The sequence below is a fragment of the Micrasema longulum genome, unplaced genomic scaffold (genome assembly GCF_059751315.1).
Source record: "Micrasema longulum isolate JH-2025_06_02 unplaced genomic scaffold, ASM5975131v1 h1tg001562l, whole genome shotgun sequence".
In the NCBI taxonomy this organism is placed as follows: domain Eukaryota; kingdom Metazoa; phylum Arthropoda; class Insecta; order Trichoptera; family Brachycentridae; genus Micrasema; species Micrasema longulum.
The window spans coordinates 120215-192303 of record NW_028278745.1 but is presented as its reverse complement, the minus strand read 5'-3'; the positions used below and the strand labels follow the sequence as shown (position 1 = coordinate 192303).

The 72089-nt window shown below is 32.3% G+C and overlaps 2 protein-coding genes across 2 annotated transcripts; one reads left to right on the top strand and one right to left on the bottom strand.

The window, feature by feature from the left end:
- The first annotated feature begins 5097 nt into the window (after positions 1–5097).
- On the top strand, positions 5098–24673 carry LOC148274880 (retinol dehydrogenase 14-like). The gene is made up of 6 exons (XM_088236495.1): positions 5098–5188; positions 10447–10577; positions 14774–14972; positions 20866–21060; positions 22474–22583; positions 24479–24673. The coding sequence occupies exons 1-6, from the start codon at positions 5113–5115 to the stop codon at positions 24671–24673; spliced, it is 906 nt and encodes a 301-aa protein (XP_088092621.1). The 5' UTR covers positions 5098–5112.
- Positions 24674–30169: 5496 nt separating this feature from the next.
- Positions 30170–50410, bottom strand: LOC148274879 (retinol dehydrogenase 12-like). The gene is made up of 6 exons (XM_088236491.1): positions 50238–50410; positions 44919–45049; positions 40677–40875; positions 39129–39314; positions 36489–36598; positions 30170–31893 (listed from the first exon to the last, which is right to left on the bottom strand). Exons 1-6 carry the CDS (start codon positions 50377–50379, stop codon positions 31699–31701), a joined length of 963 nt encoding a protein of 320 aa, XP_088092617.1. The 5' UTR covers positions 50380–50410; the 3' UTR covers positions 30170–31698.
- Between the last annotated feature and the right edge of the window lie 21679 nt (positions 50411–72089).

The following is a 72089-nucleotide window of genomic DNA, read 5'->3' as shown; positions in this document are numbered from 1 at the left end:
GTGTACAAACTTATAGCCATGACGCTGAGCCTTTAATATAGGAAAAACTAGAGTAAAACACACGAGATGTCTCTACAAAAATAATTTTTCGGTATTTGGTGAACATATTTTTATAAATAACGACTCCTTAAATTTTGAAGATGAAATCGAAATATTACATTTAAAAAATAAAACTCATCATTAAATAATTTGGAAATTCTTGAAATAAAAAAAGTCGTCAAACAAAATTTAAATACAATAAATAATCAGTTAAACTTAAGTCAAAGCTGTGTTTTTAATAATTTCCCTGTAAAGTCTAATCCTACATTAAACATAATCACCCCCTATCTCTCCCCCTCCCCCAACCTTACCGCACCATAAACATAATTACCGATTCTTCTATTCTTATTGCAACCCACTAATATGTTCACTGTATCTTTTACATATCGTCGCTTAAGCGGCAACATGACCAATCTCATATTTAAATCAAATTGAGATAAGTATTAGTATGACTGCTAAAGATGAAACCGAGCTAGCAAAAGCCTTCAGACGGATAGAGTTGGAGAGTGAGGCTCTGGGTCTGAAAATAAATAAAAGTAAGACAAAGCTAATGATTTTAGACAGAGCTGGCAGTCTCCTGAGGACAAGACAGATGCAAGACCTTGAACTGATAGAAGACTTTGTGTACCTTAGTCGCTTATCGGTTGAATTTTGTTGAAAGCATGAGTATTATTACTGCACTACTGAGGTTTTAGAACAAGCTATTTCAGTAGTGGTATACATTAATAGAATCTGAATATATAAAGAAAGCAAATGATTGTGAACAGAGCTGTAAGATAAAGCTAATGATTGTAGACAAAGTTGGCAGTCTCCTAAGAACAAGACAGATGCAAGACCTTGAACTGATAGATGACTTTGTGTACCTCGGCTCGCTTATCTCCAATAACGGCGGTTGCAGACCTGAGATTGGTCGCAGGATTCAAATGGCCAAAGAAGCGATGAACCGTTTGGAGAAGATTTGGCGAGATCGAGGTACATCAATAAACACAAAAAAGCGGTTGATGGAAGCCCTGTTATTCTCCGTTTTCCTATATGGGGCTGAAACGTGGACAATGCGTGCCTACGAGAGGAAGGGGATCGATGCATTCGAGATGTGGTGTTGGAGAAGGCTGCTGCGTGTGCCTTGGACAGCCAGAAGGACGAATGCATCGATACTGGAAGAGCTCCATATTACAAATCGTCTATCAGTGCTATGTTTGAGAAGGATACTGTCTTTCTTTGGACATATTACTAGACGTGAGCCAGACAATCTAGAAAAGGCAATAATGTCTGGCCGAGTTGAAGGTAGGAGAAGCCGGGGTAGAATCCCATATAGATGGACTGACCAAATAAAGGTGGCTACGGGGCTAAAATTTGATGAGTCAGTTCGTCGGGCTGAGGACAGACTGAAGTGGAATAGACTAATCAGAAGTGTTCATGGTGATCACGATTCTCGGCATTGAGGGACCGACTTAGAAGAAGAAGAGATAAGTGTGTAAAAAGCTTTTTTGCCTTCTGAATCGACCTGCATACTCAGTTTTGACAAACTCCCACTAGAGGCGCCACAAATCGACTCATATTAACATGACATATCAAAAATTTCTAGACAACATGACGTATATCTTATTCAGTATTTTGTCTTTCCTGTAAAGTGCAAAAACATGAGATAGGTCAGTGACTATATGTATGTTCAGTTATTATATAACCCTGGAAAGTACAACGCGTAGTTGCCGAAACTAGCTGGTTGTGTGAATAAAAAGTGGTTCGTAAAACAAAATTATTTTATATATACCTGTAAAAAACAAATAAATATTTTCGTAGAATAGAATCCTTCCTTACACATGTACTATATACTAAAAATTTGTAACTTTTCGTTGTACTAGAATATTATTGTATCACAAGTCTACAAAAACGTAGAAATAACATCTATATTCATCAACAATATTTTGAGTTTGTCCAAATATGGGCAGAATGGTGAATGTTACACAGTGTGTAAAGTGGCCACTTAAACCAGCCATTGACAGGTCATAAGCCCCGTAGATGCCTAGACTTATATATTACCTTCTCTTAAATGTTCTTCATCTCTGTTGTTATATGTTATCTATTTTTATGTATGATTCACTAAATGCCTTAATTGATGTACCATCGTTACTGGAACAAGTGGCATTCAATGTTCCAATCCGCCGATTGCGAAATAATAATGTGCTGTTCCTTGATCAGCACACCACAAACCATGACTTTCATGGACCAATGTCCCGATTGCGTCAAATTGTAAATTCGAGAAAAGATATGCACTTTTTTGGTGCAAGTGTTTCAAGACTTCAACAATCACCAAGAAGACCAGATCTTGTCTTGAGATAGTAATTATTACTTAATGTTTTTTCCTAGCTTTAATTTTCTTTATTGATATTTTATTTCAATTGTGCCTCTAGGTATTACAAGGATTTGCGTTTGCCATTTTTTAAATGGACTTTAGATGAAGTCCGTTAGTAAGTAAATAAATAAATATTCACTTCTGACTTGTTTTTTGAAGAATATTTACCAATCTGAAGATGCCTTTTAGAGGGCGCAAGCGCTAATAGGTAAAAAAAAAAATATATTCAAATATAAATTTTCATAGAAATGATTGAGTATTTTAAAAAAAGACATCACAAACTTTACGAATACACTATAGGTATTGGCAGAAATGAATATTTAGTGATTATATAAAATTAATTACCTAATAAAACATACCACGAAGTTCATGTGCTTTTATTCAACTAGTGGTTTTCGAGTAACACATACGGTTGGTAATTGATAAAATTCCATATAATATTAATTAATTATTTTATTAATGTTTCAAGAAAAATGAAAAAACATTTTTGAGAAGGGATAGTGCAAGTCTAATTCAATAAAACATATTTCACGGTCGCCCAAACGCAAGGGGATCATTCTTAGAAAAATTGTATTATGTAAAGTGTACCAGATTCACAATATTAGGTGCTGAAATTGTTGTTGTGTCCGTCTTTATCAGAATTTTAAAATGAGTATCAAAAGTAAAACGTGCTCAAGGTTATACGATTAAAGAAAATTTTCTGCTCTGCAATATATTGTGCTTTTATTTATTTTTATTCGGGAAAAAAACAACATTTTTTACATATTTAATATGGAAAATAAGAATATATGCAAACGAAAATTGTGAAAACAGTCAACGTAAGTTTTCCACAGTGGTGTAAGCTATTAATTAAGTACATTATGGGCATCAAAATAAAAGCAATTTAACAATTGAGAAATGTTAGGCAAGTTGCAAATAAAACAAAAATACCATTATATATAAACAGTCATAAACATAAAGTAAATGGAAATAAAATTAATTTTAATTTAAAGAATAAGAAAAGAAAACAGTTATATAAAAGTTATGTCATCATCATCATTCCCTTTCCGCACCTAATGGTGCATAGGGCACTGCATTGGTAAACCAACGCAGCGTATCTTGATCATTTTTTGTTACATGAAGGTAAGATGATTAGTCTTACGTTTCAGGTACCTGTCCAGGGACTATTAAATATTCTAGTGTGAAAACACCTTTTTAAACAAATATTGCAAATCAACCATGTCGGGAATCGAACCCGAGACCTCTTGCATGGTAGGCAAACGCGCTGACCATTACACCACGAGGCCGACAAAAAAGTCATGTAAAAGGTACAAAATATAATAATGAACATACATACATAATTACTTACATCGTATAACTAAACTGCTTACTGTCTATAAGGAATCTTCAATATTTCATATAGGAGAGATGAAAAATGTCTGCGTGACCGGGGATAACAGTATTATAATAATGACATGCTCTAAAGAAAAAGTAGTTTTTCCTTGAGTTAGTCCTAGGTAATGGCAAATTAAATGTAGTATGGAGTTTTGTTCTGTTGGCTACAAGATATTTTTAAAAAACTTGTCAGTAAAGGGCAGTCTACGACGTTGTTTGCTAGTTCAAACAGAAATAATTGATCTGCAATCACTCTTCTATACTCCAGAGTTTGAATTAAATTCTGTGTACAATGAAATTTATATTCTATTAAATTTATAAATATCTTCTGTATCCTTTCTAGGTTGTTTGTATATATTTAATATTGGGGATTCCATATAATTTAAGCATATTCTAACTGACTTCTCACATATGTGTTATTTATATATAAGCCCAATGGGCATTTTTATGGACACATTTATACATAGAAAATTATTATAAAAAAAAATAGAAAGACGGAGGAAAGTGGGAGTGGAAGCGGGAGAGAGGTGTTTATAATTGAATTTGATTCAGTGATCGTTTGAAAGAATACAACTTGTTATAAAAGAAATCAAGACTGGTATGTTTGTTGGCAGACCTAAGAATTCTGGGCATAGGGGAATGAAAACCATAATTAGTTCTATGTATATCGGTATGAAAGAGTAAGTTTTGTCTGAGGTTTCTAGTTGGGAAATTTAATTTTATTGAGCTCAGTAGTTCAGGCGCATCAAAGAGTGAGTTGAGAATTTTACTATACGGTCGGATTTATTTCGACGGTCTTGAAGAAAAGATACATTCAAGGTAGTTTCTATCTCATTATACGTATATATGCCTCTGGATAAGCCCAACCTCCAGCCTATCTTTCTCAAAAATCTATGTTAAACTGATTCAATATTCTTGATGTGAACATCATAATATGGAGACCAGATAACAGAGGAATACTCTAGGTGCAGGTGAATTAGGAAACAGAAGAGAGTTTTAAGGGTATTGATATTTTTGAAGTCAGCTGTGCTTTTGTTAATAAATCCAAGAAGTTTTAAGGATTTATTGATAACATGTTCAATATGAATTGTAAAAGAAAGTTTAGTGTCAAGTATAATACCTAAATCTCGTATAGACACAGATGATAATATTTCATCGTTCAGTGAGTAGTCGTAAATGATTGGATTTTCCAGACGAAAAAATCTACATGCATTAAAGAGTAGAGGGCCTATTAATTGATTTGGTTACCTTTTATTTTAGGTTCCTAAAAACAGAACATCAAAATGACATACTATTTGGCTGTCTTGGTCATCGTCGGATTTCTGGGACTAATAAAAATATATGCTATGGCTACCCTAGGATGGTTTAAGGGAAAGGAACGATTGGATGGTAAAACAGTTATAGTCACAGGTGCAAGCGCAGGTGAATATCATTATCAGTGTCTATATCTTCGTCATTAACACAGTGTGGGATGAAGATGGAGTAGCAAAGCTTATCTCGGAGTCTTGAATTCATTTATTTAATTATTTAATTATTTACATACATAAGTTTATTAAACATTTGAGACAAAAGCCCCAACTCGATGGGACTAAAAGTCCTGTGTTGAGATGAGACTAGCAATTAGTTAACACAGACACATGAGTATATCACCACAAATATAGGATTAGAAACATTTTTTTTTTAAATATGGCACATCAATATGATAAACAGTAAACTCAAACATTCGGAAAATTATAGAGGAGTTTCCTACTCAAATCCCTCCCACTAAGGAAAATCCAGTCATCAACTCCTTTCTTGAAAATAGTTTTTGTCCGTGAGAGCTTAATACGCTTTTTCAAAATATTGAACACTCTTGGAGCGATAAATGAGAAATGTCTCTGAGCAAAAGCCGTACGGGTTTTGGGTATGACATAATTCATGCTCTGGGAAAACCTCGTACGGACATTTTGCTGAGACCTCTTTTTATTGTTCGACCAGAAGTATGTAAGTGCTTCTTTTAGGTACAGTTGTCTCATATCCAGCACCTAATTAGTTGAATCTCACCCGCATAAATAAAGGTTTCAGCTCTTTAACTTCACAAACATCAACAGATAAAATAATTTAAGGAATATAGATGTTCAAATATGGGCAGAATGGTGAATGTTACTCAATGTGTAAAGTGGCCACTTAAACCAGCCATTGACAGGTCATAAGCCCTGTAAATGCCTAGACTTCTACATTACCTTCTCTTAAATGTTCTTCATCTCTGTTGTAATATGTTAATATAAACAGCTCCCTAGGGAGTTGAATCCAGTCCTTGGCTACAAAAATTTAGACAAACTCAATTTATTGTTAACATTAATAGTTAAATAGCAGTAATTACTTTGTATATAAAGTATTATGTATTGTAAATGTGGTTGTTTTTTTGCGAAGAAGTGCGTTGGACACAACCGTCCCTGGGGTGTGGTCGGTTGTGACTTTTTTCCTTTTTTTAAATAATTTGCGCCCATGAGTTGACCATTGTATTTAGGGACAACATTTTACTATTTATACGTATACAAATGTACGCTTTACTAAATAAAACTCCTTCTTTTCAGCTAATTGGAATACAATTGTTCCAAGAAGCTAAACTTTTAGATCTGAGACAAATATATTGTTTTCAATGTTTAAAATATATATTTAAGAAGCAAAATTTATTTACAAGTAATTCAAATAGATCAAGTCAAAGAAGGAATCGTGTGTTAGAAATACCACATTGTCAAACGAGGCTCGCACAGAGACATGCATATTTTATAGGCCCAAAAATGTTTAATTCTTTTTTTACTGATAATATTTCATTGATTCCAAACTTTCAAAATTTTCCTCCTTTTAAAAAACATGCACTATCCTGGATTCAAACTAAAGATATGAACTCTTTTTTTCTATGACTTATTTTGTACCCTTTTATAAGGAATATTTTTGTGTTTTTTTAAATATTTTTTATTTCCTTTTTTAATAACTATTTAAAAAAATACCATATTATCTTTTACAGAATATTTTATTTTTTCTTTCTTTTGTTATACAAAAATATTATAACTGTCCATTATTTACTATAGGAGCAAAAATTCATTAACATTTTCTTGTAAATCCACGAACAGGCCATGCCTTTGTGGGATTTTTTGTTTACTATTTTTCTATAAATATGTATATCATTGATATGTAATTATGTTTTTTTTTTTTTTAATACTCTGTTGTATAATTATGTTTATTGTAAAAAAACGAAAAAAAAATTTAAAAAAAAACAAATTATGGGCGATCAAATGATAATTGTCACAACCGTACCCAGTCTACCCTATACGAGATATCGATTTTAGTTTGTTTTGGATTTAGTTAGGCATAATCTGTCTGACTTCCAGTTGTCTTTTTCGCGCAGTATCGGGGAGGCATCTGCAATATAGTGACATAAAAAATATGTACCTTAACTCATTTACCGCGGTGTTCACATACGTCTGTGAGCGCATATGACATCACAACTACGCAATTCTTATACCCCAGCCACACAATGCTCCTTGCGCTGCTCATGCTCATGCTCCTCGCGCTGCTGCCCTCTCGCCCGATGCTGCCCTCTCCGCCCACACACTGCTCTACTCGCGCAATAAATCGCACTTGTCATTTGTCTTTCTATACAATGGACGATGAAACTGTAACAGCATGCGCGCTATGCACTTTTAGTACAGCTAATTATATCAATGTATATTAATATGGAATATTTTTATGTTTTTAAAAAAATAAAAAATTTCCTTTTATAATTACTATAAAATAAAAAAGTACCTTTCAATCTTTTACAGAATATTTTCTTTTCTCTTCCTTATATAACACAAAAAATTTTATGCCGGTCTATCTATTTCTTGTATACCCACGAACAGGCCATGCCTTTGTGGGATTTTTTGTTTACTATTTATACTGTTAATATGTGTATTTCATTTCTATGTAATTATCCTTCATTTTTTTAATACTCTGTTTTACCTCTTATGTATTTTGTAAAAAAAAAAAAAAAAAATAAAAAAAATATTTAACAAAATCATACAAAGAAATACACATTATTCAAAAATGACGCGTGCGTCTCGTGTGAGCGCTCTATTCGTACTGCGAGACTGCGAACGCGCGGTTATGTGGCCACTCACTCGCGCTCATATTGCCGGTCCGGTCCTTTGACTCGCGCTCAAAAAACCGACAAAATAGGGAGCGATGGGCACGACGAGGAGCATGACGTGCGGCATGACGAGTAGTGTTGCCACACTGCGTCTCTGGCTCCTTTCCTCGCCACTTCCCATGCCACTCGTCGAGTGTGTTGCAGGCCCATTACATCATATGTGAGTAATTTATTATCAAAAAGGTTAGTAGCTCAAGTATTCATCGAGTATAGAGTCTATGTATTCATGGTCAATAACAAAATTATTGTTTAAACTAATAGATAAAATACGTAAAATAAATGTTTAAACTTATAAATAAAATATGCAAAATTATAACGCGGGGAAAGTGAAATATAACATTAGTTTGGTTTCCTTTGATTTTGTCTGAGTTTATTTCGCAAGGAAATATATTATAGATGAATTATTTTTTTTATTTTCTTTTATTCAGGAAACATACAGTACAGTTACAAAGTTTAATATTTTACACAATTGGACTTAATTCTAATGGACCAGTGAAGTTTCCATATTAAAAAGCAATTAAATCTAATGTTAATTATGAAAGTATAAAAAAGAGAAGGAAAAAGAAAACATAAATGAAAGTTGTTTGAAAATTTAAATTTAAGTGAAAAAAATATATTTTAAGGTTTGTAGTTTGTAGTGAGTATTTACAAATGGAAATAATATTAAAAATGAAGAAAATTTGTAAGAGTAATTAAGAATTAAGAATGGAAGTAAAGAATGAAAAACATACTCAGATGTAAAAATAAAATAAAATAGTAATAACATTTTTTTTAAAAAAGGAAAAACATAAACACATATTTATTTTAAGGGATTCAAAGAAACGATGCGAAGAATCTTTAAGTGAAATATAAGACAGTAAATTTAAATTTAGGTCAATTTAAAAAACATCTTCAAAATTAATGACACATTATAGTAAGAGCAGCAATATATTGATTTTATTTATAATATAAGTAATTAAAAGTAGTTTAAAAGTATAACAAGTATAAAAACATGCCAATGGCAGCAGAGAAAAAAAATAAAATAAAGAAGGAATAACAAGTATGGCAAGTAATCATTTAAAATTTGAAAAAGCAATATAAGGAGAAGATTTTAAACCAAGAGAAGTCGATAAAATTTCATTAAAGCGATTTTAGTAGTAATACAAAATTTCAAAAGAGAAATTTAATTTATAATAATAATATTAATGTATGTAATTTGTGGCCTTGTACCTTGTACATAGGAGGAGGGGAAGGGTATTCAGTGACGATGGCAATATTTAAGATTAAAATTTGCAAGTATAATATTCTTTTTTAAACATGACAACAATACTTAGTTTTAAACTGACGCGTAAAATTTTTTCGCACACAGAGATTGTAAATAAATTCAAATTAAAGGATTATATTCAGAACAAAATACCAATTCATTCAAACATCAATATAAAAGTAGTCAAGTGAATAACCTCGTATTATAATTTCATGAAATTTAATACCTGTGATTGCACAATAATGTGTTCAAACTAAAATAGTTTTTTTTTATTTATTAATAACAAATAAAAATACAATATTACAACTAAATACATTTTTTTACATTAATCAAATACGTATATTTACATCAGCGTTTCCCATTACGGAAAAGAAATAAACAATTCTTGTGTACATAATGGAGAGTGGCGTCTTACAATAGTTTATTTTATATTAATTAATAATATTTTTAGAATAACATAAATAAATTACAAAAAAGATACAAACGATGTTTTCAATCAGTGTTAAATAAAGAAGAATTAAAGATGTAATTTTTCACTTCTTTCTTAAATATATTGTATTCCTGGCTGTATTTTTTGTTATCTTTGTTCATTCCATCAAAGAAAAATATTCCTCTGTAAGTATAATGATATTGTGCAGTATTTGTTTTTAATTTAGGAATTAAGATATTACCACCTGTTCTAGTTGGTCAAAATATTATTGTCCCTTACTCGTACAAGCATTACTAGTACTACCCATTCTAGATTACGCTAATGTTTCATGACTGATTTAGGCTGTGAACAATAAACGACTTCAGAATACTTGCATAAGGTATATTTTTGGTGGTAGGAAATATAACCATATTTCTAATTATCGAGGCAACTGAAATGGCTCAAAAGTAGACATCGGAAAGACTATCACCTCCACTCACTTCTTTTCACTGTACTTTATAGTCCTAACGCACCTTTATACCACCGTGAAAAATGTCAACATTCTTCAGTTCATGGTTTACCACTAGACTGGCTGGATTTCCTCCCTATGGAGTTATTCATATTTAAATTAATTAATAATAAAGGTTTCAGCTCTTTTACTTCACAAAAGTCAACAGATGGAAGAGTTGGGGAAATGTGGATGTTTCAATATGGGCAGAATGGTGAATGTTATACAGTGTGTAAAGTGGCCACTTAAACCAGCCAACGACAGGTCATAAGCACTGTAAATGCCTAGACTTCCTAGTTCTAGTTTTAACCTTAATTTAATTACAATTAAGAAGATAATTTTGTTTTAGGTCTCGGATTGGCGTCAACAAAAGATTTTGCTGCCAGAGGAGCAAGAGTGCTGATGCTGTGCAGAAATAAGGAGAAAGCGGAAGCAGTTAGAAAAAACATTATCTTGGAAACCGGAAATAATAATGTTGTGGTTGGTTCCTTTTACTAACCCTAGAGAGATAATCATATTTTATGGTCAATGATAACCATACATGTTTGTGTTAGTTGTAATGCATCACTATAACTGAACGTAGTTATGCAGAAAGCAGCCTATAATTTTGAAAAAATGAGATTTGCGGTTATCGGGTGCAGTAAGGTCGTTCTGCTGAAAACAGCCAGACCGCGTTCATACAAAAAACTTTAATAATCAATCCTTCTAAAAAATAGTGTCGATCGCAAAAACGGGATTTCTCAATTTGCAGAAAACACCCACAGCACTAGAAAAATCTTAAGGCACTTTAAAAACCATTAAAACTGGCCAAATGCATAATTAGATTCTTGTTTGCAATCTAAAAAAAACTAATGTATTCATTGCTTATCATTTGTCAAAATCAAAAACCGACCAACTGTTGTGCAGATTTGATTATTCACCCTTTTCACAAAGGTGCTATTATCTCAGTTTCACTTTTTTATGGCCGGCTGCTTTCTGCATAACTACGTTCATTTCGTGCTATTTATTTATTCATTCAAAATTACACTCGTTTAAACATTAATAAACCTATAGAGGTTTTTTAGGCTGTGCTCGTGTCAAGGCATAATAATTAACAATAAAAATTACGTATGTTATGGATAAATTAAAAAAAAATAAGTTTATCTGTATTTTTAGTGAGGTTACTCATTCATAATAAATGTAAATAACGAATGTCTTATTTTATTTAAGTTTATTTAATTTTATTGAATTTTATTTCATTTTATTTTATTTTATTTTATTTTGTTTTATTTTTTTGAATTTTATTTTATTTTATTTTATTTTATTTTATTTTATTTTACTTTATTTTATTTTATTTTATTTTATTTTATTTTATTTTATTTTATTTTATTTTATTTTATTTTATTTTATTTTATTTTATTTTATTTTATTTTATTTTATTTTATTTTATTTTATTTTATTTTATTTTATTTTATTTTATTTTATTTTATTTTATTTTATTTAATTTTAATTCATTTTATTTCATTTTATTTTATTTTATTTTATTTTATTTCATTTTATTTTATTTTATTTTATTTTCTTTTGTTTCACATTATTTGTTTACTACGGACACCATTTATACACCAACTTAAGGTCCTCTCACTTAGATCATTTGTAAAACATGATAATGATTGGCCAGCTATTCCGATTGCACGTAATTTGTGAACTAGTAATTTCTGAGCCACATCAAAGGCTTTTGCCAAATCTAGAAATACAGATTTTAGTTTCGCATCAAGTTTACTTGCAATGTTTTGTGTTAGCTCCCCAACTGCACCCGGTTTTTCTCTAAAGGCATATTGCCATTTTGACAGGATACTATTTGACTTCAGGTAGGTAGTAAGTATATTTTTAGCAATTGTCTCTATAATCTTTGAAATTATGTTTAAAATAGATATAATATTGGTCGGTAATTGAAATTTCCAAATTATTATAAAATTTATATATGGGTTTGATGATCGCTAGTTTTAAAAAAAAAAAATTTAATGTATATTTGGACCCCTGTATTTAGTAGCCTTACGTGTTATGTACAAGGCTAAGGTACTCGGAAAAAATCGTTTTTGTTTGTCTTGGAAATGGGATGTTCGATCACTGATTTTGGTTTATTACCTTTATGAGTCCAATCACCATTGTTGCAAAGTTCAAGAACAATGGCGCGTGATAACTACTTTTAACTACAGTGTGGATATCTGTTAAGGATATTCCATCTTTCCTGCATTCTGCTTCAAGATTATGGCGTTACAAACTGAAAAATGGGCACTGAAATAACAGATGTTCGATACTCTGTGAAGAAATATCATCGCATGGACAATAGTCATCATTCCTTAATTTAAACCTATATAGATAACTTCTCATAGCTCCGTGTCCGGTAAAAATTTGGGTCGTTTCGAAAGTACTTTGGTGATGATGACGGAAGTTTGCTGCATCAGCCAGCGCTGGGAAAAACATTTTAGTGATTTTACCAGTAGAAGAAGCGCGGTAATGATCCTCCCAACGCTGCTGCGTATTCTGTTTTATACAGCGTTTAGCAATGCTAAGGGGAAATTCTGAGAAGAAAGGTGCCGTTAATTTTCGCCATATATACTTGTTTTACCATTCTTTCGTCGTCCATTCGTTCTACGTGACCAATCATCATCACCATCTAAGAGACCCTTTCTTAATCTTATCAATTATACTTGACTCAGATTTACACTCTCGCCTGATTTCATCATTCGTAACCCTGTCATACATTGATTTCCCACACATTCGTCTAAGAGATCGCATTTCAACCGCGTTCACTCGGTTTTCATCCTTCCTCTGCCAGTTACATACATAAGTGTTTGGACTAAAACTCCTATTTTCTATAGTCAGTTCTTTTTCTTTTTAGCATTGATTTTTAATATATGCTCTGCTTAGTTTGATCCTACAGTTTTAAAATATTTGTTAATATGATTTGAAATTATGTGTGGACTTTCTTATCATCAATGTGAAGTCCGATCAAAGAGTTTGGTTTATTTTCAGTATTTACTATTTCTCTTATAGTTTTCCAGGTTGATATTATCTTTATTTAGTGTGATTTTATCATTATAATATTTTATTTTAGAGTATCTTATTATTAGGCTAGTACAAATATTTATATATTTGTCATAGTAATTTATTTGTATTAAATCCTAAGGATTTTTTTAACATTGAATATGCAATTTATTTCACCTTTTCAAACAAAAAATCTTCCCGTTTGTAATCCACGGTTTGATATTTTTTTGTTTATTTAGAATTTTTTTTTTCGTGGAATTTTTAAGTACGGGTATATGTTATTTAACTCTTTTATGAATTTCTTAGTAGCTAGATAAACATGTCCGCTTGCATTTTTGCCATGTTTCACGCATCAGTAAGTCATTAAAAGTTAAGATTTTTTTTTCTTTTTAATAAACGAGTATTACCTTTGGGCTTATAGCTAAAGAAATTCATTTTGAAAAATAACGTATGATAATCTGTTATTGAGGTTATGTGAATGAGAGCAGTGCCAGTTTTATTTGTTTACACAGAACATGGTCTAGGCAACTTGAAGAGCTAATCACTACTCACTACTCTAGGTGGTTTGTCTATTATAACTTTCAATCCGCGATAAGCCATTCAGTTAAGACACTCTAAGGATTGATTATTTTCTTAATTTGATATATGTCATAATAAAACTTTTTTTTTCATACAATTCTTTCTCTGTTTTTGATGTGTATTATTATTATCTTATCTCTTTCTGATATTAATTTATCAAATATTTTTGTGTACCGTATATTGTATTATTTTCACATTTATACTTACTGTTAACTAATTTTAATTATTTGTTTTTAACAATAATTTGTTGATACCATTTTTTTTTATACTTATAAGCAAATAAAAAATTGTTTTTATTTTTTTGTTTGAATTCTTTACAGGTTATTTACAATTTGCTTTTTAATTCAATTACTTTTCTTATTTGAATTCAATTTTTTTTTTCTTTTTTACTATGTAAAGTTTTACTTTTTATTTTGCGTGGCAGTATGCTTCTTATTGTTTCTACATGTATACAAAAAAGCGTTGTTTATCTTTTAAATTTTTACGCACTATGTTTGTACTTACCTGTATATTTTTTGTAAATGCCCTTTGGGCGTATTGTAAAATTAAATAAATAAAAAAATTAAATAAAAAATAAGAATATCAATTTTGATATCACCTAGTAAGTAAAGTAATGTTTTGTTTGATTTATATCTCAATGTTTTGTCAAGGTCTTCGAGAAACTTACTTGTATTTTGTTCTGATGTCGATCTATATACAGCTATTAGAAAAATAGCATTAATGAGACCAATTTGCAAACAATTTGCCCCGGAAATATGACGCTTTTTGACGTTTGTTTGAATATCATTTCCAATAAAAATAATAACTCCAATATTTATGATGAGTTGTCTGGAATTGCTGAAATCCTTGTAAAAGCTGATAGGTGAGCTCTTTAACCAGCATTCTGTAAGAACAAGTACATCTATGTTATTTAATTTATACAATCTAAAGAAATTATCAGATTATCAAAGTTTTTGTGAATGCTCCTTATGTTGAGACACATAATTTCAAATTGTATGAATGTAAATTATTGCTATTTGCAATTTTAGGATGTTGATAAAGAAAATAATAAGTGTTATTCTGTATTTTAGCTGAAGATAGTAGACTTTATGTCTCTTTCGAGTGTCAGAAATTGTGCAAAAGAAATACTCGCGGAAGAACCCCAAATTGATGTTCTGCTAAATAATGCTGGCATTTCTGGGACACTAACTGAAATGACTATTGATGGAGTAGAATCAGTTATGCAAACAAATCATTTTGCACCATTTCTTCTCACAAACTTGCTTCTCGGTAAGATATTGTAAATACCAATATGCTGGAAAGATATGACGTTCTGTCACCTACTCGAATATTGTCGACTGGTCGTCTCTATTGCTTTGTTAAATTGTCATTCTTAAAACACCTGCCAAAATTTAATTACAAAGATATGAAAAAGTGGCGACACTAACATATACGAATCTACGAGGGCGGATTGATAATAAAGCTACCTAGCGCTAGATGGCAGCACAAACACACAAAAAAATATTTTTTCTAAATTGCGATCTGTCAAACGGTAGCTCTCAAAATGTCACCCAAATTCATCGATTAGTTTATTTGTTGTAGTCATTTGAAGTAAACAGCTTTTGTGTTTCTTGAAAAATGGAAAAAAGCGAATTTCGTACACTAATTAAACACTATTATTTGAAAAAGAAAACAGCGAGAGGGACAAAAGAAAAGCTCGATAAACATTACGGTGAGTCTGCTCCGTCAGGTCACATGATAAAATATTGGATTGCTGAATTTAAACGCGGTCGGACAAGCACTGCAACAATACCATCAACAGGAAGGCCAAAAGAGGTGGTTACTGAAGAAAATATCAAGAAAATCCTCGATATAGTTATGATTGATCGCCGAATGAAGTTGCGCGAGATTGTTGAAATAGTAAACATCTCATATGAATGTGTGTTTAACATTTTGCATGAACATTTGCATATGGAAAAGCTATCGGCAAGATGGGTGCCGCGTTTGCTCAGTGTCGAACAAAAACGAGTTCGAGAGACCACTTCACAGCAGTGTTTTGACATAATGAAGCGTAATCCTGTTGATTTTTGGCGTCGAACAACAACTGTTGATAAAACGTGGGTGCATCACTTTACATTTGAAACCAAAAATCAATCGAAACAATGGGTGGAAGCTGGTGGAAGTGCTCCGAAGAAGGCAAAGGCAGTGAAATCGGCTGGCAAGGTTATGGCCGCTGTATTTTGGGATGCACTCGGAATATTGCTCATCGATTATCTTGAAAAAGGATCCACAATCACAGAAAATTATTATTGTGCATTATTGGAGCAATCGAATGATGCAACCAAGGAAAAACGACCTCATTTAAAGAAGAAAAAAGTGCTCTTTCTTCAAGACAACGCACCGGTTCACACAGCATCAGATACGATGCTAAAATTACTTAAAATACATTTCGAATTGGGTGATCAACCACTTTATAGTCCAGATTTAGCTCCTAGTGACTTTTTTCTGTTTCCAAACTTGAAAAAATGGCTCGCAGGAAAAATATTTAGCTCAAACGAAGCAGTGATTACCGAGACTAACGCATATTTTGAGAGGTTCCCGAAATCGTATTATTCAGATGGTAAAAAAAAGTTGGAATATCGTCTTACTAAGTGTGTGTAAAGGAGACTATGTTGAGAAACAAACGGTTTTTGAAAAAAAAAAGTTTTTTTCCTACTTAGGTAGCTTCATTTTTAATCCACCCTCGTATCTATGGCTCTCCTGCTACATTTAAACTTTTACTGTTTTTAGTCAAACTTCTTCCTTTCGATATTTTTTAAACGGTTTACTGAGACACTGCGAGTTTATAATTATTATTTGCCTTTTACATAATACACATCTACATACATGTCATATAAAATAATTGATATTCATTTAATGGATGTTAAAAGCATATTATGTGATGTATCTCACGTATTTAGACATTAATGAGCGATAAAGTAATTCACAGATTATGTTTTTAGCGGAACTTTATTCGATAAGTGATTGAAAGTAAGTACAGTTACATTTGTTGCACATTTGTTGATACAATAACATTATAACATTTATCAATGTTGTCAATTTTAAGTTAAAATACAATAAAGCGATCGTTTTACACGAAGGATGTTTGACAGCTTTTTTAAAATTATATTTTTTTAAAGTTTTATTCATTTTAACAAATCAGTAACATACACAATTGTATTTTTGCTCCCGCAAAGCCAAAGCTTGTCTGCGGTTACATTACGTTTTTAAAAAATATATATAAGTAAGAACATGGTTTAATAATAAATGAAGAATAAAATATATTTACATCACACTTAAGTTTCACTTGCTGTTTTTAATAAAACTTTAAATATTTTTTTAATGAAATTAGGTTTTTTTCCTCACGATTTTCAGCTGGTATTAAATTGTACAGTTTTGGTACTACACTCCCGATTGTTCTATTCAATTGTCAAAGTCGGGTACCTCCTTTGGAGTACTCAAAATATCGTCTGGTTTTTGATCGACCCGTCAATTTACGGAAGTCGCATACGATTCTAAAGACAACGAGTCTAGCATAAGGCCCCAGAAAGATAATAATATTGTAAGCATAGAATTGAGAATCATATTTGAATACATCGGACTGTAAAAAAAAAACCTCATTTGCCCCACTTTCACCACGCGCATGGGTGAAATCGCCGCGTAATGTTGCCAGATCGCGAATAATATAGTTATAAAACAAATGTAAAATAATTACCTAAAAGATTTTTAAAAAAGCAATTTATTGATTTTTCTAAAAATTTTATTGAACACGCGGAAACATTGATTGACACAACAGAGTAGATAAATGGTCATTTAATAAGAGTAATTTAATTTATGAACGTTGAACTTAAAAAATAAAACAAATTTTATTTAACATAAAACGGATATTTTTATGTCACGTTAAATAATATTTGTTTTTTAAAAGATAATATCGGTTAAATGTCCACCACTGCGTTGTTCAATCCGAGAGGTCCAATTTCCGTTAGTTCTACCATTAGACGAGAAAAGTAGCGCAAAAAATTTGACTACCCTGGCAACACTAACAAAATGTTAGTTTTGTTTTCTTTGACAATCTGACAGATGGAAAAGTAATTATATTTTTAAGTAATACATTTGCTACATACTCATGAAACGCGATTTTTTTTGTTTCTTTAAGATCCCGGCAGTATTTCAACACTTTAAAACGACACAGCACGGCATAGTTGAATTCGAATCTGGAGTTGTGTACTAGGCGACCTCTACAAAGAAAGTAATGGGTCAAAACGTAAAACTACTCCTTTAAGGGTAGTTAAGTCACCTTCTGTTTGATGCGCGTATACGGTTTCTGGACTATTTTTAATTCTATGACTGTAAGCATGTCAATGTTTGACTTTTTTCTTATGTTTTGTATTCCAAATATTTGATTTGATGGTATAGGCTGATTTCTCAGCATGCGTCTCTATTCGGAAACAACTATAGTTTATAATTGATGGTTGCCATATGCCATTTGGCAATAAGCCCGCCAATGAACAGTTAACATTTTGTACAAAAAGTTAAATAAATAAATATATAAAACAAGATTTATAGAATAATCGCATGCAGATATTGGCTTAAAAATGTATTTTGTGAAAGTTCCTGTCGTGACGAAGACCTAGTAAGGAATGTGTGTGGGTGATACAAAACCAAAATATAGTATTTAATTCAATCAATACAGGTAAACGTTGTTTTGCGCCAGTTCAATTTACGCCGATTTACAATTACGCCTGTTGGTGCCGGCGCGGCGTGGAATTCCCCGGTTCGGCCGACACCAAACGACAGTAGGCGCCTCGATTATAATATCAGACATACTTTTACACGTTATTTTATTCTATTACCGTGTACTCGTGTAGCCTATTGTGTGTGTTAAATCGTTTCCGAGTTATTTTCAGTTTGTTTTTAAGTAAAATAAAAATGTATCATAAAATTTATTTTGTTATTACTAAAATTGAAAAAAATTTCAAATATTTGTAGTTTATGCCATGATTCTGCAAGAAAAGAAGCAACAATCAAAACAAATGAAATCGGATGCTTTTTTCAAAAAAGTGTAGCAATTTAATTTAGTACCGACGAACTGGTGAGTTAGTATTTATTATATAAAAAAAAAACATTATTTACACAAGAGATTATTATTTACTTTGTTAACAAATTTAAACTGTATTTGTTGAATACATTAATAAATTATTTTGAATATATATATAGGATATGACAGACATTGTCCTGCCCAAACGTTAGCTTGCCTGGAAAAAATACTTTTTATTGATAAGTAGGTATCTAAGTACTTGTTTGTGATTAAATTCCAAAACTCAAAATTATTAATATTTAAATATTAAGTTTAAGTAGGTACTTGTTTATGGTTGAACTCCAAAACGTAAAATAGATATTTTTTTCAAATATGGCGTTCTTTTTGCAAACTTCAAACTCCGGTTTTCTCACCAACAAAGGGGTGTACTTATGTAGGAATACGATTAAAAAAATTAAATTAATTTAACATTATTTTAGTATTACCAAAACTCCAGTAAAAAGAAATAAATGGGTGGAAATTCTAAGAAATTTAAGAAAAGAATCTGATTGAGATCCACAAAAAACAAATGCTGTTTGTAAACATTCAAAAACAAACTTTTTGTGCACAAAAAAACAAAACTATTCCATTTTTCATGTCAATGCATTCTCCTCGAATGCAACCCCGGTAGATAGATCAATAAACTTATTTACTTCTTTTTTACACATTAGATTGAAGATTTTAATTTCTACGAACACGCACAGCGCAAAGATCTGTATTTCTCTGAAAACCGCACGTAAATCGGTTAAGCCGTTTAGAAGGAGTTCAGTGACCTCACACGTACAGAGGAATTATATATAAAAAGATGTATGAAATAAACAAATTCGATTTTTCTTGGAATTTTGACACGGAACCTAACCTTTTATAATCCATTACATTTGTGTTCATTTTACGCCGATTTTTTTTACGCTGGTGTCTCGAAATGGGACCCGGCGTAAAACGACGTTTATCTGTATTTGTATTTTGACGTTAGGTTTACATGTTTACGCACGTTTATAATTAATCTTTCAACTTGCATGCTTTCCTATTTCGAGATAACTGACACTATCATTAATACTACTCTCGACTCAATGCACAGTAACATAAAGCCAGCTTTCATTAGAGACATCCATCGGTACAGTACTCGATCAAAAAACAATATTTATATTGGATCTGTGAAGTCTACGAAGTTTGGTACTAGATCTTTACAATACATAGGTTTCAAGGAATTTAATAAATTGCCACAAAAATTTAAAGTACCTATTTCAAAATATAGAAACAGGACGTGCGAATTGAAGAATTATTTTTTCCAGAAGTACTTTGAATAAATAATGTTAGTTTATCCAGCGAATGCGCATCTTGAACATATATCTTTTAATATTTTACCGTTTTTGCTTGTATATGTAATTTTTAATACTATTTAAATGTTATTTGTGTTTTTTTTAATACTTTTTTTGGCTTGTATACATAATTTCAATACGTTTTTGATTAAAAAAAAAATAACCTGTATTGGGTGTGCGCATATTTTGTTAATTAAAAAAAATGATTTTATTTTGTACTAGTTCAGTATGTATATATACATACATATAATTTTTAAACTTATTCAATTTTCTTTCCCAGATTGCATAATGTAAGCATTATTTTGAATTTATTTCCATGCCTAGTATTCTGTTTATTTTGTTATTTTCAAGTATTTTTCATACCCTTTTTAATTTGTAGTATATCATAATTTTAATTTTTCTGCTTTTGTAAATAATATTATAGTTTAAAATATAAAAACGTCTTTAAATAAATTTGTTATCAGCTCTTTTACTTCACAAAAGTAAACAGATGGAAGAGTTGAGGAAATGTGGATGTTCAAACATGGGCAGAATGGTGAATGTTACACAGTGTGTAAAGTGGCCACTTAAACCAGCCAATGACAGGCCATAAGCCCTGTAAATGCCTAGACTTCCATATTCCCTTCTCAAAAAAATTTCCCTCTCTGTTGAAATAAATTTAGACATTTAATTGACCTATTTTGCATTTATCCTTATTACAACGGACCCCTTGTTTTCAAAATTCGTGTTCTGATTTTTTTGTTTTTAGGCAGGATAAAACAGTCTGCACCAAGCCGCATTGTCAACGTGTCTTCAATATTTTACATGCTGGGCAATTTAAATAACATAGAAAATTTTGATAATTTGGATATGAGTAAATTAGACCAAGATATTGCCTACATAAACTCCAAACTTGCCAATATTTACTTCACCATCGAGTTAGCTGACAAACTTCAACATTCAGGTAAGGAATTTTGTTCTATTTCTCACACAGAAGGCAGAACATTTTATACTTAACATAAAATAACATAACAATGTTTTACATGATATTTTTGCAATAATTAATTTAGTACTCATTGGCACATTATTTATTACTCTCATTTCTTACTATAGTATAGAGCGAGTTTCTAGAATCCATATCTCAATTATGTTTTTGTAATGTTTGAGTATGTCCAAATGCTTGCAGACTGGCTGGACTTCCTTCCTTGGGAGTTGTTCATATTTAAATTTATTTCAACAGAGAGGGAAATACCGCGCCAAATAACTGTAATCAGTGTGTCACTTTTCAGTGTCAAAGACGCCGCCCCTTTCTTTACTTACGTTTAAATTTTGATTGAAATGTCACCATCTAAATATTTAAGGTTTTTCCTTCTTCTCCTTCTTTCCTTACCATTCCCTTCCTTCTCTTCATAGTATAGTGTAGATTTTAAGTTAATTTATGTTTATATATAAATAAAAGTATATTTATGCATAGAATTAAGAATAGTCCAGAAGGAGCGTAGAAGCATATTTGAATACATCGGACTGTGTCCAAAAATCCCCCCCACTATGCCTCACTTTCACCGCGCGCATTCGTGATGTCGCCGTGTAATGTTGCACGATGGGAAAAAATGTAATCATAACACAAATGTAAGGTTAAAAAAAAGCAATCTGTTAATTTCTCTAAAATTTTATTGTGCACGCGGAAATATTGATTGACACAACAGAGTAGATAAGTAGAGGGTCATTTAATGAGTAGTTGAATGAATGAACTTTGAACTTAAAATATAAAACAAATTTTATTTGACATAAAACGGATATTTTTATATCATGTTAAATAATATTTGATGTTTTAATGATAATGTCGGCCAAATATCCACCAAGGCGTTGTTTAATCCGAGTTTCAATTTTCATTATTTCTTTTATCATATGAGCAAAGTAGGGTAAACATTGTTACTACTCTGGCAACACTAGTAAAATTTCCATTTTGTTTCTTCGACAATCTGACAGATGGAAAAATAATCAATTTTTTAAGTAATGCATTTGTGACAAACACATTGATGTGATAATTACACATTAAATGTGACTGCATCCTGTTTCTTTAAGATTCTAGCAGTATTTATACACTTTAAAAAGACACAACACGGCATAGTTGAATTCAAATCAGGAGTTGCGTACTGAGCGACGTCTACAAAGAAACTAATGGGTCAAAACTTAAACCTACTCATTTATGAGTAGTTGAGTTGCCTTCTGTTTGATGTGCGTATGCGGTTTCTGGACTATTCTTAATTCTATGTATGTGTGTATCCATGGTTTGTTTCATATCACAATAATTATGAGATTTTGTATTAATATACATATATTATGTCGATAAACTATTTATTTCATATGTTTTAAGGTGTAACTGTAAACGCCTTACATCCAGGAGTTGTTCGGACAGATATTACAAAAAGTTATCGTTTAAGCCGAAAAATGCTTTTGGATTTCTTAATATGGCTAATTGGCAAGGTAAATTTCAAATACATTTCGACAGAGAAGGAGTAATTAGGCATAAATGTATAAAATAAAGTAATTAAATGATAAGCCCGTAGTACATTGGTCAGTAAATGGTACAAGATCTTGTGCAGAATTTCGTCCAATGAATATTACGTCGTAAATCACGAATTGGATGAAATGTGTTGTCAAATTCCAAAAACATAGAACACGTCATATTTTTCAACCAATATTTGGGCCAATATCTGCGCGCGCATCCCACTGTTATATTGTTAACTGTCATCTGTCAACTTCAATTTTCTAGGTGTATTAATTATTCGTTGCTGCTTATGTTATTTTATTTTATCTAATATAAAATAACACACTTTCGATAGTAACATTCTAAATCCTTTTAAAAAAAGACAAAAAAAATTCCACAAAAAAACATTTTCCACAAAAAATTTTAGCTTCTGCCAAGCCCGTGTACCTAAAAAAATAAGTAGCGTAGCTCTTGTAAGAAAACGTAGAACGTAAACTGTCTGAACATTTTGTTAATTATTTTTGTTCATTAAGTTCATTGTTTATTCTCAAATGTAAAAATATTAAAAATAAAGTATAGGGGAAGGGTGTACAAAATGACATAGATTTTTTTGTAAAATGAAAATAAAATAATTGGTAACATATTTAAGAAAAAATCTCTTTGGTTCAAAATGTACACTATTTTTTAACTTGTTAGCACTGTTGTTGTAGGAAAAAATACAAATCTATCAAATAAAAATACAAAAATAAAAACATACTGCAAAAGACCGTTTTGCCCCACCGGGTGTACAAAATGACATACGATATATTCTTGGATGGGATGATTATTCAAAACTTCTTAAAAACAGAATTGATAAGTTTTTTTATGAATATTAAAGAATTAAAATATTGAATTCACACTTCACAAATAAAAATCTTTCACCTGGTTTTGATCTCGTATATAACTCATTACAATAAATGCATGAGCAGTCATCTTCATCGTCTGTAAGTAGAAAGTCTTCAGTGTCTGAATCAATAATCAATTTTTTACATATACCTTGTTAACACATTTCCAGGATATGTTTTTTGGAACTTTTAGCTTTAGCCTCTGATATATTTGGAGTTGTATTCAAATGTCATGTTTTACTCACATTATTGCAAAGCATTATTATTCTTCTAAAGAAAAAAAGTATTAAGTGGGGAAAAATGACATAGTATGTCATTTTACCCTACCGGTACATATGTCGTTTTGCCCCACTACGTGAGTTTTTAAAAACATTAAAAAATATCACATTGCACTTTGTAAATTTTAACAAAATTATAGTTTTTAATGAAGATTAACAATGACACAACATATCCTTTCAGTTTGTGTTGTAGAATAACACAAGTAAAATAATGATAATACTTTCGGTGTCCGCGCAACAAAAATATTGTTTTATTTCACAAAGTAACCCGCAACACGCCTCCTCGGGCGGTCGCCATAAGCGTCCTAAATATTGGTGAGTATTTATGTGTCGTACCAGTGCTCATTCTTGTGCAGGTTCAAACATGACCAAGAGTTTGGTTTCTGAGATATGATTACTATGTCATTTTACACGCATATGTCATTTTGTACACCCTTCCCCTATCGTTATGTGTCCTCGGCACGGGTAACCCTAGTGAGGTCACATTATTTTCATTATTAATTATAGTTTTAAGACAAAAATATGAATAAATAAATGAACATTTTACCCCGAAGTGCGACGGAAAAAATACATTATTTACCATACAAAATAATGTGTGGGCACTATTTTTATTTTAGCTTCACTTGGGTTTTCAGCGTTTACCCGAATGAGTATTTTGCTTTGAAATTTAAAATTTCACACATGCCTACTTTGGTTTAAATTAAATATGTATGTATATATTTTTTTCAGAATATCACACAGGGGGCCCAGACGCAGATATTTCTTTGCGTATCACCCACTGTGGAAAAAATAACGGGGCAGTTCTTTTTAGACTGCAAGTCTATTCCCACTTTTAAGTTTGCGAGGGACAGGCAGAAGTCAGCTCAACTCTGGGAACTCAGCGAAAAAGTTGTTAAACTTCAAGCCAGGGAAAAAAACTGCTAGAACTTGTAATAAAATAAATATTTGGCTAATTTTTAAAGCGTCGTTTTTTTGTAATATCGTCTTGAAGGCGCATTAAAATTATGTACACAAACTTGCATTATAATTAAGTTAACACTACACTGTTCAAAGATGTACGTAATAAGAAACCTCAACTAGTTGAAATACACTCTTAAGCTAGGGTTTCCTAGGACAGCGGTGCCCGTATCTTAACGGCCGTAGTGAACGGTGATGCGGTGGACAGGCGTCGTAACGGTGACTAGAGAGTGGAGAGGGAAACGGTGTAAATAAATGTTATGAAAACCGTTTTCCCAGGAAACCACTCTCTAGTCACTGTTAGGACGGCTGTCCACCGCATCACCGTTCACTACGGCCGTTAAGATACGGGCACCGCTGTCCTAGGAAACCCTAGCTTAAACGAACCAGAGCCATGTAGCCTAAAAGCAGTCTCTTGCGGTTCCTCAAATGAATACAATTTTCCCTAAAGGTGCTCGAGCTTTATAGGATATCGATGCTACTATCAAGTACCTTGAGAGATTGCTCAAAATATTGTTGAAAAACAAAGTTGTTCTATTTATTTTATTATTTTTAACTATGTTTTACAATTTGTACAAATTGTCTACGGCCGTTAGTAAATAAATATGTACCAATGAAGACAGCGTTTGTAATGGCGGCCCAGTTTGTAACACAGCCGAGAAATGAATATAATTTTATGTATCTAGGCATAGGTAGGTTTTTACCGTATAGCCGTGAATAGGAGGAAGGAAGTCAATCACCTTTTCATTAATTTTGAACAATTTTTTTTATTTTTGGCCAAAATAACCTATAAAAACAACAAAAAAAAACAAAGATACAATCTCAACAAATTTTAATAAATTATCAATGTAACTGAAAAAAATAATAAGGACTTTCAAAGTCTCTTGCAAAATTACAAAGGTTTATAGGTGCAAAGTCATCAATTGGAATAATTTCAATCATCGTTTTCTTCAGAAGTCGATGGATTTTCTCTTCGAGCGGTATTAACAACTTTTAAATTATTATTTTCAGGAATCAAATTTTTCTTGCATAAGCTAAAAAGATCTTTCTTTTTTTGTTCAGTTATTCCTGGTAGCTCAATGTAAGCATTGCAAATTAAAGTTAGCAAATTTAATGTGGTATCAAAACTCAAAATTAAGTCATTTGTCTATTCTTAAACTATGATAATTCAAAATGTAATAGTCTAAAATTAATAAAAATGTTGTTTTCTGATTCAAGACTACAGCAACTCAAAATATCATAGCCTTGAAATATCACACAATATGATTTAAGAAAATTCAAGACTATATTTTGTGTTATTAAATTGAGAACAGTTTATTTAGACTTGTGATAGTTTTTGACCAGGTAGTTTATCATATTATCAATACTTCCAATAGATAGAACCAATAGAAAATCTTGAATCAATGAAATATTTTCAGTAAAAAAACTATTTTACTGATAATATTTCGTTCTTTTCTGGGCCTATAAAATATGCATGTCTCTGTGCGAGCCTCGTTTTACAATGTGGTATTTCTAACACACGATTCCTTCTTTGACTTGATCTATTTGAATTATTTGTAAATAAATTTTGGTTCTTAAATATTTATATTTTAAACTTTGAAAACAATATATTTGTCTCAATTGGCCTAGTGTTTTTATCGATGAACAATTAATAATTATTGTATTTTTTGTTTCAATGTTTTTTTTGCTAGTTGTTGCCCCAGTTTTAAATAACAGTATATTTCGAATGACTGATAAATAATGAGAAAAAAAAGGCACCGTATCATAATCTGTTTTTCTTCCATTTTACAAAAGTACTAGTTCTTATACTTTGTTTATGACAAGGCAATAATAATTCATTACGATAATGAAGGGGTCTAGAAATGGAAAATTGGGGGATCAGATTGATTTCCTTCAAAAAGAAATCGTTAAACGGATTTGTGTTGGCGGGTTAGTAAAAAATTACCTCAAAACTGTTGACTCGGTTTAAATTCGAATATACATTCATCACGTTAGGAATCAGCTCATAAATAAAGTGGATAAACTAAAGATTTCTAGATATAAATAAATCGTGGCTTGAAATATCGATTTCCTTTATTCGAGTTACACAAGCTTATGGCGGTCCCCGAAAATTCCATTTGAGGAGAGTACCGAAAGGATGAAGCGGCAAAATACCACTAACCTGTGGAATTCTACACCCCTGAACTTAGTTGCAGGACAGGCAGATGCTTCTAAGTTAGTTCAAGATATTTTATCCGATCCACCAGGTTCAAGAGAATATAATCAAACTGAAAGAGAGTTACTTAAAACTTAAGAAAAACGATTTTCGGACTTTCATGGATGCGGCAGCTTTTTCAAGTACCTTCTTTATTTGACATGCAGGCTATTCAGAAATGGCAGGCTTGAGGGTCCGATGGAAAAATCGTTGCAGATGAAAACAAATTCAAGATCAGTATATAAAGAAAAAACATGATTGTAGACAAACCAAAACTAGAATTTAGTATTTAGAATTATGGAAATTACGCCTGTGGCGGTGTCTGTAGAAATAAAAAAAAATATATAGAATCACAAAGAAAAATGCAAACGATTCTAATTGTTTTATTGTTCGGCCGAGTGGAAAAATACCGAAAGTATGCGTTTTATACAGCCAGGGATTTTGCAGTATAATATGACACCCACACTTCATAAATATTTAATTCACGGACCTAAAATAACACAAACATCCATATTGCCAAAAGAATTCATCGAAAAGGCTCAGAGAGCGCTTTAAAACTATTTTTAACATTTTAGGGAGTATCTACAATTCGAGGAAATCTGGCCAAATAAAAGGGAAAATTTAAAATGTTATTTTTAATTTATATGTTTATGCTTTATTATATTAGTTTATAACATATTAAGAACTAATATAAACTTTGAATAATATTTAAAAAAATATATATCAAAATTTCTAAAAAACATATTTTTTCAAATTAATTTTAAATATTTAGATTTTTTCTATTTCCTTTATTTTTTCAGGTAACTCATTGTACAGCTTCAATCCCTTGCACAATGAGTTTTGGGATTCTGTTTTTCTCCTCATTAGTAGTCGTGTATTTTTTTACCCCTTGTTTTACATTTTACATTACATTGTTGGTTAAATTTTATTATTGATTTTATTTTATTCACCCCCTTAATTATTTTATGTATTAAAATTGCTGCATTATATTTCATTTGTTACTTTACTGTGAGCAAGCCATTTTTTTTTAAATCTCATCGGATTCATTAATGACAAATAGAAAAGAGAAAATTTACGAAAATTTTACTAACTATACTTCCAAAAGACACATTGGATTTAATAATACTTCCATCTGCAGGGTTCGCCAGCCAAAGTGAAACTGTTGATTCCAATGATGATTTCCAAAAATATTTCATGAACAGTAAAAAAAAAGTGTTTTTGTGATTTTATGAAGACGTTTCAAAACACGTAAAAATTATACTCTTAGCTGCATTTTGACGAATAAAAAAAATGTTAATGTTAATATGCAAATATAAATGAATAAGACTAGTAATTCACGTATATTTACTTGTAAATGGAAAATAAAGTATATATATTTATGACGTTGTTTCTTATTTTCATTAACCTAAAAATTTAAATTAAAACCTTTTATTTAAAGTGATATAAATTGCTTTTATGAGGTAAGGACATCTTTCGGTATTTTGACCCCTTATGGCTATGATTACGTCTTCTGCAAAAGGCATTGTTAAGTAAATAACAGCATTTGTCGATACTATTCCTGGCCGATTACGTTTCGTTCCCATACTTCCTTTGACCCATCCTTATGGTGCCTACCTAACATCAAGATAGAAGAAATTCAAAATTAGAAGATTCGGATTTAGAACCAAAACCAAATAACATTTTTAACTTCACATAAAATTGGAAAAAAGTGCTTGGATTTGTCGCGCGTCGTGGAAAACATTGCTACATTTTAAAGTTCATTTTGTCATTTTGTCATCAAAAATTTTAAAGTTCATTTTGTCATCAAAAATCGACAATGGTGAATTGCAATATGTTTGGTTGCCGCTACTGCGGCAACCAAACATATTGCAATTCTCAACTCTACTGAGTTAGTTTTCACGGGTAATTAAATTCGATAAATATTTTTTATTGATTTACATTGGTTTTTAGCATTTATTGTCTCGACATGTGTATTCTATGATTTACTGCTACAAAGTTTGAGTCTGTATCGACTGCAGGTCGATTCAAATTTGACTCGAAAATAGCACCGGTGACCCAGAAATAGCATCTAAAATGACGTGTCCAAATTTCAGGCAGCTACGACTCACCGTTTCGAAGATGTGACAGACAAACAAACTAACGATTTGCGTCAGAGTGTTTCCATACTTTCTCGGGTGTCCCACAAGGCTCTGGGTCCATTGTTGTTCTCAATTTTCATTAATAATATTAAAAATGAAATTTTGAACTCGCGTTTTCTGTTATTTGCGATGACTTAAAACTTTTCTTAAAGGTGACAGACAACTTTAGACGATTTTCGTTTTCTCTAAGCGGATATATCTAATATATGTGAATGCGGAAGACGAAACAAACTTCGGTCTAATGTTTTCAAGTGTTCAGTCACGTCTTTCACTAGGGCCAAAAAAACTCTATTTTTTCGCTTCAAAATGAATGAACAAAATCTGACACGAATATCAAATGTTAAGGATCTGGGCGTTAAATTTGTGAGCACTCTGACATTTCATGATCACATAGAAGCAATCAGTGGTAAATCATTGAAGATGTTAAGATACGTTTTGCGTACTGCCAGGGTTATAGAAAATACCCGCGTACTGAAAACTCTTTACAACTCCTGGTGTGAAGTAGACTTAAGAGAGGCTCGATGATTTGGGGGCCACATGAACTGAAGTACTCTCTAATGATAAAGAAAATCCAAAAGAAGTTTCTGAGATATCTCTACATGAGAGAGTGCGGGTATTATCCTTGGCTCTACCCGACCGAGTTTCTCCAAGGTATGCTTGCCTACAACAGTTTAGAGATGAGAAGGAATATGTATTTGACTACACATTTTTATCGATTGTTGCGCGGTATGATCGATAATTCTGAGATTATGATGAGCATTGGTTTGTATGTTCCTGATAATTACCTAAGACAGCGTTAGGATAGATTGTTTCATATTATGATATACAAGACCAACCAGCCAAAGGTTATGCTTGTTGGAAGGGCTACCGCTATGCTGAACAACATCGCTCTGAATATTGATCTGTTCCTTGTATCCAAAGGGGTTTTCCGGAGCAGGATTCTCCTACTATTTTAACATGAGTCTCTTTCATGTATTTTTTATTTTTTATAATATGTACGTATTGAACGTATTGTTTGTAATGTATATGTTATATGTAACATAAGTATATTGTGAATAAAATGAATAAATAAATAAAAACACAATCACACACATGAATTTTCAGTTTTATAAAATAAATATAGAAGCAATATTTTGAGTTTGTAAAATTTTTTTAGACAAGAACTGGATTCAACTCCCTAGGGAGCTGTTTATATTAACATATTACAACAGAGATGAAGAACATTTAAGATAAGGTAATATAGAAGTCTAGCCATCTACAGGGCTTACGACCTGTCAATGGCTGGTTTAAATGGTCACATTACACACTGTGTAACATTCACCATTCTGCCCATATTTGGCCATATTTGAATAGTTCAATTAGATGAATCTCACCGCATAAATAAAGGTTTCAGCTCTTTAACTTCACAAACATCAACAGATGAAAGAATTGAAGGAATATAGATGTTCAAATATGGGCAGAATGGTAAATAATACACAGTGTGTGAAGTGGCTATTTAAACCAGCCATTGACAGGTCATAAGCCCTAGACTTCTATATTACCTTCTCTTAAATGTTCTTCATCTCTGTTGTAATATCTTATCCAGAGACCTATATACGTATAATGAGTTAGAAACTATCTTGAATATATCTACTCTTCAAGACCGTCGAAATAAATTCGACCTGATAGTCCTATTTAAAATTCTCAACTCACTCTTTGATGCGCCTAAACTACTGAGCTCAATAAAATTAAATATCCTAACTAGAAACCTCAGACAAAGCTTACTCTTTCATACCGATATACATATAACTAACTATGGTTTTCATTCCCCTATGCCCAGAATTCTTAGGTCTGCCAACAAACATACCAGTCTTGATTTCTTTTATAACAAGTTGTCTTCTTTCAAACGATCACTGAATCAAATTCAATTATTTATTTATTTATTTATTTATTAACGGACATTGTCCATGTATACAATTTATAAGGTTTAAATATTACAATAAAAGAGTAGTTTAAAACATTTAAAGAAAAAAGAAAGAAGCATTGACAAACATACGGGACATCGAGACAAGATCTGGACTATTTATTTAGTGCTCGTTTAAATCGTTGTAAACTTAAACCAAAAAAGTCCAGATCCTGTCTTGAGTTAACAATACGACAAAGGCGGGTCATTGGAGAATTTAGGCCATAGTTTGTTCTATGCTGATCGATGAACAGTACTTCATTGTTTCTCAATCTACGAGTCGGAATATTGAATTTTACTTGTCCCAGTAATGATGGAACATCGATTATACCATTTAGTATGCCGAACATATATATGGAGTCAATATTAGTTCTACGTTTTTGTAGACTAGAAATATTTAACATTGACTCTATTTCAGCATAAGAATAATTATCTCTCTCTAGTCCAATTATAAACACCTCTCTCCCGCTTCCACTCCCACTTTCCTCCGTCTATGTTAAATATAAGAGAATTATAGAAAAATATATTGGAATAACCCTGCGCAGGTACATATTCAAAAATAATTACGATTAAAATTATATCGATTTGGCAATTCTCGTACGTGCTAACTAAATACTTGATGGTCGTAGAATAGTTTTTCTACGTTTGGGCTCCTCTATAGCAGGCGCATTATTACTCTGAGCGACAACCTAATAATAATACGCTATTTCTGTACAATTTAGTAATGTTTTTCGTCCTCCCGGAGTTGTACAGCGGCTTCGCTAACATTCCAAAGCCTTGCTCCTTGTTTCCTGTCGGTGGCCGATGGGGACATCCAAAATGGCCGACAGTCGGAGTAAAACTTTCCTGTAGTGTTCTCCAAAGACTGCGACACGCACAGCTGAATTTGCGTTTGCGCTCCTTCCCAGGCATTCTAAAAACAATCAGTATAATAATTATTCTAATCATCGGAGGCCCTGTCACTGTCCACAATGGTGACGCCTATTTAAATAGTCCAATATTTGTATGATTTCTTCAAGTAACAGAGGATCAGTAACAGAGCCACATCAAGTAACAGAGGAGAGACTCAAAATCAAGCCTGGTAACAGAGGACTTCATGGATTTCTACAAAACGTCAATATCACATAAGCATGAAACGCACCAAAAAGTGAACGGAAATTTCATAGAAAGAAGAGCTATAAATGCGTATGGAGAGAGGACCAGGGCGTATATACTCCCTCGCATAGTAAAGACACTCCCGGACGAAATAAAGAATGGTGATATAAATAAAAACAAAAAAAAATTGGTTTTAAAAATCTTTTTCTTAAATTCTAAGTTTTGTGTGTAAAAAAATAATGAAAAAATGGGGAAACCAAACAATTTAAAACAGTGTCAAAAAAGGGTTTGTTTATTATTTTTTATATATTTCGGTATCAAAAAAGACTTGATTTACTTGTATTCAATTTTTTAAACTTGTATTTTATTGATGTATTTAAGATTTTTTAATATTTTTATGTAAACATTATTATAATATTGTGTTACCAAAATGTTTAAAGAGAGAAATCACTGCAAAAAAACTGCTTTTGCAGTTTGACGGGAATTAAAAAAATTGTTTAGAAGAATGCTTACGTGAAAAAAATTCAATTTTCATTATTTCTTCTATTATATGAGCAAAGTAGGGTAAATTTTTTTACTACTCTGGCAACACTAACAAAATTTCCATTTTGTTTCTTCGACAATCTGACAGATGGAAGAATAATTCAATTTTTAAGTAATGCATTTGTGACAAACACATTCATTTGATAATTACACATAAAATGTGATTGCATCCTGTTTCTTTAAGATCCTAGCAGTATTTCAACACTTTAAAAGGACACAACACGGCATGGTTAAATTCGAATCTAGAGTTGCGTACTGAGCGACGTCTACAAAGAAACTAATCCATCAAAACGTAAACCTACTCATTTATGAGTAGTTGAGTCGCCTTCTGTTTGGTGTGCGTATGCAATTTTTGGACTATTCTTAATTCTATGGTAGAAAATACTCGACACTGGCCAGAACACCCGAATTGAGAAGTGAAAAGGCCATGAAAAAAACGAAGAAGAAGAATAATTCTATGGTTTATATGTTGATTTGAATGCGCGACTTATCTTATTGTTGCATTCATATAACACAATAATTTTTCGTGCGCGTACTGTTTTTTTAGTTCCGAAACATTTACACGTAAATTGGATAAAAAGTTGAATTATGTAATGTTTTAGTGATTAAAACAAAAACTGTAAACATGTGTGTCGTGTGCAAATGAAGAACGATCACAGTGAGATCTTTTATAATGTTTCTTGAGAGTTTATAATCCTCTATTTATTGTCCAAATTAATCAATCTGCAAATACAACGAACTGGACAATTTTGATGTAGGTAGTAAATAAAAATTTGATATTTAGGAAAGTTTAAAGGAGCAGTCGGTAGATGTCAATTTTTCGAACTCAAAATTTGTTTATATGAAATAATCTCCTTTTTATTACATAAATTGTTAAAAGAAATATTAAAAAAATGGCGGGTCAACTTGGATACGTGGGCAATAGGGTATATTGTAGATATGAATAGATATGGTTTCTTCAAACAAACAAACAAACCATCATGCCGTTTACCCGTAGGGGTAAGCAGAGAGGGTAGAACGCCATTTCACTCTGTCTGCATTCAGACCTCGTTTCCTCTACATTCATACGTCTTCTCATGCACGCACGCCGATTATTCCTACTCTTGACATGTCCATCTTCGAGTATTTGATGGACTTGGTCGTGCCATGTCTTTCTCTGTCTTCCTTGTTTTCTGCATACATCGATCATTTTAGCCGTTCTTTCGCCGTCCATTCGCTCTACATGTCCAAACCATCGCCGCACCCCTTTCTTGATTCTGTCGATAATGCATGTATCAGCCTCACACAGTTCACGGGTCTCGACATTTGTGCACCTATCAGACATCGGTTTATATATAGTTGGATAATTTATACAGCGCCATTTTTGTGAAAATCACCTCAAGGGCGCTGTACAATTAATAAATATCCCAGTACGTCTTACAGCTACAGAGCGCATGGACGGTTGGGATTCTAGTTCCTCGTTTTCAATTAAGATCAATAAAAAATTATAACAGATAGGAACTAGATTACAGGACGTCTTGCAGCTACAGAGCGCATAGACAGTTAGAAATTTAGCTCCCATTTACACATTTTAAAAATTGACAAATAAATTTAGTGTATTAATGATACTTAAAAAAAATAAAAATAATATGAATAATAAAAAGGAGTAAGATTACAACACGTCTTGCAGCGACTAAGCGCATAGACGATTGGAATTCTAGACCCCATTTATAAAATTTAGGTATTTTTAAGTTGGTATATGAAAGCTAGATAACCAATCATCGTGCAGCTACAAAGCGCATGGACGAGTGGAATTCTAGCAAAGTTAGAATGATATAAATAAATTTATAAAAAATAGAGCATAGTAGTAAGTTTGTCAAGTGTTCATGCCAAGAACTAAGCAATAAAAAACTAAACAAATAAAGCACTGTATCAACTCCATGGTTAACAAAAGGAGATAGATGTAGGTAGATATCGTCACCATGTGGTTCACTAGGCTGCTGGAGAATTTCTGGAAACACACGTGTGTAAACTGGGGGATTATGCCTATTGTTCCAACGACTTGGTGTCCATTTTGGTCCGTATTATTTCATTTTATGAGACGCAACATTCCTGTTCAATTCACATTTTTATATGAATACCACACATTTGCCTGAGGGATCACATCTCGACAGTATTTAACCCACTTTCATTTTTTTCCAATTCCATACTTCGCTCCTATACATTAGAGTTGGCACTAGAACTCCATTGTGAACTGCTAGTTTTGCTTCTTGCGATGAGCATATGTTTTCCAAAGTAGATTTAAGTGCACCGTTTCTATAAACTCACTCTTTAGTAAGAAACGAGAGTAATAAATAATGTCCCAAAAAACATTGAGTACTATTAAATAATACAAAAATAAACATTCAAATATCAAGAAATATAATAAGCAAATAAAAGTATGGAAGAAATTAGATTTTTAAATCTTCGCTAAAAAAATTTAAATATAATAACAATATTAAAATACTTTTACTGTGTACCCATGCACTAGCTATGCCTACATGGGATTTTTTCTTATTATTTGATTATGTTTTATGTAACATTTTTATGCTGTGTAATGTATAAAAAAAAAAAAAAAAAATTAATGGAGGTAGATAAAAGAAAGTAAGTTTAGTGGGTAACTCACAACTCACAATGAGGAAGTAAAGTGGTTTTAAAAATAAACTATTAAGCTAAGCCAATAACAATTATATTTTTTTTTTGTCGTACTATCAGCGCTACGATTTTTAGAAGTTTTGTATTTCTTCTTGTGATCTTCTAACCAACTGATGATGATTTCATTTAATAAAGGTATTATTTAGTTAATTCAATTGAAGTTTTTTTTTTTTTTTAAATTTTTTTTTTTTTAAAATCTTGTATTTCCCAACAGTCCCAACACTTATGTATGGAAGTGAAACATGGAACTGGCAGAGGAAGGATGAAAGCCTCTTAGACGAATGTGTGGGAAATCAATGTATGACAGGGTTACGAATGATGAAATCAGGCGAGAGTGTAAATCTGAGACAAGTATAATTGATAAGATTAAGAAAGGGTCTCTGAGATGGTTTGGTCACGTAGAACGAATGGACGACGAAAGAATGGTAAAACAAGTATATATGGCGAAAATGAACGGCTACGTTAGACGAGGACGACCAAGGAAGACGTGGCATGATCAGATAAACCAAAATCTTAAGTCTGGTCTTGTCAAAAGCAGACAGAACCGAAGGGCATGTATGAATATGGAAGAGGCTAGGATTGTATGCAAGGATAGACGTGTGTGGCGGTCTATTCTCTCTGCCTACCGCTACGGGGAAATGGCGTGATGGTAGTAGTAATGTTTCTTTTTTACTTTTTGTTTTTTGTAATATATCTTCACTATTTTTTTTTAGTTTTAATTATTCTACTATTTCATACTATGTACTACATGTTTTTTGTGCACTGCTGTGATTACTTCTGTAAATTATTATTTCTTGTAAAAGGTTCTTTGAACCGTTGATGTATAAATACATTTCTGAAATAACTCCGCGGGTGACGTCAGAGGTTCATTTCCGCTTAGTCTCGATCAGTTCTTCCCATTGGTCCATCCGTAGCAAGGAAACCGGAAATCTTTCATAGCTCTCGTACCATAGGTTGATTTATATGAACCAGTGACGTCATTCAAAGTAGTTCGTTTTAGTCAAAATGTTTTTCATTATTTTTCCCGTACATTTACAGGAAACTTTGCCGTACAATTTAATGCTTTAAATTTTACCAAGCGCAAGAAAACATTTATTTATTCCAATTTCCCGTAGGGCTGGAGTTGCTCATTGATGATTTAGAAGTTGACTAGATGTAGTAATTACCCAGCAATATGTTATATAGTGTGAATTATACCTTCGCAACTATCAGCAACAAAATCGAAAAGACTCTCTGAAGGAATGCGGAATAATTTCTCAATATGTTGGTCTTCACTGTTCCTGGGTTCAAACTGTTTGATGTTACTCCTGAAACAAATAGACGATTGACAGATGATTTTATTAAATAATTCTTTAAGTCAAAATTTTTGTAAGCAAGCACTAGATTGTATTCCCTAAGGCCAGGGCTTGGCTGCCAATTTTTTAACAAGGAGCTTGCGGGGGGAGGTGGTTGGGAGGGGGGTTCGTGGGATGGGCTGAGGGGTTAAGGGGGAAAGGGGAGGGAAAGGTGTATCATTTTGTTATAACTATCCAAAACACTAATACATAATAATAAAAAATATCGATTTTTTTTCAATCGTTTGTGAATGTTGCAAGAATATTGCACAGTCTATAAAGTTAAACCTGAACACATTATTGACACTTATAACCCCTGTAAATGCCAAGACTTTTATTCTCCTTTCTCAAAAATATTCGATATTTCTGTTCTAAAACTCTTTTATCTTTATAACTCCCTAGGGGATAATATCCAGTAGGTACTTGTCTACAAGTATTTGAATATATTCAAAATATGGTTTGGTTACGCCACTACTATATGTGTGTGTATAGCACATTTACTAGGTTAAGGAGTTCAAATTTATTTACTACCTACAGGGCCCTAGTTGTTGCAATGCCTACCGTGGGTATCAATATTGTCCCGGTCCCATAATAACAACTGAACTGTCACCGTGTGTGCATGTGCCTTTGATATTCTCATCGCGATCGCCAATAAGTTATTTTTGCGATCCATAATTCATTTCATCCACTGTGTTGTGTAATCGCATATAATAATCAAGAATCCACGTCAAGTGCCCGTCCTTCCTGACCACAGGATCTGATCTGATCCTGATTGCTGCGAGAGAAGTTCCAAACAATAAGGTGCCAGAATACCAGTACAAGGTAGGTAATTGCATTTATTGTATTAGGGTTTGGTAGAAAAGTAGATAAAGATAACGCATTCCACGAACCAGACCATTTCGAGCGTTTATCTGCCAACATGCAAGTGGCGCGATCGTGGTTATATACTATATATTAAGTAAAACATTTTTTTTCTTATTAACACAAAAAGGAAAAGATGAAATCATTACAAAAATGCGTCAAATCGAAAATATAAAATGCTTTTGATTATTCGCTTTTGTTATTTATTAATATACACGGCACGCAGTGCCTTTTACCTTAAAAAGATACAGATTAAAAATAATATGAACATTTCAATTTAATGTGAAAAAATTAAATTTAAAAGTATTATTTTACATAAGTACTATATATATAACACCAGTTTTGTAAAAAAAACACATTTAGATATAAAAAATAATTAATCAATGTGTGCAGATAAAATTTTAAAAAGAAAAGAATTTATAAATACTTTTGTTTAAAAGGTACAAAATATAAGTAAATTAAAAACAATAAAATTATTTTGTCTCAATATAAAAAAAATTAAAAAAAATAGTAATAACAATGACAATAAAAAATAAGTATACACGTAAATATGGTACACAATAGTACCCATACAAAAGTAAACACAGAAAGCACTATAAGCTAAAAAAACTACATTACCGTTCATCATCTTTGAAATGATTAAATAGAGTTGATTGATATAAGCTATACTTTAAGTGAAAAATATCAGCAACGTCGGAATAGTTATTGCCGAGAACATGGATTCGATTCAGAATAGCATTATACGAGTATACGGTTCGCGAATTGTTGCAACTAAACGGAGGTACTTGACGAGTCATTCGTCCAGGTACATTGAAGTTAATGAGTGCTAATAGATTTGGGCAGTTCCATGTAAAGTTACAATCTTAAATAAATTCAGTAAATATTTAATTTTTCTTCTCTTAGTAAGTTTCAACAAGTTCAAAGTATTTAATAAAAAATCATAGTTGATAAATTCATATCTGATTCCAAGTTTAAAGTTAATGTATCTTAAACACTTATTTTGAACTCTTTCTAGAGTATATTGGTGAGAACTATTATACGGAGTCCATAGAGTTGAGTTGTATTCCAACTGGCTCCTAACCAAAGCTGTCAAAGTAGCGATATTTTATTAATCCTTAGTTACTCGCAAAATATAGCGTAGCATTTTTAGGGATTTATTGGCTATCCAGTTTATGTGTGTAATTCATCGTTTGCAATAATAAAATCAAATAAAATAGGATTATTTATTATGACGAAGGTAAGGTGATCAGTCTTACGGTTAAGGTACTAGTGCAGGAACAATGTTATGTAACAGTGTAAAACCCCCTTTAAAATCTTATTCTTAATGTTTTAAGAGATCCTAAGATTTGTGTTACAGATTTGTGTTAACACCTTGTGCTTCGGCTAATCATGTCACGTAGAAGTTGAAGGTTAACTAAGTACTCCGTGTAAGATTATCGACGGAGTACCTCAGGGGTCCATACTCGGTCTCTTGCTTTTTAAAAATTATATTAGCGATGTGACTATGTGGCATATCGAAGAAAAAATACAGCTTTAAATAGATGGTAATGTGGCCACTGGTTTTAAAAATAGACGAGTTATTCATAACAACAACTCATTTATAAAAAAAAAATGTATTATAAAATATTAATAAACAATTTACCTGTTCCTTTCAGTCTGCGCGCCAGCTCATTAGAAATGACAACATTTGCAAGTTTAGAAGTGCAATAAACTGTGATATTAAAATGATTAGTCATTTGAATCAACTTTTCCATATTAAGGTTAACAAACCAATGTCCCGTCGAAGATACATTTACAATTCGGCTTGGTGCGGATTCTTTTATTCGACCTACAAATATATATATAAATCAATAATGACTGTCCATGTCAGGACACATTGAAATACGAATCCTGGACACATATTAATGTTCTATTTACTTAAGTAAGTCTCTTAAGAGACTAAATCAAATAGTAGGCAGATATGATATAACGCCACACAACTCTGATTTTGCATACCGACCTCGATTCCTCATACTTCTTCTCATGCACCCACGCTGAGTATTCCGACATTTGAAATGGAAGAAGAAATGGGTCGAATTCAATTTAGGGGTTTGATAAAAAAGCTATTATATTTACAACGTTTCTTAAAAAAAAATCAGGATCAAGCGCCTTTTATTGAGAGAGGTAGATCGTTCTACATAAAGACAAAAGGCTTATTAGGAAAATGGGTTACTAAGAAAATATGTATTGTATATATATATAGTTGAATAATTTATATAGCGCCATTTTTGTGAAAATCACCTCAAGGGCGCTGTACAATTAATAAATATCCCAGTACGTCTTGCAGCTACAGAGCGCATGGACGGTTGGGATTCTAGTTCCTCGTTTTCAATTAAGATCAATAAAAAACTGTAACAGATAGGAGCTAGATTACAGGACGTCTTGCAGCTACAGAGCGCATAGACAGTTAAAAATTTAGCCCCATTTACACATTTTAGAAATTGACAAATAAATTGAGTGTATTGATATTTAAAAAAAAAAAAACATGAATAATAAAAAAGAGTAAGATTACAACACGTCTTGTAGCTACTAAGTGCATAGACCATTGGAATTCTAGACCTCATTTACAAAATTTAAGTATTTTAAAGTTGATATGTGAAAGCTAGATAACCAATCATCGTGCAGCTTCAAAGCGCATGGACGAGTGGAATTCCAGCAAAGTTAAAATGATATCAATACATTCATAAAAATAGAACATAGTAGTTAATTGGTCAAGTGTTCATGCCGAGAAGTAAGCAATAAAAAACTAAATAAATCAAACACTTTTTCAACTCCATCGTTAACAAGGGGAGATAGATGTCCGAAGAGAAGGTTTTGTAGACAGTATGTAAATACCGTCGCCATGTGGCCCACTGGCTGCTTGACAATTTCTGGAAACGCACGTGTTTAGTTACTGGGGGATTTCGCCTATTGTTCCAACGACTCGGTGTCCATTTTGGTCCATATTATTTCGTTTTATGAGACGCAACATTCCTGTTCAATTGTTGTGGAATGCAGAGCGTTCTCTTCTTGAACGATCGACCACGTTCAGACAGATACATGCAGTTTTCATCAATATATTTAAAGAGCGTTAGGGTAGTTAAATTTATTGCTTAAAACTGTAAACCACAAACTAAGTGCATCAAATATTAAATTTATGGTCATTACTAACCTAGAAGAATATTTGTGAAGAGAAATGGCCCAAAATGATTGCACTGCATAAGTGGGTGCATGCCATCGTCAGTTAATGTTGCTTCCATAGATCCAACACCTGCATTATTAAGAAGAATATTTACTCGGGATTCATCCAACAGGATCTCATTTGCGCACTTTCTCACACTTTGAAGTGATAAAAAATTTATCTTCTTCAACTGCAAAAATATTAAAATGTCATTACTCATTAAATAGTAGGGTATACTGGGTACGATTGAAACACGTCATGATTGAAACACCTAAAATATTTCGAAAACCACGGCTCCTAGGCGTGTGACGTGGCACTAACCACTCCGTTTAGAGCAGTTTTTCCCAGCCTTCTTCATGCCATGCCCAGCCGTAGTCTTTTCAAAGGTCAAATGCCTAACCTGCATCTTTTTTTAATTAAACAGCGGGTAAATTTTCAATTAATCTTGTAATATGTTTGTAAACATGTGAACCTCTAATTAAATTAAACGAAACCTATTATTATATACATATATTATAAATGAAATTATTACAAAACACAAATAGAAAATGTAATTAAGTAGAATAAGTAAGTATATGATGCCCTTTATAGACACGTCTTCCACATTTGACCTTATAAAGGTCCATCAGGTGTCTCGATTGAGGTTATGCAAATCACATTGGTTTTTCCATCAGACGCTGCTAACACTGTAAATGTGAATCGTAGCTTATTAATTTCTCTTTACTAAAAATGTCGTTTTATAAGACAAGAAGTCTATTTGTTAACTAGTTTTTGGTGATGACAAATTAAACTATGTGTGGCTCTGTAAAATAAAGATTTATTTTTATTTTCATATTCAGAAATAAAACACTAACTACATTATCATAAAGTTATAAACATTACCTGTCAAAGAAACTACGTTTAAAATTTATTAAAATTATTATTCGCCATTACCAATCTTCCCTCGCTGGCGCCATCTATTGACTTGGCCAAGTCAACACACGATCACATTTGAAAAGCGCGCCATAATTCAAACATAAAGGAATCCTAGATATTATTTCTAGGTAAGTATTTCTTTACATATTTATGAAGATATTAAAGTTTTTACACCCAATGCGTACTAGCTACACATCACCGGGGAGGGAGGGTTAATTTAGTTATTAAACCGTGTTTCTAATACATTTAAGTATCGTAATTTCTGATTTAAAACACATATTTTTGACCTTACAGTAGATAACGTCGCATGGCACGGTGTGACTGATGACTCAGGCAAAAAAATCAGGCATGTAATTTTCTCTATTTTTTTTATGCGTGTGCAATGTACGGAGTGTATGGCTCAAACTAAACTCTGGAGCAAAGTTGTGCAAATAAAAATATATTTCTCATAAATAAAATTTTCTTATGAACAATATGTAGTAAATAAGATTGGGGGCAAAGCGGGGCTAAATAGTTAAAAGTGAATAGAAACAAAAATAAAATTTAAAATTTAAACAAAAATTGTGCATTATGTAGCAGGGACACTATTCAAAACTGATTTTTCATTTACGCTTCAAAGTATATAAAAATAAACAAAAATACCTTCAACCTGAATTTTCGCTTTGAATTTACAAAAAAACGCACACCAATTACTAATTATGAAAGATATAGGATAGTTAACACGGTGACTAATAAGCGCACTGATTACAGTAATAATTATTTTCTTGGATGAACTCACTATCGATGCCGAAATACAAATGAATCCTTTAGAAATCCTAGGTAGTTTTTATACTTTCAGTTAATTTGGCTATTAGTCACTAATTGCATGTAGTGACACATCATAATTCGGACATCAATATTGGAGGGCTTTGACCTATGGGAGACCACCGTGCATGGGTACATTTGAAACAACTTACCTGGGGACGGTTAAACCGTTTCAATCGTCTGTGTTTTAAACACCCCCAGTATTTCTTATAGAGTAATTTGAGAGAACAATTTAAATATAAATATGAGAGTAAATTACAAATAAAAGAGATAATTTCCAAATCGTTGGGTAAGAAAAATAAAAAGCAAACAAGAGCTTTAAATGGGAAAATTCTTGAGAAAAGCTGCTGATATGTTTGGCGTAGGCAGCGTATCATTAGAAAAATAATAAAAAAATAAGCTTTATTTATTCTACTCGATTAAGGCTGGTAAAACGCGCGCAAAATTAGGAAATCATACGATTTTGCTATTTTAAAACGAATGTTTTTTTTAAATCGCGCAATAAAAAAAAAAAAAAAATTAGACGTAAACAATAATTTTTAAAGGTATTTCTATTTAAAAATATACTTAAACGTCTTATGTACCTAAAATATAATTACTTTTAAACCGGCAGATAGGTATCAGGGATCCCGATAAAGGCTAAGTATTGAACTAAAATTTGTTATAATAATTTGAAGATAATAAATTGAACATGAAAATGGTGGCAACGAAATGTTATTTTTTCGTTTTCGGAAAGAAATACAAGCTTTTTAAGTCACATACATTTTTGTGACATTTTCGATTATTTCTATGTAAAATTATGCATTCGGTAATTCTTTAAAAAAAAAAAAATATTTAAATATTTTAGTTGAAACCTTTTTTTATAGAATTGTATTATTTAGTTTTAAACGAGGATACTTCTGGTTGTAATATTCAATTTATAACAACATCTTATTAACGTTTTTATGACCTTCATGCCTGTCTTTACCACTACCAATAAAAGCAGGTATGAAGGTCATAAAAAACGTTGTTACAAATTGAATATTACAGAATTTTCCTCTTTTAAAAAAATAATTGCGGACACGCAATTAGATATAATTGAGTTTTTTTCTCGTGCAAAATAAACAATTAATTTTTTTCGGTTAATTTTTTTTTTATATCCGCTATTCAAATGTTTGATTCCTAAATATTTTAAATTTTGTTTAAATCGCTTGTTGTTGCACTTTTGTATTCTGAAATCATATATGGTATATTATGGATGTACTAGCTTTTAATTTTACATTTTTATTGTCATCTATTAATTGTAAATTTGCATTTTAAAAAAATGTTTTCAAAATTGGGCACTTTAAAAAAGAAAAAATATTTGTTGAAAACTTGTTTTTTGTATATTTATATATCAAGTTGGACGTTGTGATGATTGAAACATTGTTATGATTAAAACAAGCATTTTTTTATGAGACTGGATACTTCTTATTTTTTCCATTATTTTCAATTCTAGGTAAATATTACATTTGAGCTGTGTAGATTTGATCAAATAATGTTTATTATTTGTAAAAGTTAGAGTGCTGAAACACACATTTAAAAGTATAAATAAATAAGTTCTTTAGTTCAAAGATATTTGTGTTCATAAATATTGATTTTTTTATGTTACGAGTACCAATTTCGTACGTTCTAGTTATAGTCTGTTTTATTAAACAGTATCTGTTTTACAACTATTAATTTTATTCAAACTTTACAAAATTCTATGATCAAATTGCTAGTGCATAAAGATGTATACCGCCAGAGACTCAATATTTCAATATCATTGATGTATAAATCTGTAAATAAATTATCTGTTAGGGCTCTACTTTGGTACAAATTAATTTGTCAGCATGCGTCGCACTCCGAGTATAAACACAAGTTGGTACATGATTACAACACCAGATTTACTAGTATGGATAGGCTAGCTGTTCCTATAAATATGGCAAAAGGACACTGCAACACAGCATACCTATAATATTTAACATGTTACCAAACAATTATAAAAATACTGAGTGAAATACGGGAGTGAGACGTTTGCTCAAATTATGGTTAAAAGAAAAAAGTTTTTTTATTAGTGATGGTTCTTAATTTTCAATAATGTAATATGTAATGTTTTTCAAGTAAAATTATTATTAAGGTAGGTTAAGTGTGAATAATCGATGCAATTTATAAGAACCTTCTGACGAGTTGTATGTATGCAACTCAGCAGGACTTTAATTTAAGACTATTTTGTTAATATTTAAAAAAAATAAAAAACTTTGATGCAGCAATAAATTTGTAAGGGTGGTATTCTTTAATTTTTTTTTGCTGGAACTAATAGTTTTGGAGATATTTGTGAAAAACTATAAAAAACATCCTTTAACCACCCTCTCCCCCGTAGCGAACCCCCCACATTCGGGAACTTTCAGTATGTTATGCTGTAGATATCAACAAACAAATACGCCTAGTTTCCTAAACTCAGGGCTTTATTTCCCTCGAAAAGTCTAATTTGCCCGGGCTATATTGAATACTTACTACAATATTATTGTTTCCAGTTTCTCTAATGATATCTTTCCTTACTCTTTCTGCTCTCTCCATGTCTCTACAGACCATTATCACTCGGGCGCCTCTTTTAGCGAAATCTTTGGCAGATTCTAGTCCAATACCTGAAAAAATGCAATACGCAATTCATTAATTTCATTAAGGTTTATTACGTCATTACGTGTAACTAAAATATCATCGCCGTTTAGGCAAAGGTCTTTTTGAAATAAAAAAAATAAAAATATTAAGATAATTATACATTTGTACATTTAATTTTCATATTTTTACTAGAACTAAAATCCCACCAAGCCACTTTCTGTAGCTTGTCGGTGAAGATTACTTTATTATTTTTTTTTTTTTAAAGAGAAATATTTGAGTTCTAATTAAATAATTAAATATATAGTAAATACACAAATATTAAAATTTTCAGACCATTTCCTAAAAGTATTAGATAACTTGTGCTGGAAAAATGGCAATCGAGGTGTGGTAGAGTGGGATTTGAACCTCGGACCTTTGGCCCGTGAGTTCACAATACCACAACCACAACCCGGTACAAAATTATTTATTTATACTTACTTTTATAATATTATCTTTATTTTTAAAAACAATGAATTAACAGCTGGAAAGATCAGAATATACAATATATACATGTATATCCAAATAATAATAACAATATTTTTTCTTAATGTTTTTTCAGTACAAGAAAATTATGAAAAATAAAAATATATACACATAAGCTACTATTCATATATAAACTTATTAACCCTAAGTATGACAGCTTAAAGCTTAATATGCCATTCAAAGCGTAAAATAATGTTCCTTAACCCTTAAAAAACAGTGGTAAATAATTCCTTCGCGCGCGGCGATGTAACATCGTGTTGCCACAAGCAAAAAATGGAATATTTTAAAGTTCTGACGTTTGAAAAAATAAATCATGGATACATACGGTTTTATCATTCCTTTTTTCATGATTTATAAAAATAAACATATAAATTAGCCCTGTTAAAGCAAAATAAATAAAAAATCATAAATACGCCGGTGATCTAACATGCGTGCGTCCCCATCTCTAATAACCGGCTGAATCTCTTTTACACCAACACTCTAACGCCGGCTATAGAATAGCATATCTGTCTTCCTTGTTATAAGTTATATCTTCATGCTCTCTCTCTTATATATTTATTGTTGTATTGGCGTCACATTCATTCGTCGCGTAGCAAAGATATATATTTTTTGTATTAAAATCCTTTCATTTTTATCCCAATTTTTCATTAAAATCCGGTGTGAAAAAAACAATTTTAGAATCACTAAAAATACAACTTCATTATTTTAAAAAATAAGAGAGATATATCAAGTATTGTATCGTATGAATACGAGTGTGACATCACAGATACACAAAAGTTAAGACGCTAAAGTAACCAAAGTAACTTAGTTGAAAAAAAATGCGTTAATCCGTATCATTTGTTTTTGACTAAGTGACTTTTGAAAAAATTATGTTAAAAAAAAACAATGATTTTTTAACCACGACATTATTTATTTATACATTTATAAGAAACATACGTACAAACTAAATAAAAATAACATAAAACGTAGTAGAGACATGTAATGAAGTTAAGGCAAGCATGGGTAATAAAATAAAGGTATATAATAAAACAAGATCAACATATAGAATTTGAAACAAACCCATGCCAATCCATCTTTATCCTACACCCTTTTAGTAGCAAAGAGGTCTACGAAAAGCCGGGAGATCTATCCCAAAAAATTCTAAATTGTGTGACGATTTGGCGAATCATCACAATAATCATTTATATCATTTTGTTCTATTCACTAATTCCTATAGCTTGCAAAGTTCAGATTATAAACATGCAGAAGTCACGCAATCAAATTTTAGCCACCTTGCCTCAATTAACTAAGCCCATGCACCTTCGAAAACCCCTGAAACATTATTATGGTTTGTTCTCAAACCAACAGTGGTACGTGAAAACCAGCACAGACAGAGCCTTCAGGTGAAGGGGTCACCTTTCCTTCTCAAGTCAAACTGTAGAATTTTTTAAACTCAAGCACTTTATTATAACAAAGAACAGTTTGTTAAAAATAAAGCGGTGAATCACTGTAGAATCTGCAGATGGTGTCTCGAATTTCTTCTTTGGGCGATCTGCGTTCGTCTCTTTCTTGCGGCTTCTTGTTCGGAACTGTCCTTCTCTCTCAGAAATCTAAGCTTAAATAATTACCCTTAATCCCTGGGGCCATTCCCTATTTTACTGAAATTAGGCGCGCCAATTTTCTAGGGCACTTCCTTTTTTATGCTTTATTTTTATTCCATACACATATTCCTAATTTAAGATAAAATTACACAATACTTAGGCTAATTATAGCTTATATTATCATAGACTTACATATCCTACAATTTTGTATAATAAAAAAAAGTTTAAATAAATCTTATAAGTCAATGCTGCTACCCCAGTATCTCTAACTAAACCATACAAATATTACGTTAACATAGTAAGAACACACAAATACCCAGCTCCAACGTAACGATTGCATCCCTTTGTAAAGCGTTGTCTGTAATTTGTGCATTCTTAACCAATGAGAAGTCGTCTTACGTTTACGTAAATAGTAAAAATTAGCGTCGCCTTTGTCCACGGTATCGATCGTTTACGTAAATTGCATGTGCCAAAAAGAGCCCACTATATCTACGGTGGCATCCCGCCTCTAGTTCATTTCAGCTCCGACCGTGTCGCCGACAACACGTGTTTAGAATTCCGGTCAGATTTCACAAAATTTATGAGACTCCTTTGGTCCATAATACAACTGCATAAAAAACATTTGTTAGCGAAACAATGTAACCTACTACAATATGTTAAATGAATTTATTTACTAGCTTTCTTAATAAAATCTACCCTACTCTATTTACATTAAGTATAATTAATTTTGGAACTAACAATTATATATCCCAAGAATCCTGAACACTTTTTGCAACTGCTTTTTTTTTCTTCTTAAATATATAATTTTATCCCCTTTTCTTTTCTTTGATTCTAACTTTAAATTTACGTGAAGTTTTTTCAATAAAGAAATTTGGGCAATTTAAACAATTTAATTTATGAATTCCCGAATGATTTAATTTATCATCCTTATCTTTACAATTTGTTCATATTTTACCTATGTTATTATTAGTATAAAAAGCTGGCTTAATATTGTTAGGTAAAATTTGTGCTATATTATTAGAAAATGAATTAATGTACAAAATTCTCGAAACCGGTTGAAGTGTCATACTACCGTCATACTACCGGCGGACAAAGGAAACGCGACGGTAATATTGGACCAACAAGCATACTCGAATAAAATACACGATTTATTGAAAAGTGACACCTACGAAAAATTAAAGAAGAATCCAACAGATAAAATTGACAGAAAAATGAGAGAATTGGTAAAACAATCAAGCATTCCTAAGGAGGACCATTGGAAATTGTTTATGCAAGCCTCCAAAACTCCGGCGCTCTACGGATTACCTAAAGTGCATAAAGAAGGCACTCCGCTGAGGCCAATAGTAAGCGCGATAGGCGCGCCGACATATAAGCTTTCACAATATCTAGCGGGCCTTTTACAAGTGCACACAGGAAAGACGTCGTCCTTTATAAAGGACTCACCGCACTTTGTAAGCATAATAAAAGAATTAAATGTCTCAGAAGGAGACATCCTTGTCAGTTTCGATGTAGTATCATTGTTTACTAATGTCCCAATAACTGATTCAATGGCCCTTTTAAGATAGATTTTTGATAAGGACATGTGTGCCTTATTTGAATACTGTTTGACAAATGGATATTTCTCTTTTTAAAAGGAAATTTATAAACAGATAGAAGGAGTAGCTATGGGTAATCCACTTTCACCCGTAATAGCGAATTTTTTCATGGAGAGTTTTGAAATTACCGCTTTGGATACTGCTCCCTTCGTCCCCAAAGTCTGGCGGCGTTACGTTGATGATGTTTTTGTGATATGGAATCATGGACCAGATAAACTCAAAGTGTTCCTAGAACACCTGAATAGCCTGCATCCTTCTATACAGTTTACAATGGAAAAATAACAAAAACGGGTCCTTCCATTCCTTGATGTCGAAATTATGAGAAAACAAGACGGGAGCCTGGGCCATAAAGTGTATAGAAAGCCGACTCATACTAATCGGTATCTTCATGCTACCTCTCACCATCATCCGTCCCAAAAACTGGGTCTCATAAATACACTTGCCAGAAGGGCGACTCGTATTTGTGAAGAAACAAGTTTAGAAACTGAATTGAACATATTAACAAACGCGCTGGAAGGAAAGGGATACAAAAAGAAAGAGATTTTGGCTAGAATAGCTTCTATATCAAACACAAACAAGACGTATGACAGCAATAACGATGACTATAAAGGGATAGCTTGTTTGCCATATGTAAAGAATATTACGGATAGAATTTCCAAAATCCTTAAAAAACACCAGATTAAAACTGTTTTCGGCACGTCGGCAAAAATAAGAGATTTTCTTAAATCAGCAAAGGACCGGGATCCTCTCGAAACCGACGGCATTTACAAACTGGATTGTAAAAACTGCCCTAAGGTTTACATCGGGCAGACTGCCAGAAATATAACAAAGAGAGTAAAGGAGCACATGAGTGCATGCAGGCTCGGCTACCCCGAAAAATCGGCCTTGGCCGAGCACCACATAGAAACGGGGCATAAGTTTTCCTTTGAGCCGATAATCTTAGGGAGGCCAAAGAACCACCAAACACGACTAGTAAAAGAAGCAATTGAGATTTACAAACATCCCGACAACATAAACAAAGATGATGGGATGCGATTAAAAACATCCTGGTACCCAGTCATAAGGAAATCGCATAAAGATTGCAATGTAACACAGATTTGTGATACGGTATAGATCCTAAGTACATAATGGTACACATTAATCTAAACGACTACGACACGGTACAAGTCCCAAATACATAACATCACACATAAACGACTACGACACGGTAAAAATTCTAAGTACCTAACGTAACACATATTCATACACAAATAACATCAACCCTGATGATGGACGCTGTAACGCGATCCGAAACGTCGGTAGAGAGTACGAACGACACACGGCATAATAACCCAGAAAAACTTATTGTGCATCTTAACGGCCGTGAAAATCTAAGAAGTTTAATCGGTTGAAGTGTAATTAAAAAAAATAAAAAATTAAGTGGTTTCTACAAATTTATTAAAAAATAAGTGTAAAATGTCACACCACAAAGTGAAAAATGTTTTTGATAACAATAATAAAATATATATGTATCTTACCCGAATTCGCTCCAGTAACAACGGCAGTTTTTCCATCAAGTCTTTCATCTCCTTTGTAGTTACGAATCGTCAGTTTCAAAATCATCTTTAAAAGTGCCAGAAAAGCGAAGGAACAACACGCAATATATGTAAATACACCCATTATATTCAGCAACAACCTTAAATCCACCAGGTACGAGTAATATCTCAATGGTTACTCATGTTCTCGCAATTCGATAAATAATGCAATCAACTCATATAGTTTTGATTATTCAAACAGATTAAAAGCTGAACGCACGAGGCAGTAACTCAAAAACTGCACGATTAAGTATTTATCATATAAATTTGTTGCAACAGATGAAAACCATTTTTGAGGAGGGAATATGGAATTCTAGGCACGTACAGGGCTATGACCTGCCGTTGGCTGGTTTGAGTGGCCACTTTAATCGCTGTGTAACATTCACCATTATGCCCATGTTTAAACATCCACATTTCCTCAACTCTTGCATCTGTTGACTTTTGTGAAGTTTACTCGTATTTATTTTATTTAATGCACAAAATACACAATTTTATAATAGACACAATTATATGTTTTTTATATCCCGACTTGTTAGAAAATTCCGTGTTATGTCGGGACTCTTCGATATATAAATCAAAAATATTCAATAACATATTAAAACAATAAACAAAATAATCAAAACAACATACAAAATAATCGAAATAATATACAAAATAATAATAGAAAAATGTAAATAATAAAAATGTATGCATGCCGAAAAATGGAATGCAGAAAAGTAATATAATAATACTTATGATAACCGATACTAACATATTAAAACAATATACAAAATTATTTATTTATTTATTTAACTTTTTGTATATAATGTTATTTGTACATTGGCGGGCTTATTTGCCACATGGCAATTTCTTCCAACCAACCAATAAAATAAAAGTTTTATTTTTATAATTCAAGTTACAGAACATATTCAATAGAAAAAAATAATTAAAAAGCTAGATATATAAAAATAGAAATAAACGTATTTGTTTATAAATTACCTTAAATCAAAACTATTACCCAATGGGAAAAGGAAAAAAGAGGAAAGAGGAAAGGAGGAGAGATTAAGGAAAGAGGAAAGGAGGAGAGATTAAGGAAGAGAAAGGAGATGTTTCTTCAGACGTGATTTAAACAGAGATAATGTAGTAACATCTTTGATGGTGGATAAGAGATGATTCCACAGTCAAGCCGCATGGACACTATATGAGTTAGAGAAGAAAGAGAAATTGTGGATGGGTATTAAGAGAGTACCTTGAGAATTAGAACGAAGAGGTAAACCATGAACTGATAAGCGTTAAAAATTTTCACGCAGGTATATAGGAGCGTTAGGACTATGAAGTACATCGAACAGAAGTTAGAGAGTGTGATAGTCTCTCCGCTGTCTAATTTTGAGCCATACAAAATAATAATCTAATAATCAAAACAATATACAAAATAATCAAAACGATATACAAAATAATAATAGAAAAATATAAATAATAAAAATTTATACATGTCGAAAAATGGAATGTAGAAAAGTTATAAAATAATATGTTTGACAGTGATGATATACACATATACGTATAAGGATAATAATGAAGACAGCAGCAATGTTATATATTTATTCCCGAAGCAATCTCATACAGTGGTCTCTACCCCCCGATACTATCTAACTATGGATTTTCATCTTAAATACAGACGTTGTTTTGGAGAACTTAATATGTTCATCCATGACGTTGAACACTCTTGGAGCTATATATGAAAAGTGTCTCCGAGCAAACATCGTACGTGTTCTCGGTATTAAGAAGTTTAAGCTACGCGAAAACCTCGTACGGGCATTCTGTTGGGGCCTCCTTCCGTAGTCGCCTGACCAGAAAATTGTTCAGTCTCTGACATTCTTGATATATATTTGACGAATATCAAGAAGTTTTAACAATTGAAATAATGGTCCAGATGGGTAGGTCAGAGGACACCGAAGCATAACTCTAAGAATAAGTTTTTGCGTCTTGATTAGAGGGTTCATGACAATTGTCGAGCAACCTACCCAGCCAATTATGCCATAAGCAGCCAACGATTGAAAAAGCGCAAAGTAGACATTTTAAAGAGTGCTAACGTCCAGGATGTTTCTGAGCGAGCTAAAGACATGATACAGTTGTCTTAATTTAGATACCAGGGACTGAACCTGAAAAGATCTGAAAAGAGCCGAAACCTTTATCATGTGGGTGAGATTCATCCGGCTGAACCATTTCTCCCACTAGGCAACGCTTGAAAACTATTTTCCAATTTTTATACTTCTCCTTTTACTAGTTCGTTGATTCAACTAAATTCGGCAAACGCGCATTTGCGGTCGCAGGCCTTAGCGCATGGAATGCTCTTCCAGCAGAGGAGCGAAACTGTAAGGGTGAAGTCATGTTGAGGAAAACAACATAAAACCCACTTGTTCTCTAAATCATTTAAATAAATCCTTAGCATGTGATGACAAAGTACATTGTTTTTCTTAAATTACAAATTAAAAAAATTGAAATTAAATTGATTTATTATAAAATCATTTTGCAAAGCGCCCTTGAGGTATTATATTACGAAAATGGCGCTGTATAAGTTATCCATAATAATAATACGCCCTCTTTCAAATTTGCGAAAAGTTATACTTAATGAAACAAAAAAATGTTCAGGTTTCCCTGGATTCCCAGCCATCATGGAAGTCCAGGTAATAAAAAAGCCGATTCTTCAGATAAGGGATCTGTATTAAATGGATGTACAAATTTTTCCAACTACCCAGCCGACGATCTTTTGACAATCCCAAATATTGATATGTCTTCTAGCTAGTTTCACAAATGGAACACCTCCAAAATTTCAAAAGAAAAACATTACGCTCTCATTTAACCTAATATCGCATCATGTCTTTGGTTTAAGAAAAATTTGCTTAACAAAACAGATACATTAACCATTTGTCGGATGAGGATAGGGCATTGCTACGAGCTATCCGGGTTTTAGTAATCACTGCAGATTTTAAAATATTATTCGCATTTAAACAAAATAACTAATAAAAAATACAAAAAGTAAATAGTTCTAAGAATTCATAGATAAATATTTCCACATTAACACGAATTATCGCTAACAAAAAACATTGAAAAACCACCGTTAATAAATATTTCATGTTAACCTAATGTTTGGCAGTCAAACGCTCTAACCACTTTTTTATTTATTTATTAATATTTTTTCGTTTGTTTATTTACATGGAAATATAATAACTAAAAATAATTAAGCTTTAACATGAATTGAAAAAACTTTACCACAACTTTGAAATAAAAAACGTTTTCTTTTGGATAAATAAATTGAATAATAAATAATAATAATTTTATTTATTTAAAATATAATTTTAACGATAAAGGAACACTCTTTATTAAAGATGTACATCTGTGTGAGTATTGTGGTGGCCTCAACCTAGGCTGCGTTACCTATACGTCTCGAAACCGGTAGACATAAAAAGTCAGCTTTCTTACTTGCTTGTCGGGTCCGGACTTTAGACCTTGCCACTCCAGTGTGCAGCGACAGAAATAGCCTTGTCTGTGGCCATCCTCAAATCATTATCATCACAAGTTAACCGCATTTGTGGGCACCGCAGCAGATGAGGATCATCCTGCATCCACAATCGCAGTTCATGTCATCTCCCTCCAGAAAACCCCACCTCCGTTGGTTGTATTTGCACCTAGACACCCCTACCCTTGGTTTATTGAGAACTTTCGACGTAGAAAAGTCCAAATTGTGGGCGGTGTTTGTGCTTTCGGATGGCATTATCCAGAGCCTATTTATTTACTTTAAAGAAACAAACAGTCGACAATGATATAGTAACATTAACAAAAATACAAGTTTCTAAATAAGAATCATACATAGTGAGTGACTACCGAAAATCTACGAAAGCTACCCTTCGGATATTTTTATCTGTTATGTTATCCATAGTGTTGAAGTGCTTTATTTGTTTAGTTTTTTATTGTTTACTTCTAAGCACGAACACTTAACAAATTTACTATTATGCTCAATGTTTGTTTTTGTAAATTTATTGATAATTTTACGTTGTCAAAATTTCACTCGTCCATGCACTTTGTAGCTGCCAGACGATTAGTAATCTAGCTTCAAAAGGTAAATGTTATCAACTATCAAATATCCAAATTGAGTAAATGAGGTCTAGAATTCCAACCGTCCATGCGCTCAGTGGCTGAAAAACTTTTTGTTATATAACTTCTATTTTTATAAATTTGTTTTTTATATATCACTGAATCTCTTAACTTTATTGTCAAATAAAAAAAAATGCAAATAGGGGCTAGATTTCTTATTGTTTATGCGCTCTGTAGCTGCAAGACGTGCTGTAATCTAGCTCCTGTATATCATAATTGGAGATGAGGAACAAGAATCCCAACCGTCCATGCGCTCTGTAGCTACAAGACGTGATGAGATATTTATTTATTCTACAGCGCCCTTGAGGTAATTTTCACAAAAACGGCGCTATTTAAATTATCCATATATATATATATATATAAACAGATATATAAATATATATATAAATAATATATAGTATTAAATTGTGTTACGACAAAAGGGTGTGTTTATGTGTATTTGTATGAGAGTAAGTGTAGATGTGTGTTAATGTGTATTAGTGGAAGAGTAAATGTTCAGGTGTGTGTAAGTGTGAGCATCATTAGATAGTAAGTGGGATCGTATCGCAGCTAGAAATAAGGAGTCTTAATTTATTTTTAAATAAATTAAGGGCTATGTAAAATATATCTATAGATGAAAAAAAAGCATTGTAGTTAGTGCTACAGACTGGCAGATGGAACTAATGCTATTTCTTGTCACGCGAAAGGGGACATTAAGATTAATTTTGGAGAGTAGGTTAAAAGAGTCTACTTTATTATTTAATAATTTATGTAAATACCATAATTCAGATACAGTGCGTCTATTTTCAAGGGTAAAAAATCCATTTTGTTTGGCAGATTGGCTGTAAGTACTAAACCGAGTTCCTCTCTCCGCAGATCTTCTCTGCGATTTTCTGCAGAGGTCTCCGAGTTAGTTGTGACTTTGAGGAAACTTCTTCTCGATCCCAATCTCGGAGGAGCCATTCGATGGTCGTGAAGGGGGTGTCTAGGGTCATGGGTCTGTTTGTGCCTCTCTGTGTCCGCTGCTACGTTTCTCCCGATGTTGGGTGGAGCAATACTTATAATAGGATAAAGTTTGTGCACCAGCTAGTGGTTGTGTACTAACATTAGTTAATATTATATTATCTAATAACAATGGAAATTTTAAAATGAACAACCTAGATTCTAGAGATATAAGGATAATTGGTAACGTATACTAGCATCAAAAAGCTGCAGTGAAAGTGGATGATGAATTGACATCGGATATAGACATATGTCGAGGAGTCCGGCAAGGATGCATTCTGTCTCCTCTCTTTTTTAATATGCACTCGGAAGCTATTTTTAGAAATGCGCTAAAAGAAGTAACAAACGTCATTAGCATAAATGGACAAATTATAAACAATATCTGATACGCGGATGATACTGTCCTTCTAGCAGATAGTATGGAAAGCCTGCAACTATTATTGGACAAAGTTCACACGGCAAGTTTGAATAAAGGGCTAGAGATGACTATTTCCAAGACTAAATGTATGGTTATTCGGAAAAAGCCACAAACTTTCCCAATGACTTTAAAACTTGGAGCGCAGTTTATTGAGCAAGTTCATCAATATAAATATTTAGGATGCTGGCTGAATGATAAATGGGATCACTCGCAAGAGATCAAAGTCAGAATAGAAGTGGCGCGAGACTGCTTTTTCAGGATGCGTGACCTTCTTTGCAGTACAGACTTTAATTTAGACCTCCAAATGCGCATTACTCGATGTTACGTCTTCTCAGTACTTTTTTACGGCGTCGAAACGTGGACACTCACCCAAAACATTTCAAAAAAGATCGAAGCCTTTGAAATGTGGTGCTACAGGAGAATATTAAATATCTCCTGGGTGGATAGAGTCCGAGACGATGATGTTCTCCGACGGATGGAAAAAGATAAAGAGGTACTGAAGACCATAAAGAAAAGAAAACTTGAGTACTTTGGGCATGTGATGAGAGGCGAAAAATATAAAATTTTACAAGTCATTCTACAGGGAAGGATTGAAGGAAGACGCAGTGCAGGTAGAAGGCGCATCTCTTGGCTTAAGAACTTGCGCGACTGGTTCCATTGCAGCACTCAGTCTTTGTTCAAAGCAGCTGCCAATAAAGTAAGAATGGCAATGATGATTTCCAACCTCCATCGGGGAGAGGAACCAAAAGAAGAAGAAGAATTACAATATTAAGAATAATAGTCCGAAAAATAACATTGAATACCTTTAAAAAAAATATATTATTGATATTTACATACATTATCTGGACACAGGATATACTGTTTCACTACAAGATGGACTTCTCTTCAGAAGATTTTCTTTTTCAGTTTTTTTGCTTTTTGCTATCGCATCAAAAAACACTCACACAACGGTGGTAGTTGATATTTTTATCGCTACGTAAAGGTCATAAACGATTCTAAATATTCACAGTTACTGCAGTTTTCCTCTGTGAATACCCATGACATAGTGCATTATATATTGTTTTAAACAAAAAAGTGACGTGTTACCATATAAAAAAAGTAAATACGCACGATATCATAAATTGACACTATTTTCCTTATTTTTTCTAGATAAAAAAGAACAGTTCGATGCGAAAGGTAGAAAAATATACAGGGGGATTGATATTTCTGTGCCTTGGATCCATAAGTATTAAAAATCTTAATATTCTTCTTCTTCTTTTCTTCTTCTTCAGCCTTATTCTCTCCACTGCTGGATAAAGGCCTTTTCCAAACGTCTCCATTCCTTCCTATCACCCGCTTTTGTCATCCATGTTTTACCGGCAATAGAGGCGATATCATAGATTCATCTTTTCTGTGGCCTTCCGACACTTCTTTTGTTTGTCCATGGTCTTCACTGTATTATTCTGGGTGTCCACCTGCCATCATTTTGCCTTGCCAAGTGTCCTGCCCACTGCCAGTTCAATGTTGCTGCACGATACATGATATCCACGACTCTGGTTCGGCGCCTTATTTCTTAATTTCCTACTTTGTCTCTTAGACATACACCGAGCATCTGTCTTTCCATGGATTGTTGCGTGCATTTTAATTTCTGGCTACTTTTTTGTGTTACAGACATGGTTTCTAATCAGTATGTTGTCACAAGCAATATGCACGCTTCATATACTTGTCATTTTAAGCATATAGGGACTTCTTTAAAAAGTTCGATTAAAAATACACACAATCTTAAACAGATGAGTAATTATCAACCCATTTTGTGGCGTTATCATGCATTTTTGGACGTCTTTGAACACAAATATTGATAAAAACATTACAAGACATGTATGTGTGTATAAAATAGTTAAATACACAAGTTTTTCAATTGATATCAACTCTCCACAAAACGGTGTCATGAAAAATATGAAATCTGACATTAATCCTTTTTGATCCAAGCCACAGATTTATGTGTATTTTTCATTGACATATTAATAAACAAATACATGTCTTGAGCCCTAAAGAAATATGACACTTAACTCAAGCCCAAACACTTAGTCATGCCCAACGCGTATTTAGTGTTCTTCGACCGTCAGCCAGGCGTAACAAACATTTAAAAAGGATTGTGTAACTTTTCACGGGAAAATATTTGTTTATGAGTGATTAACAAAACTTAGTATAATTAATATTCAAGTATGTCCAAAATTTTGTTGACAGGCTGGATTTAAGAATAATTCTTAAGGAAACGCGGTTTAACTTTTCTTTATGCAAACATACTCACGATGATGGCAAAGAAAACTGGGTGCTTTTATGTGTTTTTGGATAGTCCTAGCTCCTATAAAAATCAATTTATCAAAAAATCAAAACGACACGCCAAAAGTAAATATCTACATTGTGTAAAAAAACCCCGCGCTAGTATCATAGTCCAGGGAGAAAATACGGGCATACGTTTGTATGAAGAAATGCCAGACCGTGTTTCCTCTTAAACGCTCACAAAATAATAATTAATTAGTTCCACGAGCTTAAAACAAATGTAATTTATTAAAATTTTGTGAAAAAAATATCGATTTAATGTTATTCCATACTAAAATCTGTAACTCAAAGCTAAAGGAACATTTTTTGCAAAACTGATTTATGAATGTAATTTTCTTCATATTCTTCTTCCAAGTCGGCCCCTCAATGTTGAGGATCGTGATCACCATGAACACTTCTGATTAGTCTGTTCCACTCCAGTTTGTCCTCAGCCCGACGAACTGACTCATCAAATTTTAGCCTCGTAGCCACCTTTATTTGGTCAGTCTATCTATATGGGATTCTACGCCGGCTTCTTCTACCTTCAACTCGGCCAGACATTATTGCCTTTTCTAGATTGTCTGGCTCACGTCTAGCAATTTGTCCAAAGAAAGACAGTATCCTTCTCAAACACACCACTGATAGACGAATTGTAATATGGAGCTCTTCCAGTATCGATGCATTCGTCCTTCTGGCTGTCCAAGGCACTCGCAGCAGCCTTCTCCAACACCACATCTCGAATGCATCGATCCTCTTCCTCTCGTATGCACGCATTGTCCACGTTTCAGCCCCATATAGGAATACCAGGGCTTCCATCAACCGCTTTTTTGTGTTTATTGATATACCTCGATCTCGCCAAATCTTCTCCAAACAGTTCATTGCTTCTTTGGCCATTTGAATCCTGCGACCAATCTCAGGTCTGCAACTGTCGTTATTAGAGATGAGCGAGCCGAGGTACACAAATTCATCTATCAGTTCAAGGTCTTGCATCTGTCTTGTCCTTAGGAGACTGCCAGCTCTGTCTACAATCATTAGCTTTCTTCATATATTCAGATTCTATTAATGCTAAAAACATTGGAGTCTTCCGGTATACCCCTACTGAAATAGCTTATTCTAAAACCTTAGTAGTGCAGTAATAATACTCATGCTCTCAACAAAATTCAACGGTTTCATCTCTAAAAGTCGTATGTTTAAAATATACTAAACAGTCAATTTTTTTTATGTAGTGCAGGAGAAATTAAAAAAATACTAATTATTCAAAATAAGGCGATGAGGATTATATTCAAAAGAAATATCTATTCTAATGTAGAAAGAATGCACAAAAAATTGGCTTGCTCACAGTAAAGCAGCAAATTAAATTTAATGTAGTAATTTTCATACATTAAATAATTAAGGGGATGAATAAAATAAAAACAACAATAAAATTTAATCAACAATGTCATGCATATGAAACAAGGGATAAAAAAAATAAGATTACCAATGAGGAGAAAAACAGAATCTCAAAACTCATTGTACAAGGTATTGAAGCTGTACAATGAGTTACCTGAAGAAATAAAGGAGATAGAAAAAATGAAATATTTAAAATTTATTTGAAAAAATATGTTATTGAGAAATTTTGATAAAAAAATTGTAATGTTATCAAAAGTTTATATTAGTTCTTAAGATGTTATGAACTAACTTAATAAAGCATAAATAAATAAATTTTGAAATTTTGCCAAAAAAAAAATGTTGCGCGACCGGAAGATATGAAACAAATGCATAATAAGTGCATATATATATAGATTTCACATAATTTTGTTTGATTAAGTTGTTAATTCATGGTATAGGAACGCAATGAAAACCATTTGGCGTGCTTAAAAAAATTAAGGTTTTTCACAATTTTTTGCTTACTTCGATGGCATTGCGCGACTGGAAGAAAAATTAACAAAACAATAATCATTCATGCCTTTTTCACGTCTATACCAATGGCAACTTTTGTGCACTATGGCGATCTGAAATTAAAAAAAAAGTAATTTTCGAACCACTGTATTCCCGAGCCTTTTTATTTGCTCTCTTGTTACCTAGAACTCTACACTCAATTCGTAATTTATGTACTTCAGAATGGATGTTCTCTACAAAAGTGTTAATTAACAGGTCTTACGAGTTGTCATTGGCTGGTTTAAGTAACCACCCAACACACTGTGTAACATTCACATGTTTAAACATCCATATTTCTTCAATTCTTCCTTCTGTTGATTGAAATTAGGCTAGCTGTTGAATGAGAGTTGGCTAAAAGTTGGCTGAATGCTGACAAAATGCGATCTCTCAGGCAAATTTGTAGTAAAATCTTGACTGTCTTTTGCTTTTAAATGAGTTTTTTTTTATAAATTATTGTTTTGTCATTTTTAATTTACTTTTATTTCTGGTGTTATGAAAGTGTTTTTTTTCTTCTGTATTAAAATATTAGGCTATTGACTTAACAATAAGACTAAGTTCCATTTTATAAATGCGCGTCACCGTTCTTAATTTTTCTCTAATAAAAATTGGTCTACATGTTACCAGGTAATCGGCATTTACCATTTTCCTTACACATCTTTTTTTAATTTAAAAACACCCTTTACATTAGTAGAGTTACCCAAAAAATAATACCATATTTCAAAATTTAATAAACATATTCATAATAAGTGAACATACATAATCATTGTTAGCTATTTTATTCAGTTTATCTAATACAAATACATAACTGCTTATTTTTTTCAATGAATTTTTTGATTTATAAATCATATAACACAAAGTATTTTACAAGTACGTTGAATTACATTCCCGGGAGTTACAACAACTCAATTCAGGACATAAATAATATTACATTTAGAAAATAACACTTATTGGGAACAACAAAGAAACAAAGCAAGTTTAGCACCTTTATAACTAAATATAGCACAACAATATATACGCCTAAAACCTTTTCTATTGTAGCGACAACAGTCTTCACGTGTTCTTTCCAGTAGTAGTTATCTAATTAAATACCTAAAAGAGAACAGTGTGAAGTTATTTTTATTATTTAAATTATACAATTTGTGAAGTGGCCACTTAAACCAGCCGATGACAGCCCATAAGCCCTGTAGATGCCTAGACTTCCATATCCCTTCTTTAAGGTATTAAATAATTTCTTAATATTACAAGGTTTTTTATTTATTTTTAAATCATATGTTAAATTTGTATTGTACTTAAAAAGGCCTACTGGGCGTGCATATAAATAAGTACATACAGATATATTTACAGACATTTTTCACTTTTGTATGTAGAAATATTATTTGAATAACCTGTACAGTCGAAAAATAATGCAGTATCATCAGTAATTTGTTTGTATTACAAAAAACACACTTTATATTCCACGTTTAAAAAAAAATATGCATATATTAAACCCACGTATCAAAGGATATACTTTTGTGTTTATACAATGGGCAATTATCATGGGTTATTTTATTAGCTAATAATTTAATCTAAAATATCACAAGCCAATCAGTACTATTCTTATTAAAATCTGTTAATAAATAAGGAAGATATAAAGGATTAAATTCTAGTAATTTGACTGGTGCCAAAAACAAACAATTCGTGACGTCATCAAGTATGACGTCTTCGGATGTCTTGTGACGTCATCAGATTGTTTTCATCAATGTCTATGGATTTTATAGAGTTTTGTAGATAAATTCCTTTTTCTGTGTCGTTTGTTTACATTTTCGGCGTTCTGTCACTTATCAAACGCTACGAGTTGCGATTTATAATTTTCATGATAAATTGATAATTCAATTTATTATTATCATAATAAATTAATATTTAGAAGAGGTTGAAAACCATAAAATAATAAAAGAAATTCGAGATGTAAGATATAATCCGTTTTCACTTTCATCTGTCGGTGCTTGGAACTGGAGTGAGGAGTGGGTAACGGGGGGGCTTAATATAAAATGCATGGACACCTCTCCTTATATTTCTATCTGTGGCCTATGGCATTACCAACCTTAAAATGAATGCATTACTTGTGAACTTCTGTGAAAAAAATCAATACCAACTTGAGAAACGATCGTTTTAGAAAGACCTTATTTTTTGAACGAAAATAATGAATGAAAATATTAATTTTAAGGGTTTATATAAACACTAGGAGAATTTTTTTTAAATCTTTTATTTGTAGAGTAGGTTAAATCCGATATTCCTCCCGAGTGATAATACCCTATTGTGACATGTGAAATAATATTTACACCGCGTTTAAAGCTGAAGAAAATCAAATGCGTCGTCGTTCTACAATCATGACGATGTGTTCTCATGGCGGTCTCAGCATTTGAATTCACCGCTCAAACAAGGGAGAGTGGCTCCACCCTGCAGTGGCTTGGAGAAGCATGTTGTTGGAGCTTTTCGAGCTTTCCCAAATGCTCCAGTGCCTCGATTATGGACGCTATCTTCATCTGTAGGTATATATCGAGACGGTATACTTAACTGTTCTATCATCTGTATCTACTTTGGTATGGGAAAGTCGGCTCTACCGACATGCGACATGTCGATACGTTTTTTCAAGAAAACAAGGCTATCTATGAAAAAAATGGAAAGTTATTACGAGGCATACATTCCAACAAATTTCCTACATTTTTAACAATGAAAACTCACTTTGAACAAAACAATAACAACAAACCATCACGCCGTTTCTCCGCAGGGGTAGGCAGAGAGAATAGAACGCCACATCACTCTATCTTTGCATACAGATCTCGCTCCTTCGACATTCATACATCTTCTCTTGCACGCGCGCCGACTTATTTCAAGTTTTGACCATGTCCATCTTCAAGTATTTGTTGGATTTGGTCATGCCATGTCTTTCTCGGTCCTCTATTTTTGCATCCATCAACATTCGCATTGTAAATATTCTTAGCCGTTCTTTGGCTGTCCATTCATTCTACATGTCCAAACATGATTTTGTCGATAATGCTTGTCGCAGCTTTACATAATTTACGGATCTCAATGTTTGTGCATCTATCGTACATAGTTTTACCACAAATTCGCCCGAGAGATCGCATTTCGACAGCATTCAGCCTACTTTCATCCCTGTTTTTCCATACTCCATACAATTTCCATACAAGTCCATACTTCGCTCCCATACATCAGGGTCGGGACCAGGACTCCGCTGTGAACTGCTAATTTTGCCTCTTGCAACAAACACTTTGTATATTAACTTAAAGACTTGACCCGAGGAAAGAAAATACATTTTCAAGTACTTTTACAGACAGTTGTTTATTTATGCTGGATAACTTCCATAGCACCGTTTTTGTGAAAATTTCGCGGACCCAGGGATCAGTGATCCCAGCTCTACCACAACTTGGTTTTCATTTTCTTTTTTTTTGTAACGCTTAAAAAAAAAATAAAAACAAAAAACGAATAGTCTGTCAAAAATTAAATGTGATATTTTTTTTTAATTCACGACAAACCAATTACTCACGTGAATTATTGTGTTCTCAAAAGCCGCACGTAAATCTGGATTGTGATATTATTTTATAAGCAAAATAAAAACATTTAAATATCCTGCCATCTAGCGGCCGATTTGTAAAACTTTTAACTAAAACTTTATCCTATATATGAACCAAAATCAAATACTTTTAACTCACTTACGAATCTTCTTGGTTTGGAAGAACCTATACAATGTATAGGTTCTTCATTTCATATACTTTTCAATATACTTCATTTACTTTTAAAAAATCCCCAGCGGGCAAAATAAGCCCGTACAGGACAGATGCAATCAAGCATTTCTAGAGTTATAATATATAGATGATCAAATTAACGTATATGACTTCGTATGTGCTGAAATTAAAGCAATAAAAGCTAAAAGGTAAGTTTGTTTTATAAAATAGTATTATATGTGGTCCATATTATATATATAAATATAACATTTTACATTACCAAATAATTAAGTTGTAAATAACATAAAATATATTTATTATTATTATTAATCTTATAAACGACTAAAGTTTAAAGCGCTAAGATTCATGAATAAATTTGTATTGTGGAAAACTATCATTAGCTGTGTAGATTAGTGGTTGGCAGGTTGGCAGGGGTCGGACAAATGTTCTACTAGGAAGCTGAAGAAGTGTTAGATCATCGCTGGAAGAAGTGCATACAAGTTCTGGGGCCTTTTGCTGGAAAGACATGACATTCTGTCACCCACTTGACTATTGTCGAGTGGTCATCTCGATTGCTATGTCAAATTGCTTTTCTCGAAACACCTGCGACAATTTATTTACTAAGACGAATAAAACATGGCAACACTAACAGCTCTTCTGTCACATTTAAACTTTATGTTTCTATTCAAACTTCTTCCTTTGAATATTTTGTGTATGGAATAATATATTTAAAAAAAAACACTGGAAAATGTTTTTTGAGACATTGCAACATTTATTATCATCATTTGCCTTTAACATAATACACGTCTAAATAGTAATGGAAATACATTTTATTGATTTATTTATTAACGGACATTGTCCATTTATATAATTTATATAACAATATAAGAATAGTTAAAAACATTAAAAAATAAGGAAAGAAGCATTGACAAACATAAGGGACATCAAAATCAAAATCCTGACAGACATAATGACGGACAACAAATTTACGACACTAGGCAAAGACAAAAAACAATACTTCTGCTCCCAAAGAAAAAAAACAAATTACGGACAAAGGCATTATACTTTTCTGTCCCCTAAGCTATACAACTTTTTAAGCAAGGACATATTGGTGAACATAATGAAAAATAATATTTTCAAAGCTCGAGTCCATAAATGGATCGCTAAAAAGACTAGACAGGAAGCTGAGGAATATGTTTCATATTTCAGAATATAATTTTAGTTTCTTGAAAGTCCTTTCTCGTTTTATTGATATAGGTATGTTTTATAATATTTTTTCATATTTCTTTTGAACTTTTATACAACAATTGATATAAAAGTATGGACAATTATGTATAAAATGAATAAAACACCCCAGAACGTACCTGTGGGCCAGTGGAGTGGCCACATCCATAAATAAGAATAAAATTATATTGAATGTATCTATTGTATAAACATTTTTTTGTAAACTATGTATTTGTATTTTATACTGGATTAAATAAATAAATCAAGAACAAGATCTGGACTATTAATTTAGTGCTCGTTTAAATAGTTGTATGTTTTTTTGTATTATTTACTTTAGTCCTATTTGGCATATTATTTATTACTCCTTTTTCTTACGTATAGAGTGAGTTTATATCTCAATTATCATTTCACTTATGTTTTTATGTAAATATATATTTTTTTCTATTGATTTTAATGATGCTATAATTTTGTTATTTTCAATACTACTATATTGTACTATTATTTTGTTGATTTCAATGATAGTATTATTTTGTAAATTTGATTATGTATGAATCTGAAATTGTATAATTTATATTTTAAAATTTATATCTGATTATTTCCAAATAATACAATGTATTTTTTTAACATTGTATTATTTGGAATTTTATTATTTATACCTTGTTTTTCTGGATTGTTATTCTATTGCATCACATGTCATTATAATTTCATCTTATTAATTTTACTTTGTATTTTTATTGTTAATTATTATTGTTTGACACGGACACAGCCTAAAAAGACTTAAAAAGTTCCTTAATATTTAAACGAGTGTAATTTTGAATGAAAAAAAAAATCGAACCAAAAAAGTCCAGATTTTGGTCATTGGAAAATTAAGGCCATAGTTTATTCTATGCTGATAAATGAACAATAATTTATTCTTTCTTAACCTACGAGTCTGAATATAGAATTTTACCTGTCCCAGTGAAAATAGGTTTAAAAAGCACATGACATAATATATCTCTCAAATACGTATTTCAACATCAAAAATTATAAAATAATTTTAAAATCTTGTTTCTAGGGAAGTTTCATTTGATAAGCGACTGAAAATTAGCACTTTCATATTCGTTGCATATTTTTTGTTGATCCACCAACATCATAACATTTATTAGTGTTGTCAATTTACAGTTAAAATACAAAAAAAATACTTGCCATTCAAACGTGAATAGCAAGCGTTTTACACGAAGGAAGTTTGACAGCTAAAGTTACGATGTCGCATTCGATGCCGTCTGGAAATCGAATGTCGTCTGGCTTTTGATCGACTTCATTCAGTCACTCATCAATTTATGCAAGTCGCATACGATTCTAAAGACAAGTGAGTTGAGCTGTCTAGCATAAGGCTCCCGGGAAAATTAGGAGAATGAAAATTAAAAAAGGACAATAAATTAAATTAATAAAATGAAATTATTTAAAGTTAACTACGTCGAAAAATATTAGGTCTATAACTTAAAAACACTAGATGTCAACACTTGTGTATGTGCTTTGGCGAATCATTGACATTCATGTCATTTTGGAGCTCTATTCATAAGCTGTCAAAATCAGTCAACAATGTTTGATTTGCTTATGCGCATCATATTTTTTTCAATCATGGAAAATTTTTAAATGTGTAAAAAGAACAGTTTTTGCAGGAAGTTTTTTTGTGTCCTTTTTTTGCAAAGAAAATTGCAACTGAAAGTCATTTTTTGCTTGTGGAATTGTATGGCGAACATGTTCTTGCGACATCATAGTGTTTTGAGTGGTTTCAATGCTTTAAAAGCGGCGATTTTGAAATCAAAGATAAAGAGTGGCCAGGACAGCCAAAAATGGTTGAAGATGAAGACCAGTTGTGTATTATGAGCTTATAAAACCGGGTGGAACCATTACTGGAGAGCTGTACCTACAACAACTGATTCGTTTAAAAATAGCATTGAAGGAAAAACGGCCAGATACGAGACATTGATTTTCCAATAGGACAATGCTCGGCCACATGTTGCTCAACCCGTTAAAACCACTTGGAAAATAGCGGATGGGATGTTCTGCCCCAGCCGCCATATATCCCAGACTGGGCGCCTTCTGACTTCCATTTGTTTCGGTCGATGCAGAATGCACTTTCCGGAATACGCTTCACTTCAGTCCAAGGCATCAAAAATTGGCTCGATTTGTTATTTGATTCAAAAGATGACCAGTTTTTAGGGAGGGCATCCACAAATTGACAAAAAAATGTAGAAATGTTGTAACTTCCGATAGACAATACTTTGAATAACAGATTTTCTTTAATACTAATCCCTCAAATTTCCTAAAAAATCTGGTTTTTAAGTGTTAGACCTAATAAGATACAAAAAAAAGTTCTCATCCTCTTCAAAATAGGTCAGCGGTGGAGCATATCAATTCTCGTACACGATGGTTGATTCTTAACATTTTAAAATTAAAAGCAGATCTGTTTTATAAAGTCTTAACTATTTATTTTTTTTTATTTTTTTTTTTATTTAATATAATCATACAATGCATATACATTATACTCCCAGGAGTTATTAGAACTCATTCCGGGACTGAGGAAAATATAACAATTTTATAAAGTACATGATATAAAGAGTTACAAGAGACATCGCATTTCTGGCTAATCTTAAACCAGTTCATACAAATAGAAATTTGAAGATCAACCAGATCAGATTAATTTCAATAGAGATATGCCAGTTTAAAGTGTAACAATTATACAATTAAAAATATACATCCTAACTACAAACAAACATCTTACCTTAAAAGAAAAATCTAACAATTATACAAAAAGTACATCATTTAAAGATCAACCAGAAATGGACCAGTTTAATGTATAACAATTATAACAAAATACATAATATGATAGACTAATAAATTTATACTACAATATACAATTATAAAATATACAATATACATCCTAACCAAAAAGTACATAGTATGAAGAACAAACAAGAAAAATACTATTTTATCCTACAAATATGCAATTATAAAATAAAAAAAACATACATCCTAGCTAAAAAGCATTAAACATCAGATATAGAGAAACCTTAAATAAAACAAACCATTAAAAAGCAAGCAATCAAAAAGAAGGAAAACAAACACAATTTCTTATAAATAGAAACAGTAAAACATCAAATTAATATCCAGTCAAAAATAACCTTTATATTTGTTTTCTATAAAAAGGTTTAGGAAGAAATTCTTAAGGGCCACGCTTTGCACTTTACGAATTTTGTTTTCTTTAATTTTACTTGGTAGCTTGTTATAGAGAGTTCGAGAGATATTCTCCAAAGACTTTTTTCCAAACTTCGTTGAATTAAATTTCGGTATATGTAGATTTCTTGAGCTACGCGTATTGTGGCTATGTATCTCGTTATTAAGGGGGTGTTTTAAATTTGTAAGAGCTGAGAAATTTAAAATGTTTAGTATGGTGCTGGTGATATCATGCATAGGTATGACTTTAAAGGGAAGTATTTTGGTTTGCCTGTATATATCTTTTACATGTGTATCCCAAGGCAGACCGAAAATACTCCTCAAAGCTCTGTTTTGGAGAACCTGGATCTCTGAGATCAGTTTTTGTGTTGCAAAACCCCAAATACATGATAGATAAATCAAGTGTGAGTGAATCAAAGCATAATAAATTGAAAGTAGAATAGGTTTAGGAAGTAAACCCCTAAGTCTATACAGAACTCCAGTTACAGGTACAATCTTGGATTTTACGTGGTCAAATTGATGGTTCCATGAAAGTTGGGAGTCTATCAATAACCCTAAATATTTAGTGACATGTACTCTTTCAATTTGATTCGTTCCGAGTAAAATGCTGAGATGGATATTTTTTTTATTTCCAAATAGAATATACGAAGTTTTTTTAACATTTAAGCTCAATTTATTAATTCTCAACCAATTCGCAAGGTGAGCGAGATCTCTTTGCATTGCATTCTCCAGTTCCTCAATCGTAGGGCAGTTATAGAAGATGATAGTGTCATCAGCATATAATTGAAGCGTACCTTTTATGCCCCAAGTAGTGACATCGTTAATGTAGATTAAGAATAATAGTGGACCAAGAATGGATCCCTGAGGCACACCACATGTTATCATTCCAAATTCACTTGAACACTCTCCAATTTGAACCGAACAGTACCTGTTGGTGAGGTAGCTACGAATTAGTTCAAGAGGAGTACCTACCACTCCCAGGTGTTCAAGTTTATTTAGTAAAATTTCGTGGTCAACAGTGTCGAAAGCTTTTTTTAAATCTATAAAGATACCAGCTGCGAAATTGCCCCTGTCTAGGTTTTTTTGTAAGTTGGAAATAAAATCAAAAGCAGCACATTTTGTATTAGAGCCTTTCCGAAAACCGTACTGTTTGGTTGTAATAATATTATTCAGATTCAAATATTTTATTAACCTATCTTTGATTACATATTCGAAAATTTTTGAAAATACCGAAAGAATTGATATTGGCCTGTAGTTGGACACATCTTTTTTGCAGTCGTTCTTATATATTGGGACAATTTTTGCCATCTTAAGCTGATCTGGAAAGACACCAGTTAACAACGATTCATTTACAAGAATTGCAAGGTGATCTGCTAATTGATCTCTGCAGATCCCAAGGACAGCAGGAGTGACACCATCGAGGCCAGGTGCTGATCTTTTCTTAAGTTTTGAAATAATAGCTTTAATTTCAGATTTGTTTGTTCTGTGCATAAAAAACGAACAATTAGTCTTAGCAGTATTACAAATTGTATTTTTGTCATCAGGATCTGATGAAATTGTTTTTGCCAAGTTGCTACCAACTGATATAAAGAACTTGTTGAACTCTGCACAAATCTGCTTAGGTTCATTCATCTCAACATTATTGATTAAAAGACAGTTGATATCCGTTTTTTTGGACTGAGGAGCGTTTGCGAGGATGGAGTTTATAGTTTCCCAAGTTTTTCTAGGATTGTCTGCGTTTTCTTTAAAAATTTCAGTGAAGTATCTTTTTTTCACAAATCTTCTATAATTTGTAACTTTATTTCTAGCTTTATTTTTTAATTCTACCAGGAAAATATTGAACGGGTCCCGTTTCCACTGTTTAAAAATCGAGTTGCGCTCCTTGATAAGCGAGTCTAGATGTGAATCAAACCAAGGCGTATTTCCCTGTAGGCGATTTCCCATTTTTCTTTTCTGATTTGATTTGCAAGAATCTATCACCCCTTTAAAATGTTCAATAAACTTATTGTAATTGCAGTTAACGTTCTCTTTTGAATCATATGGAAATGCATTAGTTTCTAGACATGTTTTTAACAGGGAAATGTTAATTTTTGGGTTCGTGATTGATGGGGTAGATAATCGGTTATTCGAATACGTTTTAAGACTATTATAGTGTTCTAAAATCAAAATGTTATGATCACTAAGCGGATGGTCAATATTTGAAACAGAAGAAAATGTACTCTTTCTGTTGGAAAGAATATGATCGATCAAAGATCTACTATTCTCTGTAGTTCTAGTAGGAAATTTCTTATTGCATCTAAAAAAGTCATAAGATTCTAACGTATTTGTATATATTGTTGAACTCTGAGAAGGTTTACTTATGTCAATGTTAAAATCGCCCAAGATAAGAGTATTTTGTTTGCTTTTGTGTAATATGTTTTCTAAGCATGTTAAAAAATCGTTTATATTTGAGCTTGGTTTCCTATACACAGCATAAATATTAAATGTTTGAAAGTATGCGCTCTGTACATTCAATCCGACAACAGAGTTTTCAGACGTGATCCTTTCTATAATGGAGACATTTAAAAAATGATTGTTTGTATACACTGCAACACCACCTCCTCTTCCTGTACGGGAGGCATACGCACTTTGGTAACCTTCAATGTTGAAGAATGGCTCTTCTCCGTCGCTAAGCCAAGTTTCAGTGATGACAAGTATATGGATAGTGTCCGAGATCCCTTTCAGCACTTCTTCGATATCATCAAATTTGTTACGCACACTCCTAGCATTTACATACATTACTCTCAAGCAGTCTTTTCCTGGATTGTAGTCTTCAATGCATACATATTTATATTCTTTCTTGATTCCTTTGGAGACCAGTTTTATAATTTATCACCGTAGACCACTCTATCTCTAGCACGAGTATCCATCAGCTTCCATAACGGGCACTCGGAACTTGTCGCTCGATGACCTTTGGACTCATTTTCGCAATTGCAGCATTTCGCTTCAATACTTTTATTTGGGCATGATATAAACTTATGCTCTTCTGCACAATGAAGACATTTCTCCCTTTCATTACAAACTCGTTGAGTATGTCCATAGCCCATACACCGGTAACATTGCACTAATGGTGACCTATCTTCTACTGCTAATCGTTGATAGCCCACATTGACTCTGCTAGCTTCAACTAAAGTTTTCCAGTTGTGTGGTGATGTTTCTAGGATTACGTTGCATAATAGGGTATTTCTCTGGTTTGTTTTAAACTTAATGTTAATTTTTTGATTAAAGTCAATATTAAGGTTCTTGTTTTGTAGTTTTAGGGATTCGATTAAGTCCTCGTCTTTTGTGTCTTTTATCAGACCTCTGATAATTACCAATGGGCTGAATTGTTTGGTATCTGAAATAGTTATTTTGTTATTTAGACTCTTCTTTAACTCAGATGTGAATCTGATTTTATCCTCAGCGGAAGGCATCGTGACAACAACTTTGTCTTGCGTAGTTTTTCGAATCCCAGTTATTCCTATACCCAGCGTGCGAACATTAACTTGTTTTTTTATCATTTTGTCAAGACAATCCCCTTTATATAGAGGATCGTCTGAGCTTATGACAATAGCATGTTGTTGTTCCCTCGGTTGCTTTTTAATTACTGCTTGGGCGTAAGAAAGTGCATACGAATTTTGTTTCTCTTTTACATTATTATTAAATGCTTCTATGTTTTTTGATATTTCCTCGTGTTTTATATGTAGTTGTTTTTCGACATTTAGTGTTTTTTCTTTTAAATAATTTATTTCCTCTGGTAGGAACCTTAAATTGTCTTGTTGTTTAATACCACGATCAATTTTATCAATAATGTCTGTATATTGGTCAGTTAGACAACTCAAAGTTTTTTCAAAATCGGAGAAT

Bases quoted from the DNA above. Each gene is read 5' to 3' on its own strand.
- LOC148274880 (XM_088236495.1), top strand. From the start codon at position 5,113: ATGGCTACCCTAGGATGGTTTAAGGGAAAGGAACGATTGGATGGTAAA. The intron at 10,578-14,773 runs GTTGGTTCCTTT...TCTGTATTTTAG, and splicing joins CCGGAAATAATAATGTTGTG to CTGAAGATAGTAGACTTTAT. The intron at 22,584-24,478 runs GTAAATTTCAAA...TATTTTTTTCAG, and splicing joins TAATATGGCTAATTGGCAAG to AATATCACACAGGGGGCCCA.
- LOC148274879 (XM_088236491.1), bottom strand. From the start codon at position 50,379: ATGGGTGTATTTACATATATTGCGTGTTGTTCCTTCGCTTTTCTGGCA. The intron at 39,315-40,676 runs GTTAGTAATGAC...ATATATTTGTAG, and splicing joins CTTCACAAATATTCTTCTAG to GTCGAATAAAAGAATCCGCA. The intron at 31,894-36,488 runs GTATAATTCACA...GATTGTTTTTAG, and splicing joins TGTTGCTGATAGTTGCGAAG to AATGCCTGGGAAGGAGCGCA.